Source organism: Eschscholzia californica, unplaced genomic scaffold (assembly GCF_041429995.1).
Source record: "Eschscholzia californica isolate CP2 unplaced genomic scaffold, dmEscCali1.0.p SCAF_3, whole genome shotgun sequence".
Lineage (NCBI taxonomy): Eukaryota > Viridiplantae > Streptophyta > Magnoliopsida > Ranunculales > Papaveraceae > Eschscholzia > Eschscholzia californica.
Genome location: NW_028238420.1, coordinates 63,519,459 through 63,591,547, shown reverse-complemented (window position 1 = coordinate 63,591,547; position 72,089 = coordinate 63,519,459). Strand labels below are relative to the sequence as shown.

The following is a 72,089-nucleotide window of genomic DNA, read 5'->3' as shown; positions in this document are numbered from 1 at the left end:
TCTTGTTGAGTTCTTCGCAAAATTATGATATTCTCAACATTGCATAACGAAAGATAAGCCTCCAACTAACCATGATAGTGAGACATTCGCAAAAGATAGCCCAAACACCTTCTAAGACAGATAACTCCTCCCAATGGTTCAGGCGTGTTATAGCAATTTTGTTTTTATAGAAGTAATGAACTAAACTCCTAGTCGCCTTTTGCATATATAAATCGCTAAAAGGTTCGAGATTTGAGAAAGTACGCTTTTGATACACGAATTGAAGGACACCTAAAAAATTGTTTAATTTTAATCTTTCAATAATATTAAAATTAGAGATCAACCAAAAAAAGATCCATGAGAGGTAAGAAGGACAATGACTAAGATAGTAAGATATAAGGGAAGAAAAAAATGAATGTTAAAAGAGATTAGTTTTAATGTTTTATAACCTACAAATTGCTTTGGTTGCCACAAATGTCACATCAAGGAATTTAGAGATCAAATAGTTCAACAAAAAAAAAAAATAGTTTTAGATCAATTGGAAGAACAGATTCTCTGCTATGATCTTGGTTAAGATAACAACTACTTATAAATTTATAAATTTCTTATTTCATATCAAATTAGGTAATACTGTTAAGTTTGTGGCCATCCAACTCAAAACCAATTGGCAATGAGTGGAGAGGACCTATACTTTATATTCTTGGATGCTAGTTACCCATTCTCCTATGTGGGACTATTCTCACAAATACCGAATTAAAATGCTCAACATTACATTTCTTTAAGATATATAAACCTAATCTAACATGTTGCCCGGCCCAATAAATCATTCATTGTAACCAATATACACTTTTAAATGTAGATGTTGCAATTCTCTAAATCGAAGGCTCCAAGCTTGACCAATTGATTCATCATTTTGGTAGAATCTTGTGACTAAAGCATCAATGAAGAGAACAATAAAAAATGGGGCGGTGGAGCTTTACTTACCCAATTTTTTTTTTTTTTTGTTAAGAGTTACTTACCCAACTTGAAAATGATATATTTCAACAAAAAAAAAAAAACTTGAAAATGATATATCATACACATGTCAAATATGGTCTTTTTTGCTACTCCCATTACCTTTTAGGTCATAAAAACTCAACACGAATAATACACAAAATAAAACAATAAATAAAGTATTTCAAACGGTTGGACGAGTAGTCGTAATTTAAGATATTGTATTAAATATCACAATACTAATTTGGTTATTCATTTTTTAGGTTAATATATGTAGTTTTATAACAATAGTGGTTGTAAATAATTTTTTGTACGTTGCACTTTGGAGAGCCCATAGTTCGAAAATGTTATCAACAAACACCTTGTTGTCTAAACCCTTCCTAAAGTTTCTTTCTTATGATTTACTCTTTCTTGCTTATGGTTTACTACTTTAATGTCAATTCTACTTTCCTTTTTAGGGAGAATATAATCCTAATAGAAGCCATGAATGAGGGGTTCATGTTCCCCCTTTCTACTATATATATCTCCACATTCATACCCAATTTCTTTATAACTTTATAATGCAGATTCTAACATTCATACTTCATGTGATGTGGCTGCTTGCTAGCTAGTTGATCAATAATCATAAAATGCTTTGATTCATTTTTATGTAAATATGTTTTCCATATATTATATAAAATGCAATGTTGTTTTTTAAACTTGTTTGTCGATTTATCTCCAAATATTCACGTTCCTCAGTTCGTTGTCTTAAACTTCTCGATCCAACGATTCTAAAACGTAAAAATTAGTTGTTTTAATAATTTTTGGGTTCCTAGTCCAAAAATCTACACCTAAACACACATTTAATCCACCTTAATATTAATATAAGATTTTAAGCCAAAATAATGATTATAATGGATATTTAGTCTTGACCTATCTCTATAGAAAAAACATATCTCTATCATTTCTATTTAATCATAATACACATTATAACCTTTTATATAAGAAAACATCCACTTTGAAAATCAATCTCCAAAATTCTATTTCTTTTTTTTTCCTCAGATTTTTTCGATTGATTTCAAACTTACTATCTGTTTCGCGTATACACGTTATTTAGTATCAATAACGTATATTTCTACAACAAAACACATTTAGTATAGTTAAAGTATGTTAAGATATCAAAGTTACAGTGGTTTTCTGTTTATTGATTCTTGTTTTGTTTCATGAATAACGTGTCATTTATTGTTAAAGTTTCATACTTTATTTAATTTTTTTTATATGTGTCATACATAACACATTATGTATCAACAATGTTTCTTCCAAAAGGGAAAATGACTAAAATCCCTTTTTCTGAGAAGATTGAACCTTAATCCCTTTGAATTTTAATTTGGGCCTAAAATCCGTGGACCCTTGTTTTAACACGATTTTCATTTATGTTAGTAGTAAATTACCGACGTCAATAATAATGGACTCGCTATTTTAAAGTGAAAAAAGGTTGTTATGTAGGGTTATTTCCCAAATGGCCCCCAACTTTGTGACCAACTTCCTGCCTGCCCCCCTAGATTAGCAAAAATACTCATATGGCCCCTTTTTCCGTTATCTTTAACTGTCTGTTACTCTCACTCCTCCACCTCATTTCCTCTCTCTACTAAGTCACCTAAAACGCCACATCACATCTTCTCCGACCGGCGACCTTCAAACCTAAAAAAAAAATATTTGCTCTCTCCTCTTTCTCTCTAATTTTTTTTTTCTTTCCCCTCTTTCTCTCTCTAGATCTTGAGAAAGAGAGAGAGAGAGAGGAAGGATCCGTTCCTCTCTCTCTCTAGATCTAGAGAGAGAGGGGAAAGAAAAAAATTTAGAGAGAGAAAGAGGAGAGAGCAAAAAATATTTTTTTTTTAGGTTTGAAGGTCGCCGGCCGGAAATTTGACCGGTCGGCGACCCCTGCCGGAGAAGATGATGATGTGGCGTTTTAGGTGACTTGGCAGAGAGAGGAAATGAGGTGGAGTAGTGAGAGTAACAGACAGTTAAAGATAACGAAAAAAGGGAGTCATATGAGTATTTTTGCTAATCTAGGGGGGTCATTTGGAAAATAACCCTTTTATGTACTATTGTTTCTCCATGTACTTCAAAAGAACCTTCAATTATAAGCCACAGATTTGAAATTGACTAAAAAAAGGAAAACAAATTTTAGCATATATGCTCAATCCATTCAACCATATTTTGAAAATGAAGTATCAAAACCTCTTTATATCATCTCATTTCTGCCCATACAATTCTTTTAAAGGTGTTTCTTCCAAATTAATCTAAACATTCCAACCATTTACGTATATTGATTCTTTTCATTGTTTGGGAGTTTCTAGCCTACTTGTTTTACTTAACTCCAAAAATTATAAAATCTAACTAGAATCCATCTCTTTCTTTTATTGACAGAATAATACTAATCAAATTACCCATCACCAAATGGTATTAAAAAAATTTAACATCTATATATTCCCTCTTCTTTTAATATTTGACCATATCCATATATAAATCTTATTTATAACCGTGATAGTTCATGTTAAACTAATTTCGTATTAACCCAACTAAGTGAAATATCAGAGTTAAAATAATTTCGTATTAACATTATAGATGGGTGATATTAGATAAATTTTTCCCAGAGAATTACTAGCGTGAAAATAGTCCTCCATGGAAATAACCTTGCAAACAATACAATTTTAGGGCATTTCAAACCCTGGCCAATTGATTTTCCAAACTTTTTTTTTTTGTTAAAATTGATTTTCAATCTAAAAAACAAAAATATAAATTGTACTTCTTGCCAATCCCTCATATGCCAAGTGGAAATCATATATACAATACAAGCATTAGTTTCTTTAATGATTGTAATACCTTTTAATGAGTGTTTACTTTTCCAAGTACACTTCTCATTAATTTGATGTATATATATAGTTGATAGACAATTAAATAGATCAAGTCGATCTCTTATTCTCCACTATCTATCTTTCTTTTTTCCTTTAACATGTTGAGTTTACCTAGAGGACCACCTTTCAATATTGGGTCCTCCATTTCAGATGAATCATGAAGCTAATAGTTGGTATAATGGAGATTTAAGATAAACATTATAAAAAGGAGAAAAGATGAAGAAAAGAAAGGTTTCGACTAATGCATGCGTAAGCCACCATTGATGAAAAGGAGAATTAGGAATCGACAGTCATATATGAGTATGTGCTAGCCAATAGAGTAGACTCACGTACCTATAGATATATCGTTATTAATTATTTTAATACGGGTGGGTAAAAAGATAATTATATTGTGTAGAAAATTCGAATATGCATACTATAATTCCTTGTTGATATTTTTTAAATTTTACATATTTTCATCATAAGCTCTAATCATGTTTCAATCAAATAAAACCAACCAATTTATATAAAGTTTCAACAAAAAAAAAAAACCAATTTATATAAGAGAGATGTGGAGCTACTGTTTATTGCGTCATTGTGATATCACTAGCTATTTTTGTTGAGTTCATCGAGAATATTATTGTAAAACTTTTATATACAAAGGTATCTAGGTAGTCGTGTAAGTTGATATTTTTGCAGTTCATTCCGATGTATAACTACAGCTCAACATGTATATACGCGCGCGCGCACTCACACACACACACTAAAGACGAATGACAAGGATGTATCTCTGAATCAACTTGTACTGAAGACGAACTATGAAGATTAAGGTCGAAACTCATAAATGAGTTGTTTTATTTAAGAAAGATATTCCGAACGCTTACTTAACTTCTACCACAGTATTAAGTTTACAAAAGATTTTGACGTGTCAATTTTTTTTTGAAGATTTTATCTGAATCTTGACCGCTCAGAAATTTGAATATGTGGTTCATCTTTTAACAACTTGGATTCGAGAAGAAACTTGTTATCTCACCAAGATTTTGTGAAAATTACCATAGTCGGTGAAGGAGGTCAAGGACATCAATATACAAATTTAGAAATATGGTGAATTGGTGATTGTTTTAGTGTTTTTTAGAGCACAACAAAGATCATGGAATGAAATAATTAGTACTAAGTGCTCAAGATACACGTGTGATTAGCAAGACTTTCCTCTTTTACCAATTCAATTACTACTCTTCCATTTAAAAATGGTAAGAAACATAATTATCAGTCTATTATTAATGACAGGAAGGGAATCCAATATAATCAGTTTCTGTACAGAATTTGTTGAGGCAGAGGCCAATCAGATTCGATATTTTTATACTGTTGGATATGGATTCTCAGTATGCTTCTTTTTGTCGGATAAGTGGGTTTTTGAGGCCCTTAAAACCTTTTTCTCATCATATTATTGAGATTAAGATGCTGACATGGCTAGCAATTTGAACTGTCTAATCATCATAGTTCGATCAAGACTTAGCTGTACTAGAGCCCTTTGATCACTTGAGAAAAAAGATGAAGATGCGCATGTTGGTGTCAATGGAGTGAAGTGGTTTCCGTAGTAAGAAGGTTAATGAATTGATTTTGACTATTTTTTTTACATAGGTTTACTTCAATTGGTTTTGAATGTTAGCTTTTATAAAATCGATTTGTGTTAAACTAAAATCGATTTCTTCTTGATGTGGTGTCCAAATGTTCTAGGTCAGCACGCACCTTACTTAATGCGTTTGATATAACTGTCCGTGCCCCACGGGCACGAGTTATACCCTCGTTGACTTATAAATGTAATGTTTTTCATTTTATTTAAATATAATTTATATTGGCATATGAGTGGTTGAGTAATAAGTAATTCATGATTTTCAACAACAAAAAAAAAGTAATTCATAATGATTTTCAAATTATTATGAGGGATTCAACTAAACATTTTAAGGGAGATTTTGATATTGACTCCCACTTTTATATCGATATTAGGACTACATTCTCGTTTTTTTTTTTTTTTTGATTTACACACTTACGTGGACGGAAAACATTAATTTCCAGTTAAATGTCACTTGTGTGAATCACAAGTGTGAATCAGGACAAAAATGCCCTTATGTATGATTTTGATATTGACCCCCACTTTTATATCGATATTAGGAATACACCCCCATTTTTTTAACTTTTGATTTATACCCCTACGTGAACGGAAAACATTAGTTTTTAATTTAATTTCAATCGTTCGAATCACATATGTGAATCAGGACAAATATCCGTATTTACATTTTAAATTTCCTTCTCAACACCTTCTTCTTCTTTATTCTATTAATCAACAGCATCAACCACATAGACCATTATCTTTCATTGACTCACACCACCCCTACACAGCCACCGACACAATCTTTATCTTCACAAGCCACCATCACAACTATCACCAACCTTACGAGTTTTAGTTAGTGATCAAAGTTGTATGCCTTCTCTGGTTGATTAGAGTTAATTGAGTTAGAGATCAGCTCATTGAATTAATTTAAATTTGAGAGTTGATTAAGAAGATGATGATGATGGTGGTGGCAATAGCCAGTGGCGGACCCAAAAATTCTTCTTTGTGGGGGCACATTTAATTATATTAAATGGTAAAAAACGAATACCATCCCAAATGACAAATTGCCGAGCTTCATTACGAAACTCTACCAAAACGAGTTATAAATTTGGATTGCAAAATAAATAAATAATGGGCATTCAAACCAACGATCTCTATATATGATGGCAACACTCATCAATTAGATTATCACTAACCTTGAGTTGATTTGACTACAATCTAATTACAAATAATTAGTATGCACAATTAATTTATACAAAAACCAATAAGTACAAATTATATGTTAAAAGAAGACATTTTATCTTGAAAAAAGATCTTCATAATCCATTTTCGTACAGAATAAGGAAACAGAAGAAGACATATGAGAGTAATTTAAAATAATATTGTTAGAAAATATACATAAATATGAATGGTGAAGAGGGTATAAAGGTAATATGAAGACGTAAATAACTCTACCGGAGATTGGATGAATTTTAACATAAAGGAAAAGTCAATCTCGAATTTGCAAAAGAACAAAAGTACAAAAAAATTTTATCAGAAAAGAAGAGTATTCGAAGTGCCAAAAGCTAACTTCAAAGAAAGTTGGGACAAAAACAAATTACCCAAAAAAAAGGTGATGGTTAAAAGAGTATTTGGAGTGCCAAAAACTAACATCAAAGAAAGTTGGGACAAAAACAAATTACCCAAAAGAAATGGTGATGGTAGTGGGATTTGAACCCATGACCTCTGAAGTAGAAAACTACTACCTCGCCATCTAGCCAATTCCGGTTTCATGTTAAGATTAACAACTATTCAGATTTTATTTAGAACTGACTTTAGGAAAATTTGGAATCACATACATTTTCAACTCGGAAACCACTCGGAGCCGTGGGGGCACGTGTCCCCATAGGCCCCAACGTTGGTCCGCCCCTGGCAATAGCCGAAGATCGCCATGAATACAATGATGATGGTGGTGGCAGTCGATGAAGGGAATAGTTATTTGTGGTTGATAAAGTTGATTAATAGAAGAAAAAACAAGAAGATACTGAGATGAAAATTAAAATTTAAATAATGACAATTTTTCCTGATTCACATGTGTGATTCACATGGCTGACATTTACCTAGAAGTTAAAGTTTTCCGTCCAAACGGGGTACAAATTAAAAGTGTTAAAAAACGAGGGTGTAGACCTAGGGGTGGGAATCGGACGGGCTCGGGCAACTATGAGCCGGACTCGGGCGGATCGGGCTCGGATAAGCCGAGCCCGCGATAGGGAGTCGGGCGGATCGGGCCGGACAGAATTCCAAATATCAGAGCCCGTAGCCCGTCCGAGCCCGACTGCCCGAGTGGGTTCCACTGGACTCGGGCCGGACGGGCTCGGGTAATTTTGAGAAAAAATATACTAACTTATAATTAACCATTTCATTTATAGTTTTTTAAATTGCTTTTTTAGCCACAATCTCCTCGTTATATACAAGTGTTGTCTAATTTCTAAGTAGTTTATATAACATCTTTCAAGAGAAAAAAAAAAGTTTATATAACATGAACATGAAACATATCCATGTTTTTCAACAGAAAAAAATGAAACTTGTGCATGTAGTAAACTTAGAATTCCCAACACATATATTTAAAAAAAAGAGTTTCATTTCTGGGCCCATGGGTAAAAATCCCCTTCTTCCTTCACCAAACCCTAAAAACAAGAACATGACCACTGTTGGAGTATCTCACTTTTTGTATCCAACTTCACTCTAAATTAGGTTTCCAACTATTCAAAACAAGAACAACTAAACTAAACACACTAAACAAAATCATAACAAAAATAATAAACATTACTAAACAAGAACAACTAAACTAAACATACTAAACAAAATTACAACAAAATAATAAACATACACATCTCAAATGTTTGGTTTATCAAACAAGAACACATAAAGAAAATTACAACATTATAGTAAAACCTAGATGGCTAATATTTAACAACTTTGTTCTATTTAAAGAAAACGCAAGATAAAACCAACAAAACAATACACTTTTGATCGAAACAAGGGTTTCGATATAACCATTTTCAGAGAACAATAAGGTGAGAGAGACCGGAGATGCTTCAAACTTTAGTTTCTATAAGTTGAATAGGTGAGAAGGTGTAATGATTTTAGCCTTCTAGGGTTTAATGGAGGTGGTATTCTTTGTTTATCTTTGATGAGAAGGGAGAGAGACTAGAGAGAGGTGGCGGAGAGAGAGAGGGGAGGCGGAGAGGGAGAGAGTTTTTAGGTTAGGGTTTCTGTTTGAAGGGTTTTTATAGGAGACAAAGGGGCAGTCAATTAGATCCAACGGCTGAGGTCTATTTTGAAGAGACAACCTACCTCAGCCGTTGGATCTATAATATTCCACGCGGGCTCGGGCATCGGGCGGGTTTATCGGGCCGGGACCCGGATTTGAGTCCCTGTCCGAGTCCCGACCCTATAAGCCCGAGCCATCGGGCCGGGTTAGCCCGGCTCGGGGAGTAAGCGGTTAGCGGTCTCTAACGGTCCGGGCCGGACCCCGGGGTCCCGGACCGTTTTCCCAGCCCTATGTAGACCTAATATCGATATAAAAGTGGGGTCAATGTCAAAATCATACATAAGGGCATTTTTGTCTTGATCCACACGTATGATTCGCACAAGTGACATTTAACTGGAAGTTAACGTTTTCCGTCAACTTGGAGGTGTAAATCAAAAGTTTTACAAAAACGAAAGTATAGTCCTAATATTGATATAAATGTGGGGGTCAATGTCAAAATCTCCCCAAATTTAGATATTAAAAGGACTACTAATACATTGCACAAGGGTTAATACCCACCGTAAGTTCTCTAATCATGAGACAACATTTACGTACTTCATCAATTCAAGTCAAAGTCTTAAATGTATGTCTCCTTCAAAGCCAAAATTTGGAACAAACCATACTCCATTTGGGCTTTCTCAGGGTAGATGTTTACATGAGAGGTTGAAAGTTTATCCCCATTTTGACACCTAACAAAGTTACAAGGACTTGGGGTTTGTTTCCTTCCACACTCATATACTAGATTTATGCCTATTGGATAAACCTAATCCATAGAAGTGAGCTTAGAAATTAAATATTGAAATTGATATAGAAAATTCGGATTCAAAACTCCAATAGGAAAAAAATTATGTTGAAGAGTCAGATTTAAAAGATCGTAGTTGAAGTAGGTTGAAAAATCAGATCTAAATATCTGTAGTTGAATAAACTACGGTTGCAAAATCAGATTTACAAGTTTATGTTTCAACCAGAAACTTATTTGTAAACGAAATCCCTCTACAAATTTTCCTTTTTTTGTTTTTTTTTGTTTTTGTTGAACTCTTTAAAAACTTTCTTACTCAACAAAAATTTATTCAATCATTTAAAAATCTAAGATCTTTAAATATAACAATAATTAATAATATATCGTAAATAAATCATAAATGTAACATATCCACAAACCGTCTCAACAACAAGAAGGTAAATCTTCAAGAAAAAAAATAAAAAAAAATAAGAAGGTAACTTTGAACGATGGGTTGCCTTTGTCAACTTCAAATTTTGACCAGGCATCTCTGTAAGAAATTCCATTTCAACCAAAGACTACGTAAAAAAAAAAAAAAAATTCAAATATGTAATCAGCATTCTATTAATGAATCAAATATTTAATATGAATTGGACAAATACCAGACTCCAAAAACATGGAAAATTAGGTCGATGCACTTCGGCCATTGCTTACCTCTTTTCTTATGGACTCTCTTATAGTTATCCGATCGAGGCATGAATGGTAACATGGAAATAAATGTCAAATAGCATTAAAAGACTGCAGTTGAAAACGATAGGTTTATCTTCAGACTTCCCCCCTCCCCTGAAACTGAAAAAACAAGGCTAATGTCATAACACATAACAGTATGACAAGTCTGAGTTGTCCGCCACATTGTTTAAATTTATTTTCATGTCTCTATCAATGGAGTAGTAATATTTTGTTACAATAGTTTCTCCTCATCTTAGGATGCACTCGTATTGTCAGTCATTTGTTTACTAAAGTTTAACAAGAAAAATGCTAGAGAACAAGAAAAACTCGACAAAATCTAGACAATATTCTTATGAAGTTTGTCGTAATTCGTGCTTCTAATGATTCTGATCGAGTAAACGCAGATCACGACAAATCACATAGAATTTCTGTTCGATACATGTTTGATTTTTCTTGTTTGCTAGCATTATTCGTAAGACATAGGATATGTTCTTCGAATGGATTTAGTTTGCATCTCAAATATTTATCATATTCTTGAAGTATATTGGAATTTAGATAATTACCCGAGTTGGGTATTAGGGCATTGTAAAACAACTAGCAACATTAAAAACGTCGCAAACTTGTGTCTTAGTTATTTGGTTGTGCAAAAAACAACCATCTAAGGCTACTTACTGATCGAGTTTGTAAAATAGTCTTCTCATTACATAGATATGATTTACCAATTTCTTTTAACATTGTGATTTAAGACTTTAACTTTTTTAAAATTGTGAAATATAACGATAGAATGCATGAAACACGTCGCGTCCTTCTAACTTTTAGCTAAGCTATAAGGCTTGTTTATAAGATGAAGATATCAATCGGTCCTATAGTAGCTAGCTCAATTTCTCGTATAAGCCAAATTCAATAAATTAAAATTTCTCTTCAACTCTCCCTTAGTAATATATTTAGCAAGTAATGCTTTTTAGCATTTTGAGTTTGTTCCTTTGCCTTTATTCCAAAATTTGTTATGGAAAGGCAGAGGAAATTGAGTCATTTTAGTTTGCCTAACATTGCTTTTTAGCAAGAAATTATTGAGCTTCAAAAGCACCAAAAAAATGAAAAATACAATTACACTATGAGATCATCTAAGAAATGTGATTACAGCTAGAAATGGGAGCATAAATCAACCCAAAAGTAAGACAGGCCAAAGCCTATAAAGGAAAAGGCAATTGAGACAAGCAAAGCTTACTTGAATTTAGTGGAAATTTAAAGGAGCTTTTGTGGTGGGTATTGGAAGGTAGAACTCTAAAACTTTTATAACCATACAATTTCTTATATATTTCAAAACTTCATATGCAATCCCATTAAGTATGCTCATTTAGACTACCTAATAAGGCAATAGCAATTCTAGGGTAAATTCTTTTTACATATTATTAGGCATGGTAACAAATTGATATGATTATTCGTCATGAGGTTGCATTTGCATTATAGAGAAAAACACCAACCAGAATAGAACTACATTAACTTGCGGCCTTTTCATTTTTCTATTGTCGCATTAACGTAACCAAACCCTCTAAGATCGGTCACAAACAACAATTTTATAAACAAAATGTCTTGAGGTTGGTTTCTAAGAAAGACAAATTCGAGTTTCTCGTTATTGGAAGAAGACTTGTCCATTCTATAAATTATAAGTATCTTCGACTAGTCTGATTTCAGCCTGGACACCACTATATTTAAAGATAGAAATGTTTGAGAGAAAGGGATGGTAGGTATCATTTGGATTCAAATCTCTTGCCGACCAAAAACAAAAGATGTTATGATCTACTTAAAAAAGTAGATTATGAACTTAGATTTTGGTTTTGTTCATGAATTTCTTTTGTTAGGTAAAGATTTGAAGGAGAGATTTTTACTTACCAAACAAATAAAATTAAAATAAGTCACAATTTCGTTTCTTCTTCTTGACCTTAAGACTCCGCGGTCGTACCACTTGCAAAGGTTGGTGGGGTATTTGGATAGTGGGAATGTCTAAAAAAAAATTAAACCTTGACTTCATATTTTTTAAACCCTTTGGCATCTTGATTAATTTTTTACCTAATTTTCTTTTATATATGAACGACTTTCTTTCAATTGATACCCATCTTGGTGTAGGATCATTGTAAGATATTATTCATAATAAGTACAGGTTCTTTCAGTGCAATGTCGTGGCTGAGAATTTGAGGATCCAATATTAAACTTCAATCAAGACCTTTTGTACGACCATATGAAATCTAAAAGAATTTGTCCAGGCTCTTTATACGACCATATGGAAGCTATTAGGCACGGAGCCATAAATCATTGGAACATGCAATCAATTAGTTGTTAATGCCCATTACATATGTTGTCAACGTGTGTGCATGCTTGTGTGATGGAACGCATGCAAATGTATCATCCTCACTTACTCAAAGACATACGGAGTAGGAAACTGCTTACTTAGAGCATCTCCAATGCAAACCTAAAAAAACTCAAGTTGTTCTATGTGACAAGTCTAAATTGAGAGTCTCTTTCCTAAATCACACTATTGAGATCCTCGCTTTAAAAGACATCTCCAGTGCAACACTCTAGAAGTTAAAAAATTATTTAAGTGTCATTTCTTAGATGAGTAGTTTTGCTTTTAATACTAAGTAGATATCCTCATAACAAATCTCAAATATATAGTTTCTTTATGAGATATCTTAGAATTAAATGTTGTCACATCGTCTTAAGACCAAAATTGAACCTTGCGTTGGAGTTCAAAAAATCATCAAGCTGTTTGAGTTTTTCAATTTGAGACTTGCATAATAGATGCTCTTATATATCTAAGTACCAATCTTTAGTTCCCACTCAATTTATCAATAGCACCCATGTTACTTAGGGTAATTTGAAATCAATATTTGGAATCAGATTTGGATAAAGTAACTTTAGCTCTAAACACAAGAGTAGGACGACATAAACACATCAATACACACCTAGCTAGACTGTCATATGAGTTCTTACACTCAAAACCTTAAGAAATGTTCAAGCAACCAATATCAACTACATGTATATTAAACGTGGGCCGCTATGTGTTGGGGGTCCAGTGTTGGCACACCATCTGCGCTCGCTGAATATATAAAGCAAAACGTCTATTGAAATTTCATATAAATATGTTGCTTAGTATTTTCTTTTGTTGAGTATATGTTGCTTAATATAGGACCACAAAAGACGATCCATGTAGATGAAGGGCTAAATTTTCATTACAAACATGATTACACGAAGAAATTAATATCTTCAACAAAAAGAAACATGAAGAAATTAATAATGAAAAGAAATCCCACAACTAACACGGTGCCTAGAATAAATTAAATCACTCTCTGTACGTATTCGAATTTTTAGGAAAAGAAGGCGTTCAACAATTTGGAATTTGAAAAAAACATCCAAAAAAGTATGACTCGCAGTATTAATCAAACCAATCTTAAGAAGAACCCTCACAGTGGCGTGGCCGAGAATTTGGGGGCCCGGTGCGAAAAAAAAAATTGGGGCCCTTTCTCTGGTTAATTTAGAACGTAATCTTTTTTTAAACATAATACATTTAGTAAATATCACAAATGAACAAAGGTAGATAATTTTTTTTTATCAATATGAATACAAGTTGTGTATTTTTTTCTCTTGAACATTTATATGCAAAAACTGTGCATTGAACCACACACCTATGAAAAAAAATAGAAAAACAAGTATTTAACTTATAACTAGGCTTTAAGTATAACTAAAACTAATTGACTACCTTAACTAATAGTAGTTGTTGTTAGTAATACTTGAAGTTGAAGGTAATTCCTTAACAAAAAAAATACTTCCAAGGTAATAATGAGTTGATAAAATGAACAAAAATTGCCAACTAGGGGATTTGAACATGAGACCTCAAGGATAGTGCATAAGAGGCTAACCAACTAAGCTGCATTACATATTAAGGGGCCCCCTATTTCTCTAACAAAATTTGGTGGTTTGAGGGGGTCCGGTGCGACCGCACCTGTTGCACCCCTCAAACACGCCCCTGAACCCTCGTATTCAAATAGGTAAAGGATTCAATTTTCCTTACTAGTAAGAATCAAATTTTTTTAATCCTTAGATTAATATTATAAATTTTCTTAAAAGAAAGACACACTACATGAAAATGGTGAAGTCATATCATCTAACTGTTGCAGTTTTTGTGCTTGCCTAGTAGTCTTTTTTCCATACTCCAACATGTTATAAATAGGATGCTGGGGTCATTATCCTTTTTCATTTATTATTAAGCATTGATGGTCAAACAAGACAAGAGTGTGAAACTGAAAACCCTAATTTTTTTTTTCAACTTGGTGGAAGGATTTGATTCTCATTTTTCATTTTTTTTTTCTTTTTTTTTTTGTGATGGATAGATAGACATATCTTTATAACCAAGCATTTTATATTTTGTTTTTTGTAAAGATAAGAAGAACCTTTCATCTCTCTCTCTCCCTCTCTCTTTCTATCTTATTACCCTCTCTTTCTATAGATTTAACTTTATCAGATTGAGAGAAGTGATATCTACACTTAAATATGTTTATAAAATTTAAGTAGAATCATAAAAGATTAATAAGGAAATTTGGAGAAAAGAAGAGTGGGGAGAAGTCATTTTTCTTCAAAATCTAGAAAGTCTCCACAAATAGTAATTAGAACTCCACTCCCTCTTAGCTTCCAACCCTTATAAATTCACCATTACCCTTCATTCATTCCTTGATTCAAAATTTGGTTCAACTTCTAAAGCTTCCCCATAATTATAGAGATCAAGGAGAACACAATTGTAAAACTAATGGTGGGTTCCCTCATTCTTTCTTCCTTGTTTCTCTCTCCTCTCTCTCTTTCTACTTTGTTAACTTCTTTTGGTTATGTGATCTTAACTTCTCTTTTAATGTCTTCTAATAGGAAGAAGGTCATCAGCTAGAGAGATGGGAAGGGTATGTAAATTGGAGAAACAAACCAGCCTTAAGAGGTCATCACGGAGGGGTCCTCCCTTCGGTTTTCGTCTTGGGTATGTAAATTTCAACAAATTAAGTTTTTTTTTTTTGTAATTTCTTCAGAAAGAGGGTATCGATTACGATGAGACCTTTATAGGAATGATATTTTCATGATTCCTAATTTTATTTAATTTTGAAATTCAGTTGTGGAAGTGTTAGAGAACTTGGCTTACCTTGCCAATTCAAGCAACCTAGTAATGTACTTGTCACAATTCATGCATCTTTCGCCTGCGAAATCAGCTAACAATGTTACGAACTTCATGGGGACTGCATTCTTACTCGCCCTTCTAGGCGGGTTCTTATCGGATACTGTGCTACCTGCTTATCATATCTACTTGATAAGTGCAGCGATTGAATTCCTGGTACAATTAAGAACTGAGATTTTTTTTTTTATCTTTAATTTCTTGAGAATGAAGTTAAAAGATTATTTCTCAAACTTTTACTAAATTTGACATTCTTTGGTAAATTTTCTTCACTTTGATCAAAGACCAAAGTTCATGAAAAGTTTATAACATTATTTTGTGTTTTCCTAAAAGACTACAGAAAAGACAAACTCATGTCAATCCAACCTATCCTATCAAAAATGATATTGCACTTGCGAAAAATACTTTTTGTCCCAGATATTTTTTTATGAGAGTCAGATTGATCTTAATCAAGTTTTGAATATTTGTAAGGGGTAAGATCTCCATGAAAATAGTAGTCTTATGCGGTTTATGTTTTAGATAACATAAGACTGACTCATGACATATGTTCCAATAGTATTGTTTTTCGTTATATGATTGGTTAAAACTTGTTTTTTTTTTACTTTCCTATTATTCGTCTTTAGCTATCTCAAGACAAGAGCCACATACCATGGGAAATTTACCGCGTAATAAATCTCATTATTGAGCTACCAACGGCTTGGTTAGTTGTGTGAATTCATCTTCGCTAGATATTTCTAGCATAAACATGTTAATGATATGTCGGAAAATGTGTGGAAGAGATGAATTTTGCATAGGTAAGTAGCAAACATTTTGGAACATAATTGCAATGGACAATAAGATAGTAGTATATATGGTGATAGAATGTATTGTCATTTCAATGACAGTGTAAACTTGGTGTAAGAACAGTAAAATGTGGGGCTCACAATTGTACTATCTGAATATTCTTTTATTGGATAGTTCATTCCAGAAGATCAATCTCAACCTCATTTGGTGTCTTGAGAAAAAAAAAATCCCACCCAATTATGCAACATACATAAACTGTACCCACTTTCTTATAAGACACTAATACACCTAAAAAAACCGAAAATTTATCAGAACCAGAACCCGAACCCGAACTCAAGCTATTCTTTGTTACTGTTATTTGTTTGCTCGTGTTTGTTTGGGTTTGTGTCCGTAGTCAGTCTCTATGTTCGGCTTGCGTCTCCTTAACCTGCTGACATTTTCAAAAAATAAAAGTGATATTTCAGTCTTTGGAAGGAATAATTTTTTGACCCTGAAATTATAACATGAATTCAAAAACAGGGTCTTGTGCTACTAACAGTTCAAGCTCACTTACCATCACTAAAGCCACCAAGCTGTGAGCCAGGCAATGCTGCTTCATGCAAAGAAGTGTCTGGTGGAAAAGCTGCACTTCTATTTGGAGGATTATATCTTGTTGCTCTAGGGGTTGGAGGTATAAAAGGGTCATTACCATCACAAGGTGCCGAACAATTTGATAATAGCAGCTCACAAGGAAGGAGACAACGATCGACGTTCTTCAACTACTTTGTCTTCTGTCTCTCTACTGGAGCTCTTATTGCAGTAACACTTGTAGTTTGGGTTGAAGATAATAAAGGATGGGAATGGGGTTTCGGGATCTCTACTGCTACGATATTTTTGTCGATCCCAATCTTTCTTGCTGGTTCTGTTTTATACAGAAATAAGATACCAACTGGAAGCCCACTTACTACCATTGCCAAGGTAAAGTTCATAACTTGCTTCAGATCTCTTCTCTATCTTCTTAACCTGTCGGACTTGATTCAAGTCAGATTTCAGAATATTTGCTTTTTTATTCGACTTGTCATCTGACTCGTTTGAATGGTTGACTCGACCTGATTTTGGGTCCATTTTGAGGTGGACATAAAGTAAGTCTGAATTAAGAGCCCATTGTCTGAAATCTGAAATAACAAGAAATGACTATTATTCCCCTGACAAAAACAAGTCGGACTCGAGCGAGTCAGAATCACAGTAGAAAAAAATAAACACCACCTTTGGTATAATATCTGACTGATGCCATACTTCATTGGGCAGGTTCTGGCAGCGGCGATGTTCAATCACTGTAAGAATCCAAGTAATGCAGTTGCAAGCATGGGCACAAGCCCTAGCTATCCAATTCAATTCAGTAAGAAAGAAGATCAGAAGGCCATAGTCAAAACCAAGCTTCCAATTCAAACTCCAAGTAATAGCCTCAAGTTCCTAAACAGAGCTGTAACAAACGATCCTGCTCATCCAATACTAGAATGCACTTTAGAACAAGTAGAAGAAGTAAAGATAGTTTTCAGTGTCTTTCCGATCTTTGCTTCAACCATCATACTTAACTGTTGTCTAGCACAACTCTCAACTTTCTCAGTTCAACAAGCATCAACCATGAACAGAAAACTCGGCTCCTTGACTGTGCCATCGGCTTCTCTTCCGATTTTCCCTGTAGTTTTCATTATGATCCTTGCACCAATTTACGATCACTTAATCATCCCATTTGCCAGAAAAATCACTAAAACTGAAATGGGTATTTCTCATCTGCAACGAATTGGTATAGGGTTATTAACGTCTATAGCAGCAATGGTGGTAGCAGCTTTAGTTGAAGTGAAACGAAAACGGGTAGCAACCAACTTGGATCTACTCAACTCTAAAGAACCATTACCGATCTCTTTCTTCTGGGTAGCTTTGCAGTATTTGTTTCTAGGATCAGCTGATCTTTTCACCTTGGCTGGATTACTCGAATTCTTCTTCACTGAAGCACCTGCAAGTATGAGATCTTTAGCTACAGCTCTATCATGGGCTTCATTAGCCATGGGATACTACTTAAGTTCAGTAATTGTAACGATAGTTAACAGCATCACAGGAGCTTTTGGGCAATCGAAATGGCTTTCTGGAAGCCACTTGAATCATTATCACCTCGAACGGTTCTACTGGCTACTCTGTGCGTTAAGTGTACTGAATTTCTTGAACTATCTCTTTTGGGCAAATCGATACAAATATAGATCAACAAATCTGAGTATCTGAGAAGTCTGAAGAGAATAGAGATCTATTTGACTAGCTTACCTCCATGAATGGCTGCTTTTAGAGTTGTTCTGCATCCTGTCCACTCTAGAGTGTAGATATACGTGATGATTAGGCAGCCTGTAAGCGATAGAAAAAACCAGCTAAACGATAGGCATATATGTTAATGTTCTTGGTGTTTAACCCTACTTTTATCTTAATGAATTCGCATACAGAAACTCTTCATCTGAATTTCGATTTCTTTCTCTGCAATCTTTTACTCTTATATAAGTTTATTAAGACAATCACAGCAGTAGGATAAGCTGCACCTGAAATTGATTCCTGCAAATATAATTTAGTTTTCAGCAACCAGATCTGATATGATCACATTTTATTTATAACTAGGATTCATAACCTAGCAGTGAGTTCACGATTACTGATAAATATTCAAAACCGATAATATCTTATAATGTCGACTCACATACACAGCTAGAAGTCAAGTGAAAACTGAACATAAAAGTTGCCGATATCAAGTACTCAGACCAGAGAAGAAATTATTACCCATAAACAAAAAACTCTGGGATGCAAATTGTAGCCGATTCTCTTAGATAGATCTCCATCTCCCACCAGCTGCCAGTATCCACGCCAAAGAGATTCAGCCTGCTTATCCGTGCAATTTCACATTAGTGTCTCAAAAACAAACAATCGACTAAAGTTGAACCACTAGAGAAGGATTTCGTGGAGATACTACTGCGAACAAGAAGTATTCTCTAATCTGAATATATAATGACAGGGGACCTGCCAACAGAAGGATATAATCCACCAATATACATCCAGTGCATATAAATTTAATCAAATACTCAAAACGGAAGATAATTGAAAATGATCAAATATTCAAAAGAAAATATAGATAAATACTATAGGCATGAAATTTAATGCTGAGAAAGAAGTCCTTATTTCCAGAGAAGACCTCCTTAAGTGCGGCATACCACCATTTTTTGCCCGAATTAACCAAACTCCACAAACTAAACGTTCTCTTTACATTCTTTCTAATTCTATTATCTGGTTCTCTGTCTAGTATCTACTGCTTGGTTCTCTCTTCAGGATAATGCTAGACATCCACTGTTAATGGCAGAGTTTAAATTTAAAAAGCTGGCAAATGCATATTGTCAGACCTGCAGCTGGAATTTTGCAGTTACAAATACCGACTTTCCACTCCCATTACACTAATTTCTTGCTCAAAGTTTAGAAAAATACCATTAGATCAAACATTGAATCAAAGTTAAGAAAATAAAATTGCATCAAACATCAAATTAACTTCAGAGTCAGTTCGGTATTTGGAGTGGAAATGGCTTTCACGGTCCTTTTACTAGTTCAAAGGCTTGGGTTTCGTTGCATCAAACATCAAAATAATTTCAAAAATAACAAACCTTTGAACTCAAATAAATGACAAGAATATCTGGCATATGATTCAGACCTTGTGAATAGAACAGTAAACACCAGTTTCTCTGAATAGTCTCCTCCAATATAAATCTCCTCCTTTATGTGATACTCAGAACCCCATATAATTCTCAAGGGAAGAAAGCAAAGGACACTAAAGCTTTCCCGTCCACTCTTCCTAAAACACTTGGAACTTTGAATTTGAGTAGAAACTTCGCACTTGTTTCTCCATCTTCAATCTGGTTTTACATGGGATCACCTGCGACTCTGCGAGTACAACTTAAAAACCACCGAAGTTTCACTCTCAACTTTTTATTGAAACCATTCTCATACTTTTCCACATATTGCTCCCGAGTTTTTTTAATAACGTGTCCATCAAAGAAAGCATGCACTCCCTCACTTCGCTAAGTGCTAGACATTCCCGCCCAAATGTGGTCTCTACATCACATGGAACCCAACGATGACTCTCCATATAAAAGCCACTCAACCAATCATTATTATGCAATTCAAACTTTTCCATTTTTCATATCATTCACCTTCAAATTCAGCTGGACCTTTCGTGTCATTAACAAGAATTTCCAAAGCAGATGTTGTGGAGTGATGATGAGCGTAAATAGCTTACTTTTCAAGCAATTCCTTCACGACATGCCATAGACACCACCTGTGTCTTGTTTTAGGAACATGATCCTGATCAGTAATTTTACCTTGTCGAGAAACATGATCCATACATTCAAGCCGTGCCCTAAATAACCAAATGAATGAGCAAATATCCTCACTTGAAATCAAACCACAGCCTCAAAGTCGATCGATTATGGTGATTAACACCAACAAAAGAGACAAACGGCGCCTCATACTTGTTTCTGATATATGTAGTGTCAAATGGGATAGCATCACCAAATTCCTTATACGCTTTTCGGCTCCTCCAGTCAGGCCAAAAAACATTCATTAACCTATCCTCGTAATGAAAATCAAATTTACAAAAAAAACCCATGTTTTGTTGAAGCATTTTCAAGATGTATCGTTGTATTGCGACAACATCTCTTTGGCCTAATCTTGATTTTCTTGTTTCATTGATGTAATTTCTTCCCCAAAATGGTGGATTTTCATATTCTCCTGCTCCAATGGATAATCCCTATCAATTCCTTCCGGGACGAGTTCCTAGTTTAAGAATACACTGTCAACTTAACCATTGTACTGATTGTTAAATGAGTTTATGTTACCCACATTATTATTAACACCAAAAATTAAACAGCTAAACCTAAATACCTAATTGATTACTCATAACATTCAACAGTAGAACAAATACCAACTATAAATAGCTACAGCCCTTTCCTTTTTTTTTTCTTGATAAACCCTAATTCAGAAAAATAAAAACATAAACTTTAAGAAACTCCCTATCTTCAAAATTTCAGACCCATTTCATCAAAAATCAAAGAAAGATAAAATTAGGTTTCAAACATATTTCATACAAAATTGCACATAGTAACCAAAAAAAGGGAGATAGTTTTCACCTTCTTTGATAATTTTATCATCAACACATGCTGAATTCTAGTCCATAACCCTTAACTTAGAAAATTTGTTCTTCCCTGTTTCCGAATCGAGAATCTCAACCTCACTGTTTCATAATCGTCGGAAACTGAGTTCATCGTCGTGTGATTTCCTACGCCGTCGTCATCTCCGTTGGTTGGTCGGTCCACAGTGAAGAATCTGTCGGAGAATCTTTACGCTTTACTCAGAAATTTCAAACTTGCAATCGGGCTGGGTCCGTCCTGTGGCCGTCCTAGTTCGGGTTTACACAATCCCAAACTAGGTCATGTTCCGGAATGACGTGGGAATGGAATATCACATTCTAAATCATTGTTTGGCTTAGAGCAACTCCCAATTTTGGGAGCCCCTGAATTTTGGGAGCCCCGGGGCTTAGAGCAACTCCAACGTTGGGCTCCCAAGAGGGGCTCCCAAATCCAAAATATGCACATGTGTGGTGTATGTGTGTGAGGGTTGTGTTTTAAATTTTGGCTCTAATATATTAAATTTCAAATTTTTAAAAAAATGGGGGGGGGGAATTTGAATTTCAAATTTTAAAATTTTGGGGGGAATTTGAATTTCGAATTTTCTAAAAAATTTGGGGGGAATTTGAATTTCGATTTTTTTTACTTTTTGTTCACCTATAAATACAATCACTTATCCATTAAGTTTTCTACATCTTGTTTCTATATTCTCTACATTTTCCTTCTACATTCTTTCCATCTTCTCTCTCCCTTCAATGGATGATAATTTTGAGTTAACAAATATGATCATTCAACAAGAGTTAGAAGATAGGGAAGAAGATGAATTTTTATTTGGATTGTATCTATCAGAGTTACAGGAAAGGGAAAGGGATCAACGACCACGTTCCCGTCATGTTGGTTCTGTTCCGGGTCATCGTACGATAAATCGTAACAGGAAAGATGGTCATGAACGACTGATGCGTGACTATTTTGTTGAGAATCCAATTTATGATGCTGCTACATTCCGAAATCGATATCGCATGAGTCGTGATTTATTTCTTCACATCCTCAATACGTTGGTTGCTCATAATCACTATTTTGCACAAGAGGCAGACGCCTTCGGCAAAATGGGTTTATCGCCACATCAAAAGATAACTGCGGCTATGAGAATGCTTGCTTATGCGACACCAGCAGATGCAATTGACGAATACCTTCGACTTGGAAAGACGACTACAATCGATTCACTACGACAATTTGTATCAACGATCGTCAATGTGTTTGGTCCTCGTTACTTAAGGTCTCCTAATGAATCTGATATTTGTAGGCTTTTAACACTTGGTGAAAAACAAGGATTTCCTGGAATGCTCGGTAGTATAGATTGTATGCATTGGCGATGGAAAAATTGTCCGACCTCATGGCACGGACAGTATACTGGCCATTGCCATAATCCAACAGTCATACTAGAAGCTGTTGCATCGTCGGATCTTTGGATTTGGCATGCATTTTTTGGGTTGCCTGGATCATTGAATGACATCAATGTGTTGGAGCGTTCTCCTGTGTTCGATGCAATTGCCACAGGTAAGGCTCCAACTGTTAATTTTGAGATTAATGGTAAGCATTATGATACGGGTTATTATCTCGCTGATGGGATATATCCACAATGGGGTTGTTTTGTTAAAAGCATACAAAATCCGTTTACTCCACAAGAACAATATTTTACGAGACGTCAAGAATCGGTAAGAAAAGATGTTGAACGAGCCTTTGGTGTATTGCAAGCTCGATTTGCTATCATCCGAGAACCGGCACGTCTTTGGGATGTAGAAACACTAGGTGATATCATGAAGGCATGTATTATATTGCATAACATGATAATCAAAGATGAAGGACCTAATGCGACTAATGATTTTGACGGAAGTATTCCAGAAGAAGTGGTTGTTGGGGGAAATGAAGAAATGTTTAATCGTCTTGGTCGAGTGACAAGCAAAGATTTGCATACACGATTAAGGGCAGATCTTGTACAACACGTGTGGAATACTAAAGATCGCAACGACTAAACGGAACTATTTCCGTTATTATGTATTTCGATTATGTGTTTGTAGGGAGTTATTATGTATTTCGATTATGTGTTTGTAGGGAGTTATTATGTATTTCGATTATGTGTTTGTAGGGAGTTATTATGTATTTCGATTATGTATTTGGTTTTCAATCAATGAAGTGCTATTTAAAAAAAATACATAAATTCCGGGTTTAATAAAAAACAACTAAAATTCATACATAACCAAAACAACTAAAATTCAAACATAATCAAAACAAAAAACAAAGTCATACATAATCAAATCAACTAAAATTCATAGATTTTTCTTTTGCCAATTTGAGATCAACATCCTATGAAGAGCAAGTTGTTCGGGAGTCATGTTCGAAGTATCTTTGCCCACCAAGTCTATCCCCATTTGCCACACTTTAGCGTCTACTTTTTTTTCTTCAATGGCTAATTCTTTTTCTTTCATTTCTAATTGTTTGTTTTGAAGTAGACGATTTTCTTTTTGCGAAATAATGGCTTCATTGATAAGTATATCTCTACTATCTTGTTTCTTCATTTTCTCTTTCCAAAATTCAAGCACCGCGGAAATTTCACTACCTTTGGATTTATCTCTAGCCTCCTTGCTTGCTTTTCTTCCAAGTGGTCTTTGTTGGGTTATTGAGGGAGATCCTTCGTCTTGGTCAAAAGAATTTTTTCTTTTGTGTGACGAAGATTGAGATAAATTTAATGACCATTTGGGATGGTCTTTCAAAATTGTATAACAATGTTCGAACTTAAAATCTTTGTTGCCGTTTTGTTTAAACATCGCCTTTGCGGAATTTATCTACAAAAATAAAATTTTAAAATTTCAAATATGTGTCAAAAATAAATCATAATGTTGTCAAAATGTAAAATAAGAGTAATTACCCGATCGTTATCATTTTCTCCGCTTTTTGGGTTCCTTTGCAACAATGCCAAATACCCACAAAACTTCGCTCATTTCTTGTTAATTTCGCCCCAACGACATTTAAGACCTTTTGGTACACGATTTTGATTTGTACGTTCGTTGAAGTGTTCGGTAATTTTGCTCCAAAAAGTACCCCCTCTTTGATCATTACCAATAATCGCATCGGTGGCAATATGCAAATAAGCATGAACGAGCACAATATCATCATCATTAGTATAACGCTTACTAGAAACCGACGACATTGGTGTTTCATTACAATCAAGACTTTCTTCGACCCTTTCTTCGATCCCATCATTGGATAAATTAACTTCATCGACATAATTGAAATCGGAGTTCAACATTTCCACATAGCCTAAATTATGTAAATTGGCATTTGGATCCATTGAAAAAAAAAATTAATGGAGGAGAAATTGATAGAGAGAGAGAGGAGATGAAAATATGAAATAGATAGAGAGAGAGAAGGAGAATATGAAAAAAAATTGGGGTGGATCCCCTTTTAAAGGGGATCCACCCCAATATTCCCGTTGGGAGCTCCCAACTAGCCGTTGGGAGTTCCCAACGGGAAGATTATTGGGGCTGGGAGCCCCCAGCCCGGGCTCCCATTTGGGAGCCTGGGAGCTTGGGGCTCCCAGCCCCACCGGGAGCCCAGCCCCTGGGCTCCCGGGTTGGAGTGATGAGGCTGGGGGCTGGGGCTCCCAAATTCAAATTGGGAGCCCCAGCCCCCAGCACGTTGGAGCTGCTCTTATGAGAATGGCTTGGGAATCCTATACTCCCGGAATGGTATTCCCCCTAACTGGGGTAATTGCAAACCAGGGAGTGGGGGTGGGTTTGTGATTCCCATTTCCTCGGAATCACATGTACTAATATTTATAGACAAATATATCCTTAAAAAAAACATTAGAATTACCTATTCTAAAATTACGTGTCATATAAATTAGTAAACTAGGGTTTTTAGATAGCATCACCCGAGGTCTCTCTCTCAAATTTTGTTGTCAGAGCATAAGAACGTCATAGTTCATAGTAAGTTCGTGCTTTACTTTTTTAGTCTTTTTGAAATCAATCATGTCAATAGTCGGAATCACTTTCACTTTAAGCTTTACTCAACAGAACGACATCTTCAGACGTGTTCAGTCGATGTGAACACGTCACTTACACTTTGAGACAAAACCACTTTTATTTCCGTTTATACTTGAGTAGTCGGACATTAATAATCAGGTTGCATCCGACGAATACTATCAGGTTGGACTTGGATTGGACTTCCGATAGCATTTCAAAACGTGGGCCTGAACCGTTTATGTCATTGACTGATAAAACTCGACTTCGAATTTCGGGTGTTCATAAGCTTTAACATACTCGGGTCGGGTGTGTACGAGGGATTGCAGATAATGGGACTTTTTATTCCAGCCCTAAAACCCCTTTTCCTTTCTAATCTCAGCCCACCATTCTAAAACGGCTGATTCACTTAGGAAACTGGCGGGAGGAAGTCTAGCATTTTTCCTCCCTAAAGTTGTTCTTATTCTTCACTCCACCTCACAACAATGACTGATTAAAGGGTTGATTTGTTGCTTAATAAGAGATTTTTAAGTATGGGTTTCTTTGGTTCTTGAAGTTTTCTTCTTATGGGATTAGCTCCTCATATTATTCAGGTGAGGTTCTTCTATGTCTCTCACAGATTAATGGAAATATCTATAATTCTGTGTTTATCTTGTTCTTGCGTGGGTTTAGTTCACTTAGAATACTTTTTCTTTGTTGAATTGCGTGGGTTTAGTTCACTTAGAATACTTAAAATTGTATTTGATTGTCTTTTGACTTCTTGGGTATCTGATATTATGACATACTTTCTTTATGATCATATTAATCATGGTTCATTAGGGTTCTTTGGCATCTTTTTTAACCTTAAAACTATTCTGTAGTTTTTCATTTAAGTTGGTAGGTCCTATATTACTGAATTTGAAATTTTGGGGGTGAGGATCTGAGATTGATGTTCCTAGGAATACAAATTTGTAATTTGATAACTTGGTATATAATAAAAGTATGAAACTCTATCTAATTCGATCCCAAAAAGCTCTGTGCCATTCATTTCCATGGATATTGCTACCAATTCTAGCTTACTACTTGTTTGCTTATTACGACTTTGTCGAAGTTTCTATTGCCATGATTGTTTTTTCGATTCTCTTTTACCATTTTAAGTTGATATGACATTGATTTCATATTCATAACAATCTAAATCCTCTAGTAAAAGAATATCCGCCGATCACAACATTCCGAATAACAACACATAAATGAATTAATCAGCTCATGAATTCTAAACACCCACATTTATCGAACTCATTAAGTGCATTCTTCAAAATCTAGAACAACTTATCATTAAGACTAACACGTAAAATGTACACAAATTACACTAAGATATTAGCATAAATCAATAATTTATGACCAGATCAAGCCTAACCATGACTAGATTTCGAAGTCATATTTAGAATGTTGAATTGCCCACTAACTATAACCATCCTGAATAGAACGACATCTCAATGACCCTAGACAAAGATGAAATCAGTTCAACCCTGAAATATTATGCACCGTTCTCGAACACTTCTAAATACTGACTTGATGAAATACAACGGTGGCACATCTAACAATGAAGCGAGGACAACATAACTGAAGAGGATTCACAAAGTTTTCACCACGGATTCCCAACATCGTCATTCCCGCAACTCTATGACATTGATAATTTATAATATTGAACAATTGTACAAGTAGGATATACTTGCAAATCAACCTTTAGTGTCTTAAACACCAAAAGATACGGAACATTTCAAGAAAAAAATTTAGTAAATATTTGACGAATCAAATGAGTGCATTTTGTCTTCCTAGTTAGAGACTCGAATTCGCCGCCCACTCAAATGTCTAATTAAGTTGTTGGGCTATACAATTAAAGGAAAGATTATATTCTAGTCGTTTTTTTGACAAAGTAAACTTACTTCATAATCTAGTGCGTTAGGAATAGTCCCACATTGGTTATAGAGGGTTATGAAGAGGGAAACTCCATGTTATAGCAAGACCATCTTCAATCTGAGAATGTACCTAAGCCTCGAGAAATGTGGTTGTATACAAAGTTTATGCACAAGTTTGGGATGAGGAGTACTCTTGTACATCTTTTCCGTCCTATAATTGAATTACTTTCTATAGCTCGATTCGAAGAGGATGCTGGTCTTTCTTTGAACCTCTATAAATCTTGTGTGTCATTGTAAGTAGTCATTTTCCATATTTATTTATTTATTTGTTTATTTTGTGTTTGTAGGTAGATTTAATTTTTTTCATTACTTTTGGTAACTTAGGTTCCTTTTTGTTGTCTTTTTAAGGGCAAACCCAACAGTTGGGAGTTGGGCTCCCAAATTCAAATACTTGGGAGTCCATCCCCCAACCGGATTGCCCCTAGAGGGGAGCCCCTCGGCTGGACTTCCCAGGAGGTTGGGAGCCCCAAAATGGAAGCGTGGGGTATATCCCATTGGGCTCCCCAAGAGGTTGGGAGATCCAAAAATGGGAGTTCTTTGAAAGGGGCTCCCATGCTATCCCGACTAGCTGTTAAGAAGGCCCAACAAAGGGATCCACCACAATTTTTATTTGAAGTTCTCCAATTTTTCTGTATCTTAATGGGTTTTCCAAGACAATCTAATTAAAAAGTCAAACAAATTATAGAAAAACGACTGACAATACTTTTACAGTTGAAAATTGGAATTAAAATCCCACACACTTCCATCACATAGTTCAAAATAAATTAAATCTGGGGTGGGAGCCTCTATTGGAATTAGCAACCCAAGAGGCTCCGAAAAATTTAGGTGGATTCTTCGGGAAATCTTAAAAGTTCTTCGAGGAATAAAGACATAGTCACATAGTCAATCTAGATTGACTTAGGGGACATATTTATTTTTTAGCCCAAAAATTCACTTGATTGTTTTTTAGCCCTCTAATCTTCATCCTCACCTCTCTTCCACCACTACAACTCTCGACCACCACCGCCATTTCCGACCACCTCACTCTCTCTCACTGTCTCTATCTCTGTCTCTTACTTTATATAAGGAGGCATTACTTTTGCACTCCTTGCTATAATGAGGCTCTTGGAGACCACATAGAGGTTGATGCAGCTGCTATTCCGAAGATAAGGCTGGAAAAGAAGAGAATGAGGAAACTGAAGAAGGGGTATGTGCTATTTCCATTGCATTTTTCTTCTAATGCTCTCAACTGGCCATGACTTTGGTCACGATTCCATGTTTGTTCACAGTGGGTTCAATGCGATAAATGTGAACTCTGGCAACATCAGATATGTGCCTTCTTTAATGTTGGAAGGAGTGATGGTGGGCAAGCTGAATATACTTGTCCCAATTGCTACATGGAAGAGGTTGAAAGAGGAGAGATAATGCCCTTTCCACAAACTTCTATTCTTGGTGAAAATGATTTGCCAAGAACTATCCTCAGTGATTTCATAGAACACCGCCTGTTCAGCCGATTAAAGCAGGAGAAACATGAAAGGGAGTTTATTCTTAGGAAGAGCACTGATGAGGTGATCTATTTGAATTTATGTTGCAACTATAGGAATATTGTGAACCTAGCAAAAATCCATGGTAGGAAAACAGACTCTTTAGCTATCGAGCTTTTCCAAATTTATATTTTTAAACTTGAAAGTTGATCTCTGTTTTTGGAGCACTTAATGTACAGTATGAGAGAGAGATCGTGAGAGAGGGGGAGCAAGAGAGAGAGAGGGAGAGAGAGAGAGGGAGAGAGAGAGAGAGAGAGGGAGAAGGAGAGGGAGAGAGAGAGAGAGAGAGAGAGAGAGAGAGAGACGGTGCAAGTGCAAGAGAGAGAGAGGAAGAGAGAAGGACTGAGAGACGAAGATTAGGGGGCAAAAAATTCAATTTTTGGGCCCAAAATGAAAAAGCCTCCTAGGTTAAATCTTGTTTATCATTGTCTTTATGGCCCGGAGACATTTCTTTATGCCCCATGGTTGCGGCCAAAATTTAAAGACTCCCAAAAAGAGATGAGAGCCTCTATTGGGTTTCCTCTGAGACAAGAGATATCTCTTAGTTTTGTTGTCAAAAGCATCGCTTAGGTGCCTTACGCGACAAGTTGACAAACTCACAAATCCCTCGTCTCGATTCCGCTACACTTGCCATTGTATGCGCAGGTGGGATATGGGTGCGCTTAGTAGAGTAACGGGAGAACGGTTGTGGCTGCGTAATCTTTCCTCAAGCAAACTGTAATAGAAGTCCAAGCATTTAGGATTTGGTTAGGGTTTATAGTAAAACCCTAACCTCAAAGTAGTCTCCCTTCCAGATGAATGAGTTGATTAAAACTCAAAGTGAACTTTCTCTACTTTCTAGCCGTGAAAGGCAAAGGAAGAACTGCTTGTTACTGAACTTGAAGTTGACTCTGATTTCAGCATAGTTTGAATATTTTTGTTAGTATGTTAAAATTGTTGAATATGTTAAATCTTTTATATGTCCACACTCCACAACTCTTCTAAAGTTAAATTGGTGATTAAAAGTCGTAAATCTGTTTGGTCATCTTTTCATATGTATAGACTTATAGTGTTAAATTTATGCGAGGCGCATGCCTAGACAAACTTAGGGTCAGCTGGATCATGTATATATTGACACCATTAGAACCTACTTTCATCGTGAAGTGACAACCCATACTTTGTAATCTTTCATTTTTTGAGGACTTGGTGTTTATGCTACACTACGCCTTGTCGGCCCCTTTCCAATACATTCATTCAGAATTACAAATAGTATAGACAGAATGCTTATTAGGGCTAGCGAATCCGGGTTTTTCACATACAAAACTAATACATATAGCCCGCCCAAGGTCCATTTGCTGTTCTTATCAGGCCTTTTGGCTAATCTGTGTTTCTGCGATACTGGTAAAAAGAAAGTGTACCTACCATTTGAGCATTGTTCTGTTCAAGCGATGAGGGTATGTATGTATTCGTCAGAAAATGATGTTTTGACGGTGAATGTTCCGACAGGAGCTCCACTTTGCTGCATCAGAAGCACAGAGTGAGGATGGGAGACAGGGAGTCACCGCGCGCACGGGTATGTAGTAACAATAATCCTGCTAAGTACTTATCTTCCTCTCACATGCTAAATTTAGTTTCTGACAATGAAGATGAATCATCCATTGTTAGCAGTAAGGAGATCACCAAGATGCTACCAAATTGATCAATGAGCAAAAGAAAGATTAAGAGGAACTGATATGGCCGGAAGCATTCTTCCCAACAAGACGATTGATTAATAATTCAGCTACCCAAACAACACGATGAACAAACCTCAGTTCCCCAAACAAGATGATGAACAACATTTTTTGCCCAAACAAGACGGTGAACAACATCCACTACCTAACAAGATGACGAACACAATCTCTCCAAACAAGACGATGGACAACATTTATTGCCCAAACAATACGATGAACAACATCCGCTGCCCAACAAGATAACGAGCACCATCTGTTGTCCACACAAGACAATGAACAACATCTGCTGCCCAAACAACACGATGAACAATACCCATTACCCAAACAAGACTATGAATACAATTGATAGCAAATGCAGGGGCGGCCTAGGCCCAAAGCCACCAAAGCGGTGGCTTTGGGCCCCCAGCTCTGGATGACAACAGGAGGGCCCCCAACGGATATTAACTAGCTGAACGTGATATAATCATAAGTATGAATGTAGCTCAGTTGGCAAAGCTTTCTAAGATAACCCTAGAGGTCATGGGTTCAATCCCTATTGTCTACATAATTTTGCTCCTTTTCTACCACAACTCATTTATTTAATTATCATCCTATTAAATTGTTTATTTTAATAAATTCTTTTGATCTTGTTTTTTTTTGTTGAAATCTTGATTATCAATACAAATCAAATTGAGTTTTACTTTTAGTAAGTAGTTTTGTTATTTATATGTTATTTTTTACATGTTCTTTTCAATCTAATTTTAAAAAGTTGTTATATCAATCAAACTAATGTAATGTAATGATCTCTCGTTTTTTTTATTAGAAACAAAGTGGTAAATAAGATATATAATTTCTACAAGCATTTGAAATTAGTATGCATTTCATATTAAAGTGTGGTCTCTCGTTTTTTATTAGAAGCAAAGTGGAAGTAAGATATATAATTTCTACAAGTATTTAAAATTAGTATGCATTCCATATTAAAATTGACATTAAATTTATATTGTATTCAATAAAATATTATTTTTAAGTTGTTCGAAATTTTCTGCAAAAATTTATTCATAAATCCGAACAATGTAACCTAACAATAAGTACACCTTTTTAATAAGAATAAGGTAACAAAATTATATAAAATTTTCTTTTAAATTTTTTAAAGGGCCTCACTTTCCGGTTTCGCTTTAGGCCCACCACGACCTAGGGCCGCCCCTGAGCAAATGATCGTAAACAAGCATATAATCTCATCTTTAATTTACCCTTTATCTCTTGTATTTCTAGCTAGGATATGACTGTGTTTCTAATAAAGCATATTCCTTCGCCAATTATCCTCATTTTTGTAGTTCATTATTGTCACTAAATAAACGTCTAATTAGTTTCACTGCACATTAGATTATTGTCAATTTAAACTTAGTTCATGCCACGATAAACATGTATAATGATAATTGATGACTTCAAACAACAATATGGAACCCTTAGACTATTAAGAGTCTATACTAATGTAGATAGATTACCAATAAATGCAAATGTTGGTTTGGTTGTTGAAAACTAGTTACATTTATGCTAAATTGATGATATTCATGTATATGATATAGTATCGCGTATTTGGACCCATATACGGAAGTAAATTTAGTGTAATAATTTATAACAATTTCTTGAGCTATATGAACTAAATATGCGACAAATACCCAGTGAGCTGTAAGAATATGTTTGTAATGTACAGCAATCTATATGGTTATTGTTTATGAATTACGTGTTTACAAATTATAGTTATAACTCGTACTAATGTAATTGACATGTTTGTGTATTAGAGATGCAATACATTGAATGTAAGCGACATGTTCAGACTGCGTTATACTGCTTTGATGTAGCGAGAGCAGTTACCTGTAGTGTTTATGGTTATGAGGTGTAGAGTAGCGAACCGACTTAAAGATTTGGTAAAAGAAGTGAACGAAAAGGTAAAACTAATTGGAGTTGGCTAGATGTGAGGGTCCATGCAAATACGGATAATATAATTGGGCTATCTGGTAGAACACTGAATTGGTTGTCAACTTAGAAAACAACGCGAAATCAAAACTAAGCATGATTGATTCGACATGGGTGTCGATGCAAACACAGGTTTTTCGATGTGATACTGGACTAACTAGTAGACCATACTCTCTTGAGTTCTAATATGGATGATCGATTATAACTTATTATTTATTGGTGGTTGGCTCGACATAAGATTTTATGCACACACCGGTTTGTTGGTATAAATTTATTTAATTTGGAGGATCACATATGACGTTTAATTTGAGAAGTAACCTACCAAATAGTGGTTGACTCGCCTCTTGCTCAAATGTGATGTACAATGAACGAGGGGTCACATGGTTTTATTCGGCAACCAAGGTTGAGAGGGACCCTTCATTATTTGAGAGGATAAAGTCGATGCAAATACGGATGCCCAACGAAAATATCTATTGGGCATCAAATTTGGTATAACCTACTGATAGGAATACTGAAATGCATGAATCTCCTCAACCTTGTAACGGATCGAATATGGTATTTTTCTGTAAGAAAGTATTGCTATCATTTGAATATGCTATTCTCTCTCTCATATGTGAATCTTTATTTTGTTGTTGCATGTCGCAACCTTAAGAATTTGAAAATCTACTTGCTAGGTTCAGACTTAGCTTTTCTTTTTTCACGTGAGAAAGATTGGTGCCCCACCTGCTTGATCTTAACCTGTCAAATCAGAGTTTTTCATTTGTAATTTTCGCTTTTGTTGTTTGAATTTCTTTTCCTTGATTATTATTAGTTTTATTAAGTTTCCTTTATATTGATGTAACAAGCTCCTTAGAAGCTTGAGATTTGATATTCCCATTAATAGCTTTGATTTATGGTTTCTTACAAGCTTCATGATTTTTACAAGCTTCATGATTTATATGGATGTCATATCTTTAGTTTTAATATTTATTATATTATGATTCCGTGACAGAGTACCTTAAATATTAGTTTTCAGGGTTATTTCCCTAATGGCCCCCAACTTTGTGACCATTTCCCGCCTGGCCCCCTATTTTACGAAAAATACCCATATGACCCCCTTTCGTTATAACACCGTCACTCTCTCTCCTCCATCATGTTTTCTCTCTCTGCCAAGTCATGCCTCATCATCTGTTACGCCACCTCATCACCTTCTCCGGCGAGAGTCGCCGACCGACCAATTTCCGGCCGGCGACTTCAAACCTAAAAAAAAAGAAATTTTTTTTTCTCTCTTCCTGTCTCTCTCTCTAATTTTTTTTTTATTTTTTTCTTTCTTCTCTCTCTCTCTAGAACTGTTAGATCTAGAGCGAGAGAGAAGATTCATCACGATCATCACGAACAGACCTCTGTTCGTGATGAATCTTCTCTCTCTCTCTAGATCTAACAGTTCTAGAGAGAGAGAAGAAAGAAAAAAAAAATAAAACTTTTTTTTTTTAGAGAGAGAGAGAGAGGAAGAGAGAATATTTTTTTTTAGGTTTGAAGTCGCCGGCCGGAAATTGGTCGGCCGGCGACTCTCGCCGGAGAAAGTGATGAGGTAGCGTAACAGATGATGTGGCATGACTTGGCAGAGAGAGAAATACATGATGGAGGAGAGAGAGTGACGGTGTTATAACGGAAGGGGGCCATATGGGTATTTTTCGTAAAGTAGGGGGCCAGGCGGGAAGCTGGTCACAAAGTTGGGGGCCATTAGGGAAATAACCATAGTTTTCATGCCTAACAAGATGGAAAATGGAGACTAAGGGTGTTACAAAAGTTGTCTTTAGACATAAATTTAGTACAAAAAGCATATCTGTAACGTGATTTTAGTCCAAAAGTACATAATCCCACGTTCCGTTTTCACTTATTATCAGTTTTAACTTTGTGGTGTATAAACATAAATAACTTTATTTTTCAAAAATTTTCTATACTTATCTTAAGCAGTTTTAACCGTTGTTTAACCCCGTTTTTTGACCGTTTTGTGGTTGTGTTGCAAACAAAAATGCGGAGAGGAAGTAAAAGGCTAAGATACACCAAGACAAAACAATATAGAGGTTATTTATTTCAAAAAGGAAAAAAGAAAACAATAAAGAGGGTATCTTTGCACTTTAGACTAAAGTTCATTTTTCGCTAACTATAGATTAACCTCTTAATATTTCCTCCTCTTTGGCCTAAAACTCCATGGCCTCTAAAACTAACCAGGTAGATAAGTTTGTGAAAGGATTAGGATGAGTACTAGTTTACTAAGGGGCCCTCACGAGTTTTTATGATTTTGTGAAAGTGCCATGGACTAACGAAAACTATTTAGGTAACTGATGTCTCTGTATATTTTTGGAGAAAGACGCATGAAGATATTTTTGAAAGACGACAATTTTTGTTAATGGGTTTTTGAATTTTTATTTGAAGTTCTCTTATTTTTCTGTATCTTAATGGGTTTTCGAAACCAATCTAATTAAAAAGTCAAACAAATTATAGAAAAGACGACTGACAATACTTTTACAGTTGAAAATTGGAATTAAAATCCCACACACTTCCATCACATACGTTCAAATAAATTAAATCTGGGGTGGGAGCCTCCATTGGAATCAGCAACCCAAGAGGCTCCGAAAAATTTAGGTGGATTCTTCAGGAAATCTTAAAAGTTCTTCGAGGAATAAAGACATAGTCAATCTAGATTGACTTAGGGGACATATTTATTTTTTAGCCCAAAAATTCACTTGATTGTTTTGTAGCCCTCTAATCTTCATCTTCACCTCTCTTCCACCAATACAAATCTCGACCACCACCACCATTTCCGACCACCTCACTCTCTCTCTCTCTCTCACTGTCTCTATCTCTCTCTCTTGCTTTATATAAGGAGACATTACTTTTGCACTCCTTGCTATAATGACGCTCTTGGAGACCACATAGAGGTTGATGCAGCTGCTATTCCGAAGATAGGGCTGGAAAAGAAGAGAATGAGGAAACTGAAGAAGGGGTATGTGCTATTTCCATTGCATTTTTCTTCTAATGCTATCAACTGGCCATGACTTTGGTCACGATTCCATGTTTGTTCACAGTAGGTTCAATGTGATAAATGTGAACTCTGTCAACATCAGATATGTGCCTTCTGTAATTTTGGAAGGAGTGATGGTGGGCAAGCTGAATATACTTGTCCCAATTGCTACATGGAAGAGGTTGAAAGAGGAGAGAGAATGCCCTTGCCACAAACTTCTATTCTTGGTGAAAATGATTTGCCAAGAACTATCCTCAGTGATTTCATAAAACACCGCCTGTTCAGGCGTTTAAAGCAGGAGAAACATGAAAGGTAGTTTATTCCTGGGAAGAGCAGTGATGAGGTGATCTATTTGAATTTATGTTGCAACTATATGAATATTGTGAACCTAGCAAAAATCCATGGTAGGAAAACTGACTCTTTAGCTATTGAGCTTTTCCAAATTTATATTTTTTAAACTTGGAAGTTGATCCTCTGTTGTTGGAGCACTTGATGTACAATATGAGAGAGAGATCGTGAGAGAGGGGGAGCAAGAGAGACAGAGAGAGAGAGACGGTCGAGAGTGAGAGACGATGCAAGTGCAAGAGAGAGAGAGAGGAAGAGAGAAAGACTGAGAGACAAAGATAAGGGGGCAAAAAATTCAATTTTTGGACCCACAATGAAATAGCCTCCTAGGTTAAATCTTGTTGATCAATGTCTTTATGCCCTGGAGACATTTTTTTATGCCCCATGGCCGCGGGCGAAATTTAAAGGCCCCCAAAATGAGATGAGAGCCTCTACTGGGTTTTCTCTGAGACAAGAGATATCTCTTAGTTTTGTTGTCAAAAGCATCGCTTAGGTGCCTTCCGCGACAAGTTGACAAACTCATAATCCTTCGCCTCTATTCCGCTACACTTGCCATTGTATCCGCAGGTGGGAGATGCGTGCGCTTAGCAGGGTAAGGAGAGAATGGTTGTGGCTGTGTAATCTTTCCTTAAGCAAACTGTAATAGAAGTCCAAGCATTTAGGATTTTGTTAGGGTTTATAGTAAAACCCTAACCTCAAAAGTAGTTTCCCTTCCAGACCAATGAGTTGATTAAAACTCAAAGTGAACTTTCTCTAATTTCTAGCCGTGAAAGGCAAAGGAAGAATTGCTTGTTACTGAAATTGAAGTATGTTAAAATTTTGTTAGTATGTTAAAATTTTGTTGAATTTGTTAAATCTTTTATATGTCCACAACTCTTCTAAAGTAAAATTCGTGAATCTGTTTCGTCATCTGTTGATATGTATAGAGTTATAGTGTTAAATTTATGTGAGGCGCATGCCTAGACTTAGGGTCGGCTGGATCATGTATATATATTTTTTTGAATTGTTCAGCGTGTGCCTCGAACCCTTGACCTCTAGGTGGAAGATTATACCTCTTACCACTCCAACCAAGGGTTGTTGGCCGGATCATGTATATATTGACACCATTAGAACCTATTTTCATCGAGAAGCGACGATCCATACTTTGTAATCTTTTATTTTTGAGGACTTGGTGTTTATGCTACACTACGCCTTGTCGGTCCCTTTCCAATACATTCATTCAGAGTTACAAATAGTATAGACAGAACGCTTATTAGGGCTAGCGCGTCCGGGTCTTTCACATACAAAGCTAATACACGTAGCCTGCCCAAGGTCCATTTGCTGTTCTTATCAGGCCTTCTGGCTAATCTGGGTTTTTGCAATACTGGTAAAAAGAAAGTGAAAAAAAGTGTACCTACCATTTGGGCATTGTTCTGTTCAAGCGATGAGGGTATTGTATTCGTCAGAAAATGATGTTTTGACGGTGAATATTCTGACAGGAGCTCCACTTTGCTGCATCGGAAGCACAGAGTGAGGATGGGAGACAGAGAGTCGTCGCCCGCACGGGTATGTAGTAACAATAATCCTGCTGAGTAGGTATCTTCCTCTCACATGCTAAAATTAGTTCTTGATAATAAAGATGAATTATCCATCCTTAGCAGTAAGGAGATCACCAAGATGCTACCAAATTGATCAATGAGCAAAACAAAGGTTGTGAGGAACTGATATGACCGAAGCATGCTTCTCAACAAGACGATTCATCAAAAATTCGGCTCACCAAACAAGATGATGAACAAAATCTCGGCTCCCCAAACAAGACGATGAGCAACATCTGTTGTCCAAACAAGAGGATGAACAACATCCTCCGCCCAACAAGATGACGGGCACAATCCCTCCAAACAAGACGATGAACAACATCTGCTGCCCAAACAAGACGATGAACAATACCCATTACCCAAACAAGACTAGGAACACAATCGATAGCAAATGATCGTAAACAAGCATATAACCCAATCTTTAGTTTACCCTTCATCTGTTGTATTTCTAGTATATGAATATGTTTCTAGTAAGGCATATTCCTTCCCCAATAATCTCAATTTTTGTAGTTCATTCTTGTATCTAAATAAACTTGTAATTAGTTTGAAAATTGAAGTTTTTCTTTTCTCAAGTTTTTTTTAGCTTCTTTCAATTAAGGTTTTTCTAGCCCCTTCCATTTTCGAACTAGTCTAGGATTATCAAATCGTCAAGTAGCTTCGTAGTTTCAGCATATATTAGATTATTGTCAATCTAAACTTAGTTCATGCCATGATAAACATGTGTAATGATAATTCATGAGTTCAAACAACAATAGGGAAACATTTATTGGTGGTAATGTAGATAGATTACCAATAAATGCAAATGTTGATTTAGTTGCTGAAAATCGTTATGGTTAGGAGGTGTAAAGTTGCAAATTTACCGACTCAAAGATTTGGTAAAAAAATGAACGAAGAGGTAAAACTAATTGGAGTCGGCTAGATGAGAGGGTCCATGCAAATACAGATAATATATAGTTGGGCTATCTAGTAGAACACTGAATTGGTTGTTAACCTGGAAAACAACGAGAAATCAAAACTATAATGATTGATTCGACATGGGTGTCGATGCAAACACATATTTTTCGATGTGATACTGGACTACGTAGTAAACAATACTCTCTTGATTTCTAATATGGAAGACCGATTATAATCTATTATTTATTGGTGGGTGGCTCGATATAAGATTTTATACACACACGAGTTTGTTGGTATAAATTTTGTTGGGGTCCCTCCTTATATAAAAAGGATTCCTAGTTAGAATAGGATTTCCCTTATTCCTTATTTAGGGAGGAATAGAAGTTTCTATTTCTAGCCTAAAAAGGAATCCTATTTCTAGTAGAATACCTCCTTATTTATCATTATAAATAGGGAATGAAAGGGAAGAAATTATTCATACTTTCAGGTTAGAGAGTATCATACTTTCAGGTCAGAAAGTATCCTCCCAGTTGGGAGTTCCCAGTTGGGAGAGTTACAAGAGAATCCTCTCAGATATATCTTCTCAGGTTAGAGAGAGAGATAAGAGAGATGAAACAACTTCCAGAACAAAGAGAAGTCAGAGAAAGAGAGATTTCTAAAGTGGTTCTTTCAAGAGAGATTGAAAGAGAAGAATATTGGTTTGAAGAAAAGAATATTAATCTTGTGAAGCAATTTAGTTTGTGGTTATCTTCTTCAGCCTTTAGTAATCTATGATTTGTTCAAATCCTAAGGAGTAGGAAATTTCTATTTCTTTGTTTCTTTGTTCAGTTTATCCACCATAGTTTTGGTGAAGAGTTGTTATTCAAGAGTGTTTCTACACATCTTGAAGAATTGGTTAATCCTCTATTAGTTTAAGGAAGAATTGTTATCTAAGAGTGTTTCCACACATCTTGAACAATTGGTAAATCCTCTATTAGTTTAAGGAAGAATTGTTATCCAAGAGTGTTTCCACACATCTTGAACAATTGGTTTATCCACCATACGTTTGGTGAAGAATTGTGTAACCCATTATTTAATTATAGTGGAAGATTTCTGGACTAGGTCTCGTGGTTTTTTACCTTCTATCTTGGAGGGGTTTTTTGCCACGTTAAATAATCTTGGTGTCTCTGCTTTTACATTCACATCGTTTATCTTCATATTCCTGAACAAGTCAATTAGGTTATTTTTCCTAACAAATTTATGTTACCTTGTAGACCACACATGACTTTTAATTTGAGAAGTAACCGACCAACTAGTGGTTGTCTTGACTCCTGCTCAAATGTGATGTACAATGAAAGACGGGTAACATTGTTATATTTGGCAACCAAGGTTGAGAGGCCCCTTAATTAGTTGAGAAGATAAAGTCGATGCAAATAGAGATGCCCAATGAAAATATTTATTGGACCTCAAATTTGGTATAACTTACTGAAAGGCAATGGCGGACCCAGAAACTTTTGGTTATGGGGGAACATTTTAGTTATAATAAATGGTGAAAAAGAAAATATCACGATGATGGTTGGTTGTCAAATTACGTTATCAACCTTTGCCAAGATTACATAAATTATTGAGTTATAGGTAACTTGTACAAAATTTATGTGGTGTTCAAATTAGTAACCCTCATATGTTGTGAGGACATTCTCAACGAAGTGCATGGGAATAACATGTGAATTATTTTAATATTAATAATCTCAATATAGATAATTAGTGATACTATTTAAATTACATAAAAAAATTATGTATAAAAAGTTGAGTCTTTTTATCTAAAACAGAATACTCGTAATTTATGTTAGTTAAAGAAGTAAGGGAGCGATAAGAGTTAGGGATAGTTCAACAAAAAAAAAAAGATAAGAGTTAGGGATAAAAGATGCATTAAGAAAGTCAAAGACAAAAATAGGACATAAAAGTATATCGAGACAAATAACTCACAAAATGGAATGTTGATTAAAAAAGTATAAGTCAAAACAATTAAGGGCAAAAAATTAAAGCGGAGTACTTAAAAAGATAAAATAAAGTAAAATTGACAGGCTAGGGGTTTCGAACCAGTGTCAACCAAGTCTAGTATACCACCATTCAACCAAGTGGCCAAGCTCTATTTTGTCTTAAATGCATGGATCTCCTCAACCTTGTAACGGGTTGAATATGGTGTTTTCTGTAAAAAAAAAAGTATTGATATCATTTGACCATGTTATTGTCTATCTTATGTTTGAATCTTTATTTTGTTGTTGCATTTCGCAACCTTAAGAATTTGATCTTGACCTGTCAAATCGGAGTGTTTCATTTGTAATTTTCTTTCGTTGTCTGAAATTCTTTTCCTAGATTCTTATTTGTTTTATTTGGTTTCCTTTGAATTGATGTAATAAGCTCCTTCAACGGTTGAGATTTGATATTCCAATTATTAGTTTTGATTTATGCTTTCTTATGAACTTCATGATTTATATATTTTTTTTTTTTGTTGAGGAACTTCATGATTTATATGGTTGTCATATCTTTAGTTTTCATGTTTATTTTATGAAGTAAAGTTTTCATATTTATTATATAATGATTCCGTGACATAGTACCTTACATATTAGTTTTCATGCCGAACAAGATGGAAAATGGAGAATAAGGGTGTTATAAAAGTTGTCTTTAGACATAAATTTAGTACAAAAAGCAAACCTGTAACGTGATTTTAGTCCAAAAGTACATTACCCCACATTCCATTTTTCACTTATCATCAGTTTTAACCTTGTGCATATAAACATAAACAACGTTATTTTTCCTAATCTTTTTGCAGTTATTCTAAGTAGTTTTAACCGTTTTATAACCTCATTGTTTGACCGTTTTCTGGTTGTTTTGTAAACAAAAATGCATGGAGGAAGTAAAAGGCTAAGATACACCGCCACAAAACAATAAAGAGAGTTATTCAAGAAAAACAATAAAGAGGGTATTTTTGCACTTTTAGACTAAATTTCATTTTTCAAAAACTATGGATTAACCTCTCAATATTTCCTCCTCTTTGGACTAAATCTCCATGGCCTCTAAAACTAATCAGGTAAGTAAATTTGTGAAAGGATTAGGATGAGTACTAGTTTCGCAAAGGGCTACTCGCAACTTTTTTTCGTGAAAGTGTCATGGACTAACGATAACTAATTAGGTAATTGATGTCTCTGTATATTTTTTGGAGAAAGACGTATGAAGATATTTTTGAAAGAAGGCAAATTTAGTTATTTGTTATTGCCGCATTAGTAATCTATGAAGTTTGAAAGTTGTGCCAGAAGAAAATCTTTCTACATTTGATATCCAAACGACAAACGCCCAAAGATATTAGATTGTGAGGGGAAAACTTAGTGAAATAGTGTTAAATGATTGCTTCTCTCACCCCTTGTCTATCTAAGTTGGACAAATTCCGTAATTTTAGACGATTGATATTTTCTTCTAAACTAAGTAAATATATTTTGTAAACATGCGCGACAGGAATAGTCCCACATAGGTCGCAGAGGGTCACGAAGAGGAAACTCCATATTTTAAAGAAGACCCTCAAGATTAAGAGAAATGTATCAAAGCCTACAAAAATGTGGGTACGTAGAAAGTTTGTACGCAAGAGTACTTGTATACAATGTTTTCATCATCGATTGGATTTACTTTCTATATATCAACTGAAAGAAGACGCAAATCTTCCTTTGAAGCTTCTTAAATCTTGTGTGTCATTGTGAGTAAATTTTATTTATTTACTTATTTGTTTGTAATTTTGTGTATTTCGTATGAGTGATTAAAAATTTATTTTATTTTATATTTTTCATTTCTTTTAAGATTTAAAGTTCCTTTATGTTGGGTTTGAAAGATAAATATCTCTTAGTTGTTGGGAAGATGTCACCAGGCACTAGGTGATAGACGGATAGGTTGGCAAACCCCTTGACCTTACTTTTGATGTGTTTGTCATTCTAGGAGTCAATATGGTGTTATCAGAACCAATGGGTACAAAATGGAACTCGTGGTTGCAATTGAAGGGTTTGGTCCCAAACCTCAACCGGGTTTTTTTATATTGAAAATACGGTATGTAAATTTTATCTTTACACGCGAAGTAATAACACAAATTTAAAATAATTTACGAATATATATTATATTAAGTGCTTGGCGAATCTAAACTCAATGAATAATGTTTCTCTAGATTAACCTAACATTATTTCAAATAAAACTTCTCTGATTTGTTTTCAAAATCGGAATTTCAGTTTCATCTTCTTTCACAAACCAAAATTAACATTTGGAGAGGTAAATCTATTTCAGAAACAGAGAGGGATAGCGACAAAGATTACTTACACAAATTTGCATAATAAAAGGCCCTGCGAAAAAGAGAGATTAAAGAAAGGGAGAGAGAAAAGATAGAAACAAAAAAAATATAAAGATCTTTTACTTTGTATTTATACATAATTATAGTTTTTTTTTTGTTGAAGCATAATTATAGTTAATTACAACATATTAAAAAAATTGTGAGGATACTTTTAGGTATAATAAACAATTTTAGAATATTCAAGAGTACAATTTGTATTGATATTTTCAACCAAAGCGACTACCCTTAACTTGTGAACCGCGTTAGCTGCAGTCCACAACTGATCTGACAAGAGAATGAATCATTTGTGTCTTGAAAAGAATCACTACAGTTTACTTACTTAAAGAAATTAGGAAAGAGAGAGCATAGTAATCTTAGAAAAAAATAATGAGTATATATATATATGAAACAAAGAAAAAAAACATAAGAATAATATGGAGAACAAATAGTTCGAGCAAAATTAGAATGTTCTTAGTAAATTGGGTGGAAATCAAGTTTACAAATAAAAAAGGCTACAAGACGAGCTCATTTGAAAATTTGGGCCAAACAGAAAAAATACGAGACCAGAATTATAAGTAATTAAAGCGTAAGTCCTTAACAAAAAAAAAAAAAAAAAGGTAATTAAAGCGTAAGGGACACAACATTATGGGATCTAAAAAAATTTGTAAATTTGGCCTCCACCAAGCCAGCACTTATTAATTTGAAAGACAGACGTGCTAGGTGGGCTAACGAATTCCTTAACTACTGACCTTTGTAACATAGGCAGATTTAGGGGGAGCGGTCGATCCCCTGACTCCCCCTTTAAAGTAAATGTTTGTTTTCGATATCAATTAGCTGAGTAGAAGTAATGGGCATACAGTATACTTACTAGTAAGATAATTAATTTTCCTTTTTAAATCTTCATTTTCTAATCAGGTTATTGTGAAGCGAGTTGACCTATATGGGAAGTTAGACGACCATTATGGTTGTGTAAATACAGTTCATTTGAACTCAATTGGGGATTTCCCAGCTTGTATCTGGCTCTGATGACATCGATGTTATCGGTTGGGATTGGGCTACTAAGAGCAAGAGATTTCCATACCCTTCTGGCCTACCAATAAATACTATTGTTATTTGCTGAAACATGAGTGTTCCTAGTCCTAGAGTACTTTGACACTATTTAACGATGATTCATCATCGACGGAGGAGGAAGAAAGACTAGTGGTTGTTGTTGCTGGATGGGGATTCATCATCCAATATAAGAGTAAAACGATCGGAAATCACAGGTAGTAAGTCAGAAAACGAGCTAGGTTTTGTTTTTCGTGCTCCAACACTTGGACTAGTAGTATTAGATAATGTGGGTAGACATTGTATAGGCAGAACAGAAAAATAATAGTAGTTGGAGTCTTTCGTTTCTAGTTTGCTTATCTCAGAGTTCTCCAAAAAGAAGATGCAAATAGGTGTCTCTCGACGACCATATCAATCATCAGTTCTATTGTGTAAATGATATGCACAATATAGGTCTAGGTTAATCGTACTTACTGGATAGCCTAAATATCAAGCTAGATATTTTTTAGTCGGCAAAGTTGGATTTTCGAAAACCAGCTTCTTGTGGGAAATTCTAATTTTACCAAATGAAAATATCCCAACTCGAGTTTTAGGTTATGCAATAAATATGAGTTAATGACCTAAACCTAATTAAATTGCAAATTAGAATTGATGAATAATATGTGCTTCAAGAGACTTTATGTTATCTTCTTGTATGAGAATTAGGAGTTTATCAAATAGAGGAACAACTGATTTAGGCTTGTGCTATTTTTCGTGCTGTGTTAAAAAAAAATTATTTAGTGTCGTGCGTTTTTAGAGTTATAGTACAAATGATTTTTTTTTGCATGTATTAAATTATTGTATGTGTATTGATCCCGTGATAATTTTTCTTTAATGTAAAGAATACCGAGATAACTTAAATTATATCTATGAAGGTCTTTTATCTACTTAATGTTCCCAAGTGTGGATCACCCTATTATGATTAGTTTTTTTGGGTGGAAGAATATTTTTTTTTATATACTATACTATCTAGCAGATTTTGTAGGGAACTTCACTTTGCTTGTGTGGCTAAATGAATAACTCTCAACCGGAGGGACTAACTTTCAACCAAAAAAAATAACTCAAAGTTAGGAAGAAATTTAGTAATAACATTTGAAGTTTGTACTTATTAATGATTTTGTTTTTGGTTTTCGTATTTTACTTAGGATTAAATTAGTCATTGTCAAATTAGATTGAAAGTTATTTGGTTCTTTTAGCACTTATTTATTTCATGAAGTCGGGTTGTTGATCGGAAGTCAGACAATCACTCGTACCTGTTTTATGGCCACCCAATACATTGTTGGACTTAACATGCGACAAGAAACAATATGCACATGATCGTAAGATCCCTGAAACACTGGGGTGGTACAAGCCAAAGAATCTCCTACGGTCAAGTAAGTAAGATTGTATGATAAAGAAAATACTAACGAAAGATAAATAAACAAATATATTTTGATAAAGAGAGAAATAAAGAGGATTAAGTCTTTAAAGCAGTAAAATAGATTACCAAAGGATTACATCTTGAGGATCTAATATGAATGACAGACTATAATCTATTATTTATTGGTGGTTGGCTCGACATAAGAGTTTATGCATACACAGAATTATTAGTATAAACTAATATTACCTTGTGGATAACACATTTGATTTTTAGTTTGAGAAGTAGTCTACCAACTAGAGGTTGTCGTGCCTCATGATTTTATTTGACGACTAAGGTTGAGAGGGTCACTTGATTGAGAAGATAAAGGCGGTGCAAACATGGATGTCAAATGAGACTATCTAGTCGACCTCAAATTTGATGTAACCTACTGAAAGAATATCGAAATGCACGAATCTCCTCAACCGTGTAACGAGTTAGATAGAGTGTTTTTGTAAGAAATTTTATATCATATGACTATACTATTTTTTTTGAATATTTATTTGAGTTAATTCCTATATGGCCCCCTACTTTGTGACCAGCTTCCTTTATGGCCCCCTTTTTTTCGTAAATTCAAATATAGCCCCCTATTTTCATGGAAATGTCCTAACTACCCTTCCTTTAAATCTTTTTTCAAAATAAAATAAAAAAAACAAACATAATTCCACCTCACTTCCCTCTCCACCACTTATCTCTCTCCACCTCACCTCTCTTCCCAAATCATCTTTCTCTCTCTCCAACTCACCTTTTTCTCTCTCCACCTCACCTCTCTCTCTCTCCACCTCACAATTTTCCGGCCGGCGACCTTCATCGGAGAAGATAGAGTGAGGTGGAGAGAGAGAGAGAGAGGTGAGGTGGAGAGAGAGAGAGGTGAGTTGGAGAGAGAGATAGGTGAGTTGGAGAGAGAGAAAGATGATTTGGGAAGAGAGGTGAGGTGGAGAGAGATAAGTGGTGGAGAGGGAAGTGAGGTGGAATTATGTTTGTTTTTTTTATTTTATTTTGAAAAAAGATTTAAAGGAAGGGTAGTTAGGACATTTCCATGAAAATAGGGGGCCATATTTGAATCTACGAAAAAAAGGGGGCCATAAAGCAAGCTGGTCACAAAGTAGGGGGCCATATAGGAATTAACTCTATTTATTTTGTTGTTCACTACTTTTGCAACCTTGGGAAATTGAAAATCTACTTGCTAAGTTCTGATCCATCTTTTTATCTTTTACCTAAGAAAAACCAGGCGTGCCTCCTGTTTGATGTTAGCCTGTCAGCTCACAGTTTTTGGTCGTTGTTTCAAAATTGGGTTATTTTCCAAATAACCCCTTAGTTTATGACCAACTTCTGTCTAAGCCCCTAGTTTATCGAAAATATTTAAGTAGCCCCCTTTTTGCTGTTACTGTCCATTAACTGTTGATTTTTTTTACGTTCCAAAACTGTCATCTTTTCGTTCCGTAGTCAACCCTCTTTATCTCTCTCTAAAAAGTCTCTTTCTGTCTCTCCAATTCTCTCTCATGAAACTAATTGGTCTTGCTTCTGCTAAAAAAGAAATGAATCCTCTTTAGTGTTGGATCTAATGATGTTAAGAATGTTGATGGTTTTCTTAGATCGCTTCTTTCTCTATCTCTCTCTATAGATCTAGATCTCAATATTTGTCGAAATTTTAGGTCCATTTGATTCATGATGATGAAAATAAATTAGTGTTTGAATTCTTTCAAATCTAACTTTAATGATAAAATAGCTGATAATGAAATAGATGATGATGAAATATATGATGGAATAGTTGATGAAATAGTGGATGATGAAATTGTTTGATGTTTGATGATGACTTGTCAACTGTTTGATTCTTTTAAATCTGATGAAAGATGAAACTATTTAATTCTTTCCAATTCTTTTTGTTATATTGTAGTCTATAAAATATATATGTTATTCATCTTTAGAGAAAGAAAATCTAGGGAAAGAGGAAGAGATGATGGGCGAGATAGACTTCAGAGAGAGAAAGGCTTTTTAGAGAGAGACAAAGAGATTTGACTACAAAATTAAAAGAGGGCATTTTTAGAAAGTAAAATAAAATTAACAATTTAATGGACTCTAACAGTAAAAAAAAAAAAAAAAAAAAAGGGTCGTCTGAGTATTTTCAATAAACTAGGGGATTAGGTGGGAAGTTGGTCATAAACTAACGGGCTATCAGGTTAATAAGGTTACTTCAAATTTTGAGATTTAATCTCTTCCTTAAGACAATCATGTCCCTGCAATGGTGCTAACGGTCTACGAACATTTGTCTCCCAAGATACAACAATCACGTCGTATAGAAAGAAGCACTACCATTCTATACACTCCAACGAACTATCGAGTTACTATGCTCTCAAACACAACTCTAGACGGCTCAACTTTTGCCTTAGAAATTTCAACTAAATGTTGTCCAAAAAAAAAAAATCTTGTCTAAATGAGGAATCAAATTGTGTATTTATAGAGTTAGTGGTGACTCTACAAATTCATAAGATGCCTCTCCATTGGGTTGTGACTACCCATAACTCATGTCTTTTCACAAATAACCATTGCATATAATTTCACCCAAATAAAAAATTATTTATTAAATAAACAATTTTCCAACAACCCCCTACATGAGTGAAATTACCAAGAAAAGACAGACGACCTACAAACAGCTGACAGACAGACAAACATACATACATATGAGAGCATAACATGAGGTACCTGCATCGGGAAAGATAACTTTTGGCTTTGAATCTTCCGTAGTGAATAGATACCAGGTTTACAAGGACCTTAGTGAGCTATGTCTTGAACTGGGTCCTATGAACTGTAAACCGACGCAGTAGCCATCACACATGGCACTCCTTATAACTTTCCAGTCTCGGTTGTGTTCATTTCAGCCTTGAACATTCTCGGGTTTCATGAGCGCTTTAGAAAAGTCGGCCATTACGACCTTCTCACGGAACCGAACCAGTCACACTCATATAAGATGATCTCCTATTGAAGGTATCCTGTTATACCCCACTTAGAAAAAAGAATTCTAAACCATAAGAATCATTAAAAGATAACCTTATCCTCTCTTATTACAGGCAACAGTGATTCATCCTAGGAATGGGTAAGAGAATATTTTCTCGCAATGTTACTAGCGAGTCAGTATATACTTTCAGTTTTCCATTGAACCTAGATCTTGGGATCTCCAGTCAACTAGGTTGTGTTTCCGTTATGACTTTACTCATTTACTTAGGCAATAGTTCATTCCCCTTGATGATAATTGCTCGCGATTGACACACCTTTTTCAATTGGATCCTGATAGGTTGTCGTTCAACTTTATATGCATGCATAGTTGATTCAGTTTATCAAACTGTATAAAGCAATCATTTAATGATAATATTATGTAGATGCATATACCATGACTTACTATTTTATGGTACTATTTTGTCGATGCGTATACCATGACTTACCATATTCTATTTTCGGATATCCTCCAAGAAATTCATTTTTCTTATGTTATCTATTTCAGTTAAAATACAGACTTGTTATGTGGATTTCGACAACTGATTGGACATTTATTTAGTTTTATAAAACTAACACGTTGCTGTACTATTGTCTGTAGTCAACAACCAAACAAGATATATATCTTGCATACCATTCTCGAATTACTCAAAATCGACTCTCATTCCAACACACAAATTCTCAACATTCATGGGAAAACAACCATGATCATAGATCCACAATTCCCCCACATTTCATGACTAAAACTCAGTCGTCATGAAACCAAACTTAGAAAACTAAAATTGAGTTTGTCCAACTAGAAAATGATGCTGAAAGATAATGATATTATAATTGAAGTTTTATTTTTTCTGTACAAGAGAAATAATTCAGTGTTTTCTTATCACTTCGAGTTTTTTCCAGTAATTTAGGCTAATTAAAACACCCTTCTTTTGTAAACCCCCCCCCCCCCCCCCCCCCCCCCCCCCCCCCACTCCACCCCCCACATAGATTATTTACAAAATAGTTTACTGCTCAGGTACTGTCCCTAGTTACTCTTCACTTTTATGGTGAAATTAGGATAGATATTTAGCCTCTGTACTTCCTCCACTATTTGGATTTTAAAAGGGATTATATTCATTTTTGTTGTCACTGGAAGATTTCATGTTTCTCTTCTTATGGTTTCTCCGATGAAAGATAAAACCAGTTCATCTTGAAATGGGAAGTACGTGAAACACACCTCATTGTTTCTAATGACGAAATTGCATCTATATGTATGGTTTTACTAGATGTATGTGGATGCATCTAATAGCAAGCGAATGCATTTGTTACCAAGTGTTTTCTTTATCACTTCATATTCTTATTCTCCTCCATGAGAATTTTGGGCAGAGACATAAATGTCCTTATACAACACCCACAATGTTATTTTTCTTGATCCACCATTTCTATGAGAGAAACCTTACCATACACGACGTATCTTACCTTCATAAGACCCCCACAATTTGAAATAATGAGTCCATCACTTACTTAGTTTGATTTTGCGATCAACCAAAGAATACGTCGTACTTTTGGAGTTTAAATTCGGTATCTTAATTAATTGAAATAATCAAGATATTTCAACCTTGTTATATTCAAATGCCTTATTACGTGTGAACCAAGTTAAGCGCCTATTAAGTGTATTGAACCTACGGGTGGGAAAACGGTCCGGGAACTAGAGACAAGACTCGATCCGCCCGGACCGTTTACACCCGTAGACCGATTGGAACCCGATCCGGGCATACCCGACCTGATGAACCGGGTGTTAGTGGGCGGGACTCGGACATGGGCTCAAATCTGAGTCCCGGCCCGAAAAGTCCGTCCGCTACCCGTCCGTGACGATCCGCCCGCTACCCGTCCGTGACGATCCGCCCGCTACCCGTCCGTGACGATCCGCCCGCTACCCAATGTAATAAGCCCGCCCGATACCCGATCCAATAGCTCTGCCCATTCGCACGCTAGAAAATCCGCGTACCATCTTTAGATCCAACGGTTGAGGTAGGGGGTCTCTTCAAAATACGACTCAGCCGTTGGATTAAAGAGGGGCGCCCCTTCGAATCTATAAAAAGGGAAGGTCAAACAGACTAAACTCTAACCCTAATCTCTGTCTCTCTCTCTCTAACCTCCTGCCTCCATTACTATTATCCTATCTTAGTAGTTACTGTCTCTTGGACTTGGTGATCAAATCTCTGTAGAAACTACAACTCTCTCAACTCTCGCTACCTGATTTCTCGGTCTCTGTGGCTTAACAAGGGTTAGTAAAAGCTTGTTTCGCCCTGATTCTTCAATTTTTTTCTCCGATCTACTTCTACATGTGGCTTAAGAGATAAGAAGATAAGATGATGATCGGTATACGCTGATGATCTACAGATCAAATGACGTGGTTAAGCCTTTGAACATCTTCTTAGACATTAGTTAACAATTTTTTTGATTTTTTTTTGTTGTTTGTTACTTGTTATTTTGTTAGGTTACTGGTATTGTTCCCTTGTTTTGTTTTTCTTTTATTTTTAATGGTAGAAAGTTGTAAACTCTCTGAAACAGATTTACTCTATCGAGCCATATATATTTTAGAGAGGCAATAAACTAATTTTACATGTAATTTTTTTTCTTGGGATGTTAGATGTTGTAACTCAAGTAATAGGTTAACATTTTTTTTTTTCCATTTTTATGATCTAAACTCTCTGAAAAAGATCTACTCTATTGAGTCAGATTTTTTTGATCAAACAAATCTAACCGTTGATATGTTTGATCAAACAGATCTTTGATCTTTTTCAGAAAGGCAATAGAAAAATCATGTAATATTTTTTTGTGATGATAATGTTACTTTTTCCCAACACTCTATTTTTTCTTTTTGGAGATGAAAGTTGGATGAAGGTTTGAAAACTTTGGACTTAAAGATTTGGAAAAATGCAACCATATTTTTGTTAATTAATTCTTTGTTTTCTGTTTTATATTTATGTAATTTCTTAGTTTATCTTTTTTGTAAATTTTGTTTTGTAAAGTTATTAGTATTATAGATAAAATTAAGTTTATTATTTTTATTATTTTTTACTTTTTTTAATAAAATTACCTGAATCCGTCTGGCCCGAGTCCGATGAAGCCCGCTCGGGCAGGCGAGCTCGGACAGGCTACGGGCCCTGAATTGGTTGAATCTGTCAGACCTGATCCGCCCGAGAACTAGTAGCGGGCTACGCATTGTAGTGTCCGATCCGCTCGAGTCCAACTCTATTATGCCCGAGCCCGACCGAACCCGCCCGATTCCCACCCCTAACTGAACCACAACGAAAAGACTTTTCCACAACAGAAAATGATTTTCATTATTTGCCTTCATTCCATTTGGTATAGTCATGATAATGTTATACATAACATATATCTCATAGTTGTCATGATAATCATAATTTACGGAAAATTGTTAACAATAAACAAACCAGAGATCATATAGTTAGTTGGTTGCTTCCATGTTACATTTCCTTCAACTCAACTATTTTGTTTTAGTCAGTAATGTTGGAATCGACACTACAGTAAGAGCGTTTTTTGCCTTTTTGATAAGGTTCCCATTGTCGAAACAACTCAAATAATGTACCGCTGCGTTCGTCTCTTTGAGGGTTTGAATTTCAAACTTTGGTTTGCTCAAAACCGATTTCGTATGAATAAAATATTAATTATCGAAGTTTGAGTTTAAATATGGAAAGATGTGAAATATTTAAGGAAAGTCCCATATTGGGTAAGTTAAAGTAATATGAAGGGTTTATAATAAGCTGCTCTATCATGTTATAGTATGAATGAAATAAAGGTCCAACGTTTTGCGTGACTTGTACCGCGCGTGGGCGTGCGGGCGCTTTAGAGGCGCCCGCACACCCTTTGCACTTCTTTAGGAGCATAGAAGCCTTTGTTTTATTTTTACACCAAAGACAATCCGAGGGATAAGATTAAATCTAGATCTGACGGATCAGATTAAACCCGTGGATCAGTACCTCCTGTTTAATGTACCAACTGTTCGTTAACAGTCACCTCTCACCTTTAAATAAGCCATGAAATCAGACTTAAAACTTCACTTCGGATTAAGAGAGTTTAAGGCATTCAAGAGTTTTCAATACTTACCGACGTTCGAAAGATTTTCAGATCCAAGTATACAAAAAGGTAATCCGTTGTATACTGGGAGACAAATAGCCTATACTGTTGGTACATTAAACAAGACGAATTATTGTCTTAAGAAAAGAGATCCCTCGCCTCAGTTCTAATTAAACTATTTTCCGTTCTCTACCTCTTTTTCTTATTTTATTATTTAAAATACAATTCTTATTTGGAATTGTAAAAACAAAGTATAAATTATTTGTTTTACATAAAGAATTTTATAGTTCTCTATCTCTGAATTGGTTTTCAAAAGGAAATTATCGTTGTTTAAAATAGAACGATAAACCAGTATACAAGATATACAACAAGTAATATGGTGATTTTATTTCACAATAATAATGGACAATGTGTCACATTTTTTTCCCTACTATTTAAGGTTTCAAAATGACCATCATTTCTCATAATTCATATAAAGATATCGTCGTCATTTTAGTTTATTTAATTGGTATACAGACATGGCTAGGGGCATACAAAAGACCCTCTCTGGAGCCTCTCCATCTTCACCCATCTTCACCAATTGAACTACTAACTTCCTCCCTCGATTCTTCATTTCAATTGCTAACGACCAGAGAATCTTCATTGTCAAAAAACTGCCTTTCCTTCATAATCAGAAGCATAAGTTTCTCCTCAAGTTTCTGGTCAAATCTAGCAGATGGTTTTGATCTATCAAAACCATCTCCAGTGTCAATCTGAAGGTTCCTTTTCTCATTCCGAACAAAACTTAATTCAACTGAATCACGATTCTCAACCCTACCTGAAATTGCTCGAGAGGACCACTTATGTTCATTATTCCAAAATGATCTCCTATTATCAAGAACTCACATAACTGACCCAACATTATATCTTGCATAACTTTGTTCATCTTAAGTTCTACATTTTCTTCTGAAAATGTAATCGAACCTTCATAATTTCTGTACAAAGAAATATTTTCTAATGCACATGATTTTGTTACTGTAACAGTGAAATACTTACAATTGGTATATCTACTTGACCCACAGGCTATAAGACTGTAAGAGAATATCTCATTCTATAAGAGAGTGATAGTTGTTCGTGCCTTCTTGCAATATGGACACCAGGTAAACACATGATAATACAATTGTCATATGGTCTTATTGTACCAAACCAGTCCAACACGATCTTTGGTATATTCATGAAAATATTCTTCACTGAATTTGGGTTCAATATTTTTACCTTTCCTTCAATTCTTTTCCGTTCGTTTCATAGTATTGAAAAAAATGGTGTCCTCTCCCATCTCATGAAACGAGAGATCATGTTCTTGGCTAATGGTTTGAAATATCAATTCGTGATTACTTTTGATTTTCAAATCAGTATCCATTTGAAAAAGTTTTCTAATTTACCTTTTTTTTTCAATCAGGCTCTGGTTTGCTTTACCAACCGAGATGACCATAGGCGTTTCATTGGCTGCGGCTTTTCCCTATTAACATCTCATACTTTTCATTGGGCCTAAATACTAAAATCCCCATCCATACATTATGGGACTCTTCTGAATCAAACCTGACGAAACTATCAGAAATAATTCCTCCTTTAAGCGTGACCTAATGTTCTTTCCGATCAAGAGATCATGACATAACAAACCTCAATTGCTTGGACCTTCTTCCATCTCTGTGTAGAATTGTTTCTTGTCTAGAAAACTCAAACAAATTCCCTTTCTCTCTCATTAAAATCAAGAGAGAAGGAATGGTTCATCCAAGCCTTTTGACGGACATGAAAAGGGTATATAATGGCCTAAGGAACACTCCCATTGAAAAACTTGTAAGGATCTTTGGCTTCAATAGCTACAAATACCATATGAGACTAGCATCGTTGCTATTTTCAGTGACATTTTTTTTTGGAAGACGATACGTACGTCTTGGTATATGGCATTTGATACATCATAGATGTGATAATCTGGATAACTACCCACTCAAACACCCAATAAGACAATGGCCTGAAGCCCAACAACATTATTTATACCCTCGTATTCCCAATTCAAATAACCAAAGATTTTACCTTCTCTGGGATTCGAACCTGGGACCTCCAAGACTTTCTGGAGTTTATGTCAACACCTTGGAATTACTTGGGCTACCAATTGTTGACTTTAGTGACATTTTGAGAGAGAAAAAGTATTGAAGAAGAGTTTTTCAGTTTTTTTTTTCTGTAGTGGACAAATTTATTAACAATTTCCATTGTCCGAAAAAGGTATCCATGTTTCAAATAGAACATAAAAATCAAGTAAGAACACCAATATGTGAGCATGATAGTACACAAACTTTCTTAGAGTGATATTGGGTGTTTTGTTTTATCTCATAATTAAAATTAATTTCATGCAAGGACATTGGGTAACCTGCATAGGTCGCGATCATGCATAAAAGAACTAACATCACAACTTTTTATTTTTCATGGTAGTAGCCCATGGATGATAATAAGGGTAGTAGGACTAAGCACACCAAAATCAATTGGTATCGTGAACTATAAATATCCAGTACGCAAACTAGACCTAGTATGGCATCCCCAATAGTCAAGAATCGAATCCGAAATTATATGGTTGTCTTAAGATTGTTAGTTCCGGGTATACGGGTTTGATTCTTCACAGTCGAATAATATGACACTATTAGATTATATAATATAGAAACGAAAACTTATCTTGTTTGATCGAGGCGAGTGATCAGTCTCTCCTTAAGACAATCATGTCTCGCAGTGGTGCTAACGGTCTACGAACACTTGTCTCACAAGATACAATGATCGCGTCGTATAGAAAGAAGCACTACCATTCTATACGCTCCAACGAACTATCAAGTTGCTATGCTCTCGAACACGACTCTGGACGACTCAACTTTTGTCTTAAAAATTTCAACTAAATGTTGTCCAAGAAAAAATTTTGTCTAAAGGAGAAATCAAATTGTGTATTTATAGAGTTAGTGGTGACTCTACAAATCCACAAGATGCCTCTTCATTGGGTTGTGACTATCCATAACTCATGTCTTTTCACAAGTAACCATTGCATACAATTTCACTCAAATAAAAAATTATTTATTAAGTAAACAATTTTTCAACATTAAGAACGGAAAATAAATAACTAACAAAACAGAAATCAAAGTAATGATCTGAGAGAGGGAGAGAGATGATCAGAACCTCTTCGATTTCATTTGTTCTTTGGTCCTGGAAAGTTTTGATCATGAACTCCCTTCCTCTTCGATTTCTTTCCAAACAACAAGGGGATTAATGAGAAGGGATACGTTAGGATTCTGAGGTAAACTAGGAGGTGAGGAGACTGTAACACGAAGGTGATCAAGAAGAAGGGTTTGCGGGAAAAGTCAAAAGAAGAAAGGAGAGTGTTTAGTCTACCAGGGAGAGGAAGAAATGAAGAGGGAAGAAAAGGGAATAAATGGTCTTGACTACTCTTTTTCTTTTTTGAGAATTCGACTACGGTATAGGTTAGTCGTTACAAGCCATTGATAACATCATGAAGCTGTAATAAGCACGATAATCGCCTAATTGTAAACCAGGAATGAAAGAAGCCTAAAGCCCAACAACAAAGAGGCTTAAAGTCTGACAAATTATTACATTATTTATAGCCTAAATTACATGAGATAAATCTTGATGGCAAATTGCTTCCACCGAGATTCGATCCCACGACCTCGTAGACTTAAGAGGGGTGTCCAACCACTGTTGAGTATTTTTTAAACTGAAAATGGAGGGAAGTTGATGTTGGAAATGAAGGGATGCATCACTTTGTTTTGGCATCCACCGCCACACTTGGTGAATGGGTATGATAACCCATTATGGATGGATACATCCCACCTCTAAACTTAATATAAATTAAGTGCCTCCACCATTTGGAATATACAATTCAACGAAATTCTCTGACTTCCTCTTGCTCTCATTTTTTTAGTTTTTTGTGATTAATAGAGAAGATAATTTTGGGTTTTCATATTATCAAGTTATATCGAATTTCGGAGTCGAGTTTCTTGGCATTATTAGTTTATATCTCGGAGTGTTTTCGATCTTAGTCAAAGCCTACATACTTTGAACTAAGATAGTTGTTAAGACTTCATCGTATCCTGAAGGCATAATTCCTGACTCGTTGTGCACTCGTGGTTTATATCAGAAGGGGGCGAATTACTGTCTAAAAGAATCGATATTATCGAGCTTTGAAGTTTCGTGTATACCAAGTTACCAACATCATATTTCTGGTTTTCCATTTCAAATTGTTAGCAATATTTTTCCTACAATTTTTAGACAGTAAGTCTCACTTAGTTTGAAATGGAAGCATCAACAACATTGACTCAATCTCTTCGCGTGATGAATCAAGACTACACACGTCTTGAAAGTTTTAATGGAGAAAATTTTACAAGGTGGCAAGAAAAACTACGATTCTTTCTGACTTGAATCAAATTATTTTATACAATAGAAGGGTTTCTTGACAAAATTCCTGATGAGACTCTTGAAGACTCTACAGAATTAAGGGAAAAACGAAGGAAGCGAAAGCATGACGATTTTCTTTGTCGTGGTCATATTCTTAATGCTCTATCTACTTCTATCTACAATGCTCATCGTTCAATTGATTCTGCTAAAGCGTTATGGGAAGCACTGGATAGCAAATACCGCATTGAAGAGGCAAGTAATAAAAAAAATTTAATTGGTAATTTTATGAATTTTAAGATGGTTAACAATAAGTCTGTTATGCTTCAAGTTAATGAATTATTACTTATTGTTAGCAATCTTAAAAACGCTGGGATTTCTCTTATGGATGCTTTTATGGTGGGGGTTATCATTTCTAAACTACCCCCTTCTTGGAGCGACTATAAGAAAAAACTCAAGCATGACGAAGAAAATTATTCATTAGATTCTCTACAACGCCACCTTCATATCGAAGAAGATTCTCGTATTCGAGAATTAAAAGAGACCCAAACTGATTATCAACCTAAGGCTAATGTGGTTGAAGAAGGAAAATCTGATAAAGATTCTCTAAAGCCTAGGAAGGATAAAAAATTTAAGAAACAAACTCCAAAGGACAAGAATAAGGTAATTTGTTACTATTGTAAGAAACCCGACCATTATGCACGTGATTGTCGCTCAAGAAAGAAAAATCTTAAAGGGAAAGCAAACATGGTCGAAGAAAAATTTATAGCCACAGTTTCTGAAGCCAATACAATAGATGCCGAAAGTGGTTGGTGGTACGACACAGGAGCTACTATCCATGTCTACAATGACTGTAATCTTTTCAAGACTTACGAAGTTGGCGGTGACGGAAACGATATTAAAGGAGCCGATAATCTTTTCAAGACTTGCGAAGTTGGCGGTGACGGAAAAAACCTATTTCATTTGTTATATGATTATTAGTGATGGGCATCATCTGTCACTATAATTATTTGTGTCAAAATGATTTTGCATTAAACTTGTAGCAAATACTATTGGGGACAAAACTTGTCCCTTATTTCAATCCCTGTAATGTTTAGATGCAGAATAATGCGTCTCCTTTGTTCATCCCTAATACGTATTGGGGATGAAAAGAGTCGGCCATGATACTACTATTCATGATGGGGTATCCACGAATGACACAAATTCGTCCCAAATATTATTCGTGACCGGGGGTATTCACCACAGGGAAAAATCCGTCCTGATACATATTAGGCCTTAAGTGCACAATTTGTAGTGGTCCCTAAAAGCAATGTTTTCTGTAGTTACACACGGAAACAAAACAAAATGGGTGTATTTTTGATTTTTCAGAGACTATTAACCTCTTAATGTTTCCTTTTAGGACTAAAACTTCATGGCTTCTAAAACTAAGAGCATCTCCAATGCAAAACTCAAAAAAATCTCTATTCGTCCTATTTGTCAAGTTCCAATTAAGATTCTCACTCCTAGGTGTCGAAAATAGAGATCCTCAATTCTTGTATGTCTCCAATGCAACACTCCAAACTCTTTTATTTTACTTACGTGTCATGGTTATTTTTGTAAGAAAATAATTAGTTATTTTGGAAATATACGAAGACTTGATTTCTATTGGTTGAAATTTAAATATTGATGAGTTGGACAATTAGAGATATCTCAAGAGGACACTCTGAAAATAGAGTGTCCTCTTGAGATATCTCTATTCCACTCTCGACACATCATCTTTGAGATCTTTGTTGAGTTTTGCATTGGAGATGATTTTTTAAGTAAAACTTTAAAAATCCTATGTGGCACTCCGAGTTTCTGAGATTGAGTTTTGCATTGGAGATGCTCTAATTAGGTTGCTAAGTTGGATTATTATGTGAAAGGATCATGGATGAGTACTAAGTTTTGAAAAAGGTGCACTCACGGCTTTTTATAATTTTGTGACTGTCTTGCATAGACCAACGAAAACTAATTAAGTAATTGGTGTCTCTGTATAATTTTGGATATGTGAAGTTTGATAGTTGTATTGAGTAAGAAATATTTCTAAATCGAAATTTTGATAGCTAAATGTCAAAAGGTATTAGATTGTGCGGGAAAAAATTTAAGTGAAATAGTTTTAGAGTTAAATGAGTGCTTCCCATCCCACACCCTAGCTGTCGTGAGTGTCAAGTCAACGTCACACCCAATTAACTTGTATATTTTAAGTTGGACAAATCTCGTATTTTTAGACAATTGATATTTTTTTTCTAAACTAAGTAATCACGCAGATTAGGAATAGTCCCACATAGACAGTAGAGGGTCACGGAGAGGAAAACTCGATATACTAATAAGACCCTCGAGACTAAGAGGAATGTATATAAGCCTATAAAAATGTGGGTATGTATGAAATTTGTACGCAAGAATGCTTGTGTACAATGTTTTCCTTATGTAGAAGATTTGTTTACTATAGATCAACTCAAAGAGGATGCAAGTCTTCCTTTGAATCTCCGTAAATCTTGTGTGTCATTGTGAGTAAATTTAATTTATTTATTTACATTTATTAATTTATTTACATTTATTTATTTGTTTGTTTGTTTATTTCGTATGAGTTTTTAAACTTCTATTTTGTTTTTAATTTTCTTTTAAGATTTTGGGTTCCTTGATATTGGTTTGTAGAGATATAAATAACTCTTAGTTGCTACCAAAGATGTCAATTAGGTGATAGGTTGACAAAGTCCTTGACCCTACTTTTGTTGTGTTTCTGTGGTTCTAGGAGTCAATTGGGTGTTGATGGAGCCAATTAGCCGAACACATGTAAGTTTTCCCAACTTGTGCCAGTTTAAATACAATTATTTTTCATATTATTTTATAGATCAATGTCTTAAAATATATTCAAGAAAAGTTTTTCCAAGTACACACCTTAGAAGATATAAATATCTGTTTTAGAAATGTTATAGTTGACACAATCAGTAATATGTAGGAACAACAGTGGGAGTCTTATCCCATGCACCTCTCTTTCTTAGGCTAAAGGGGGAGAAGGTAAAAGAGAAATGACGAAGGAAGAGAAAACCCCGATCTATATTAATTGCTTAATGCTCTTGAGCCATGTGATTGGTCGAGACAGTTGCACGCTCTCGTAATAAACTCACCGAGATTATATGTACGCACGGACGTTAGACCTAGTTAAATGCTCATTTAGTCATTTGTATATGTGCTACTAGGGGTGGAAACGAGTCGGGCTCGGGTACCCGTGGGTACCCCTGTTTCGGGTTCAGGCGTTCCGGATACTTACACCTATGACCTACATGTCTTAGCGAGCGGGCTCGAATCGGACAGATTTGAAAATTCTCTGCACAAAGCCCGCCATGAACACTAGCCCGTTGATTTCCTGCCGGATTTCGGGAGAGCCGGGCTCGAGCACACCACTCCAAAAAAAAGAATCAGAGTTAAAGAAAATAGAAAAAATAAAGTTCAAACAACAAATTAAAAAAAAACTATCATTCATATAAAATGATCAAGTTCCATCACAAAGTTGAGAAAAAGAAACAAATTTTATGAAGATCTACACTAAACAAATATATAAAGATATAGAGAGGTCTATAAATCAAATCTAGAAAATACATAAACAAAGAAATACAAATATGGAAAAGTAAAATACAAACAGAGATCTAAAATATCGAAGTCATAAAAAAAAATGTACATAAAGGACTTCAAATAAATTTGTATAAATAAAAGAAAAAGAGATAGAATCTCTAGAGCATCTCCAATGCAAGACTCAATCTTACAATCTTAAGTGTCATCAGGACGTTAGGTATTTTTTTTTTATATAGAAAAGACATCTCTAATGCAAAACTCAATTGAGATCTTAAGATGATGTGGAAGCATTTAATTGTGTGATGTCTCAATTAGAAACTCTATTTTTGAGATCTCTTTCGAGAGTCTTAAGTGTCCTAGTCATCAAATTTAATATGACCAATAGAAAGCCTTTCTTTTTCAATCAGTTTTTCCTATTAAATGTATGTGTGAAATGTGTAATTATTAGAGTTTTTTTGAGTGTTGCATTGGAAAAAGACTTAAATTAGAGACACTCAATTTGACCACATAGGAAAGAGAATCTTAATTGAGACTTGACACATAAGTCAATTAGAATTTTTTTTGAGTTTTGCATTGGAAATGCTCTAACATAAGATAAAGAAATATAAAGACTTAAAATACAAAAAAATTATACAAGCGAAATGAAGAAACTTCCAGATCTACATGAAAAGAAAATATGTAGAGAAAACATAAAATAGGAGGAGAAACATTACATGAAAAGAAAATATGTACAGACGGTCTTCTTTAGATCTACTTCGAAAACTAATTTGTTTTAACATAATAATATGAGGCTATTATATGAAACCCTAAACTACACTAAATCTAAAGGTTGAGCATTAAATTCATAATCTAACGACTTGTATAAGTCGGGTTATGCGAGTTGGGCTTAACGATCGGGTTTGTGGCTCGGGTGGGTTTTTTTGGATGGAGCCCAAGCCCGACCATTATCTAGAGGCGGGACGGGCGAGCACTACCCATGTCGGGCTTCGGGCGGGATTTTTTCCCCTCGGATTCTGGCGTTCTGGGAAGGGTTTCGGGCTCTCCGGCCAATTTCCCAGCTTTATGTGCAATGTATAGAATAACTAGTGCTCTACCGTCATTAGTTACACATATAATTCAAGCATAAGTCAAATTAAAATACATTCTTCCTCAGAATTTTAGAATAAATGAGGGCAAACAATAATAGGTTCTATTGTGTAAATAGGGGAAGGATCTAACGAGGCAGTTGGCTCAGCTACGTGAAGATGCAATTGTGATACAAGAACGGCTAAGAAGAGAGTGGGTTGACATTGACATTTATCATCAAATGAAGAAAAGAATGATCGATTTGTTTAGAAGATATGAAGGACACGAAGATGATGAAGATGATATAAGAGCTCTGAAATGTTCACTTGCATTTCACTACCATTGCATAATTGAGTGGATCCAACCAAAGCAACTTGTCCTCTTTGTAGGAATGATTTGCTAGCTTCATGAGATAATTATGTGTTAAAAGAAGAAGTTGGATTGATCAGTAGTACAAGATAGTTTAGAGTTTGGTTTCATTTAGTCATGAGTTTATGGTTGTCTCTTCTCAGTTTAGGGTTTGAGTTTATGGTTGTCTCTTCTCGGTTTAGGGTTTGAGTTTATGTTTGTGTCTTCTGTTTTTATTTCAGATGTTATATGATGAAGTGTATGTATTCCACTAAAAAATACTAGTAAACACAAGATAAAATTATCTAAATATATGATGATTTGGTTTCCTCTTTCATCTTCTCTTGATTATTTTCTTCTCTTGCACATTCTTTCTCTAATAAAATGATATACACAATATAGACCTAGGTTACTTGTACATACGGGTAGCCAAAATATCGAGTTAGAAAATTTTTAGTTGGTAAAATTGGATTTCTAAAACCAACTTCTTAGTTCTTACTGGGGAAATCTAATTTTATCAAATGAAGATATCTTATTATCTGGATTTTTAAGCTATGCAGTAAATATGAATTAATTACCTAGACCTACGACAATTTGCACCTTAAAACAAATGAAGGATATGATCTTCGATAGTTGTTACATTATCTTCTTTTCTAGAAATTCGAGTTTATCAAACAAAGGAATATAGAATTTAGGTTTGTGCTATTTTTCGTTGCTATGTTTGTATTTTTTTTCGTTAGTTTGCTGCCTCCTCGAAATTTTTGTTTGATGTACAAAGAAATTAAAGATTAACAATTGTGTGCGCGGTTTGAATTATTAGATAACTTAAATTGTATTTATAAATGTCTATTCTTTTTAGTGTCAAATAACGGCTCAGAATTATGGCTCAGAATTTTGCTGTAATATGTCATTTCAAGTGATAACTAATGACAATTATTATTTTTAATTTGCATTATTAATATTAAACATAAATTAAAGTAAAAGCCCAAAAATGTCAATGAAAATTTCTCATTTTTTCGTTGACAAATTAGACTTTTTTTTATATTAGAATCTACCAAAATGTCAATGAAAATCCGAATCTACTAAAGTCCATGGGTTTGCGAATGCCCCTGACATTCGCGGACTTTGAAATGTTTGTAATTGAATGCAACTGACGATTCTAAAATGTCTGTGATTGAATGTCACTGACAATCGCAGACTTTGAAATGTCTGTACTTGAATGTTACAGACATTCACAGACTTTGGAATATCATGCAAAGTCATCATTAACTACCCCCTGTAAGTTAAAATGCAAGACTCTCATTAGTAGACAAATATAATGTCAGCATTGGAACTCTCTAGATGGAAAAGTATTTAGAACTTCTATAAGCTTCTTCAATAGTTCCGCATCTAATTTATAGTTTCCATGGGCCTACCGCATAGACACTTGGGCTTCTGATTTGAAGTATGACCAGGGAAACCGGCAACATCCCTAAGGGCGATCTTGGGTCACCCCGTCTCGATCGCATTACCATCCAGACGGTTTTGTCACGTCCACTAGACCGAAAGTAAGTCAACCGAAGTCCTTTTCTATGGACTTCACTTGTGAAGACCTCGGGTCAAAATAAGCAATAAACAACTTCACACAAAATATCCTTCTTCCTGTTCAACGGTTAGATCTTAGTTTGTCTCCACTAATGACCATTGATTACCAAAATCTAGATAATATCACTTGTCACAAAATACCTTTCAATTTCCTGGAAAATTTGAATTTTCATCATCACCTTCATAAAATCTCTCTTCTTATCCAACTTGAAATATCATCAAATCAATCTTCTCAACTTTCCCTCACTTGAAATTGCCATGGAGAGTAACCCAGACCGTCTTCGATTCTTTGGTGTTTTTGGTATCTATAAAGAATCATACAAAATTATAGCCTCTTCCAAAAAGATTTTTTTTCAACTAATCCTAGCACTGATTCTTCCTTTATCCATCATCATTTGCTTATTTGAAATCCAAATTTCAAACTTCATAAACACCAAAATCAATCATAATAGAAATACCCTAGTATTATTATCTCTTTACTCTACTTAATTCTTATTATAATCTTCTTATTTCTTTCAACTTCTACTGTGGTTTATACTGTTTCCTCAATCTATACTCATAATGAAATTTCTTTCAAAAATGTCATGAAAGTTGTTCCTCAAGTTTGGATCAGATTGATTGTTACTTACTTATGTATTTTCTTCAATGTGATTATTTACATTATAACCACAATTGGGTTTCTCTTTTTGCTTGCCCTTATAAATAACCAACTAATTGCTGCAACTCTTGGATTTCTTTACTTCATTTTGGGGGGTACCTGTATCTGTATAATTTGGAATTTAGCTTGTGTAGTTTCAGTTTTGGAAAAGAGATGTGTTTTTAATGCAGTGAAGGCAAGTACAAACTTGATTAAGGGTAAGATATGGGTTTCTTCTGCCATTTTTATTGAGATTGGGATCAGTTTTCTTGGGTTATTATTAGTTTTTGGTATAGTGGTTGTTAAAGGGGAATCAGTGAAGTTGGTGGGGAAAGTGTTTGTAGGGATTTTTTGTTACTTGTTTTTGGGAGTTTTGATTCTTATATCACTTGTGACCCAGACTGTTATATACTTCGCCTGTAAATCATATCACCAAGAGAGTATTGATATGTCTGATTCGCTGCTTCAGGATGTTGAGCTTTCTTCTGCCAGTATGGATGGGGTTTAAGATGATCAGTTGTAAAAAGTATGACTTTCTCTTTCTAAGTGAAGATCTATGATGTCATATATGTAACTTATATAGTTCTATGTAGTGGTTGTATACGAATCTATATACTAATAAGATCACAAGGAAAGAAGAAAAAACACCTTTTAAAAAAATGTCAAATTTGAACATTATACCTATTAACGTATACACATGTATACACAAACACACCCGACCACTTGGGTGTGTCAACACTCACCAACAACCTCATGTACTTAGTCAACTAACAAACTCTAGTTGTTAAGATTACTTTAGATTGTATCTTCTTAATATCTTATCATACACTAACCTATATATATATATACTTGTATAACAGCCTAAATGTATACATAGAAATCATTTTAATATCTCTTCTTTCCCTCATCCTGTTCGGTTCATTCCTCTCTCTCCTTCTCGGTCTTCACTTCACACACAGACTCGGTTGAGTCTTCTTATGGTAACAGAGCATATTCGGTTTTTTTTTTAGTACTAATGGCCTCTTCAACTGATCTCTCGGGTTCCAATCCCTCTGGTCCTATCCCTACCAATGGTGCTCAATCATCTCCTTTGTTTGATGTTCACCATTCGGAATCGCCAACAACAATCTTGATCACGCCCCTTCTATCGGGAGACAATTATCCTTCTTGGTCTCGTGCCATGAAGATGGCTTTACGTGCCAAAGACAAGTTTGCTTTTGTCGATGGTTCTCTCCCACGTCCAACTTCTCCAAACGATCTCCATTCATGGAATCGTTGTAACGACCTCGTTACTAGTTGGCTATTGAACTCCGTAGAACCGGACATCCGTCAATCGATTCTTTACGATGACAACGCTGCAGAAATATGGCAAAACTTACATGAACGGTTTTATCAAACCAATGCCCCGAAGATTTTTCAACTCAAACGTGCTATTACATCTTTACGACAAGATGGATCCGACATTTCCGCATATTTCACACGTTTGAAGTCTCTTCAGGATGAACTTCAGTCACTCATTGTTTTTGAACCATATATGTTGAAGGAGTTGAAGGAGATGTCCTTCGACCAAGGTGACAATGCGAACAAATTGTCGGATAGGACAATTGATGTGGAAGATCATCAAGTCCGATTGATTTAGGGATCGTAGAGTTGTAGCTAGAGACCAACTACGATCGTCGAATTACGAAGTAATTCGCGGCTAACTTCGATCGGATCCTACAACGGGTTACACATAAGAGTGACAAATTGATCTAGGATATGACTAGTGGGAGTGAGATATAATCATGGGAGTGTCCCATAAACATATCTCATAGGCCTAAAAAGGAATTAGGCAAAGATAGTACAAAAAGGCCAAAAACAGGGTTTTTGGGCCTAGACCGGTTCGGGTACTTCTAGGACTCGGATTGGGCTGAATTTTGGAGGGTTAGTTGCTGATATAATAAACATTATATCTGCCAATTTTCGTGGTGTTTGGGCACCTCCTCCTTAGGGAATTGAGAAAATACCAATAGTTGCTATTTTCGACTATTTCCCTAAATCTTATTCTAAAGGGTGTTTTAGGAAACCTAAAAGGAGGTGGATTCTTATTAGGGTTCTATATAAACACTCTTAGGGCAGAGAATAAGGTGTGGAATTTCTCTCTAAGCTTTCTTACTCTACCACATCAAGTAGAGAGGAGAAAGTGAGCTAATTCCCATTAACTATCTATCTAGTCAAGAAGAAAGGAGTTCTTCTTTTCCAACCACCATTGGTGTGCTAGCTATACAACAAGGTGGGAGATCAAATTGATTGCTCGTGTCCCAAGTAGAGGAGCTACACTTGAAGCTCTTGGTCTTCTTCAATCAATTCAACTAGTTCGAGGGAAAAGCGATTAAGGTAATCTACTATCTCCATTAGATTAATTACTAGTTTTGCATGTGATCCTGGGAATACTAGTGTAGACACTAGATGCCATATTTCCGCTATAAACACTAGTAGAAGGGTGTAAATCCCTACAGTGACGTCAGAGCCTCTTGCCATTAACTAGTTTTTGTTAAGAATCGAACTAATTAATATGCTTCATAGTTTGAAAATTGAGTTTATAAAAGTATTTTAAAAGATGTTTTTAAAAGTATTTTAAACTCATAATTTGATGGGATTCAATAAATTTTCAAATTGAGAATCAAATTGATGATTAAAAGTGTTTTAAAAGACTCAATTTCATTGAATTTCAAACTAATCCATGCTTGATTATGTTGATAGTTATATTTAAAAAGGTTTTAAACATAAAATTTGATTAATTATGAATTGGATTCAAAGATTTTTTCAAATTGATTTCAAAATTGTTCTTTGAAAAATTTCAAAAACCTAGATTTTGATCCAAAATTGGTTTGATTAAGAGTTGTTTTTAAATTTTGGAAACTTTTGAAAAACAAAGATTTGGAATTTTAGAAGTGTTCTAAAAGGAGTAGTTTTGAGTTTGGGAAACTCTCAAAACAAATTTGGAAAAATTTAAAAAGTTTCTAAAAGTTTTGAAAAATTTTAGAAGTGTTCTAAAAGGAATTTCAAAAATTTAAGAAAAGTTTTAAAATTGGAAAATAGCAACTTAAAGTTGCACAAGAAAAAAAAATTTCTTTTTGGAAACTAGGGTTTTTAAAACCCTAGTGTCCGGCCAGGAAGCGTCCTGGCCGGACCAGAAGCTCCTGGATGCGTCCTCTGGACGCGTCCAGAGCAGCTGCTGAGACGCGTCTTGAAGACGCGACCAGCAGCTGCGATAGAAGCTTCTGGACGCGTCTTGAAGACGCGTCCAGAGCAGCTACTAAGGACGCGTCTTGAAGACGCGTCCAGGTCGCGTCTAAGACGCGACCAGCAGCTGCGAAGGAGCTTCCTGGACGCGTCTAGGACGCGTCCAGAGCACTCGACCAGACGCGTCTTGAAGACGCGTCTGGGAGGTTCTGGGTGTCTCGGACTAGTCCGAGACACCTAGTGCTGGTCCGGTCCAGTACCAGACACGTCTAGGACGCGTCTGGTACATGGACTAGCGTCCTGGCTCCGGCCAAGACGAGACCAGGCCTTGATAGGCCTCGGCCAGGACATGCTGGTCCTATGGGCCGTGCTATGTCTGGACCTTGTCCGAGCCCTTTTTGGGCTTGGACCGGGACTTGTCTACGACTTGTCCCGGGCTTTTTCGAGGCTTTTCGGACCACGAAAAGGGACCATCATTCGAGTGGGAGTTTTTGCCAAAATTTTTTCCGATTCCAACCAAATAATTCCAAAATCAATCCGGGCCATCCAAGAGCCCAAAACGGATTTCTCTTTAAATTGATTTATGAAATCATTAAGAATCGAACCAATATTTTTTCCCAAATTGACCCGGGCTTTCTCGAGCCCAAAACGGAGTTTTTCTAAAAGATGATTTTAATCATAAAAGATAAAACCGGAAAGCACCATTAGTTAAATTCTTCGAATTTAGACTTAAGGTCCGTAATGTGACATGTGATGTCAACAAAAGTATCTCCCAAGATAATCATGCATATATAATTCTTAGCCTTGATATATTATATGATTGCATGTGATGTGAATGCGGGAAACTAGTATGGCCATAGATTTATTTCTTTATTCTTGTTTTAAGCACGGATGGGTGCATGCTTTGTAATTAATTTTAATTTCAAGTTTATACGATCTGCGAATCGTTAGAGTCTTGTAATTAGAGTTTAGGGTCTATGAGTCCATTGAAGAAACTCGAGGATGAAATCCAAAGGCGAGTGGGAGAAATCAATGGAGGTTCAAAGATGGCGATCTAAGACGAACCAAAAGGCGAAACAAGAAGAAAACCAAGGGTGATTAGATCTTCTAGGTTAGGGGCCATACTAGGATCCATGTCTGCTTGATTTACTTTCTCGCGCGCATTTACTTACTTATTTACGCTTTATGTCGTGGATGTTAGTTAGGCTAAATAGTTCACTATAACAAACGCCAGACTAGCGTAAAAGTCCCCAAAAGTAATCTTGAGTAATCGCCTATCCAGATTAAGACACTCGTTGCGCCCTTGTTCGAGGAAGGTGGGTCGGCCTTCGCAGAGTACCTCCTCTACCTTGGGACAATGCGGGTAGGCCTATAGAAGAGGCCTACACGTCTAAATAGTTCTACTCAACGAGATCAGCAAGAGAGTCTTGGATACTCGAGGCAAAAGGATAGATTAGTCATTCATTAATGAAATCTATCAACCAAGAGTCATAAGGTATGATCAGTGAAGTAGTTCACTCACCCGGAACGACGGAGTCAAAGGGTAGGGCCTTCGTCCGCTTTACTTCGAAGAACTGGGGTCTTGGAATCACTTATTCAATCGGGGACGTTTTTTATTGAATAATGTGGGAAAACTAATGTTTTTCAAAAACGATAACGAGTTTTAAAACTTTGCTATTTCTTTTATGTAGTTCAAAGATGACAAAAGATATTTTCAACTTCCGCTCACTTCTCGACAAGGAGAAGCTGAATGAGCACAACTTCCTTGACTGGGAAAGGAACCTAGGAATAGTTCTCAGGATGGAAGGAAAGCAACATGTACTAGAAACTCCAATTCCTGTATTGGATGATAATTCGACTAAAGAAGAGATAGATGAAGAAAGGAGTGTGCGGAAAAAGGCAGAGCCCGTAACTTGCTTAATGCTAGCAACCATGGAACCGACTCTGCAAGAGCAGTTCATAGACATGGATGCTTACTCCATGATGCGACAACTTCGGGAAATGTTCCAGAAACAGTCGAGATTGGAGAGGTTTGAAACCTCTAAAGCAATTATGGACATGCGCCTTGAAAAGGGAAAACCAGTTGGGCCTCATGTTCGCCAAATGATCAGGCTCATAGGCAAGCTGGCTAAACTAGGTTTCCCTTATAGCCAACAAACGGCTACCGACACTATCCTTCACTCCCTCCATAGTGGTTTTAATCAGTTTAAGATGAACTACAACATGAATGGATGGGATAAAACGTTGGAGGAACTTCATTCTATGCTTCTAACAGCCGAAAAGGACGTCGCTATAGTGGAGACTAAGAAAGACGTTCTTATGGTACAAAAGGACAAAGGGTTCAAGAAAGGTGGAAAACAGAAGAAGAAAATCACGTCAAAAGGTAAAAGCAAACGAGTTGCCAAACCTAAAGACAAAGGTCCTCCTCCTGACACCAAATGTTTCTACTGTGATGGCAAGGGCCACTGGAAAAGAAACTGCCCTAAGTTCTTGGAGGACAAAAAGAATGGAACAGTAGCTTCCAATTCAGGTATAAACAGTTAACTTATCAAATACTGTAAAATTCCCAAATTATGGTATGTAATACCTAAAATTGCCCTTTCATTGTGAATGTACAGGCGCAGCTGGGAACTGAGTATTTGGCTAAGGAAGACAAGATCCAAGAGGGAGCAGAAGCCTCGATTGCTAAGGATGCTGAAAGGGATCGAAGTCTACTTTAGGCACTATTCTAGATTAATCGTTTTTCTAGTTTTTTAACATCATCTCTGTACTAAGTATTATGGAGAATCAATAAAGAATTTTATTTCTAAATTGAGATGTTAATAAGTGCTAAGTTTAACAAACTATACCAAAAGATTCTAAACTTGGTCAAAAACCTATAAGATAGGTTCATCCCAATCGAAAGGGATGAGGACAACAAGTCCACTATAACCAAAACATGAATCAAACTGACAAGAAAGAAAGCCTTGAGTCAAAAACAGAGATTGATCTTCAAACGTACTTCTAACCTATCCATATTTGGAGTGTCCAAAAGGATTAAGATGAAGAACACGAATCAAACTCTATCCTCCAAAATCCATTTAGTCTAGACATAGCTTCTCACAAAACTACCAAAATTCCGTCTAACAGCTAAGCTTGTAAAAGCATTACAAAACTAGCTAATATCTGACGCAATTTCTTTTAAAAGAAATTTGGGCTTCTTCCATAACTAATCAAGAGAACAAAGTGTTTGTTGCTCATGATAGTATTCTTCTAATAATTAGCACACCTAGTAGTCTGGGAGAAAACACTAATTATTAAAAGAATAAGTGGGAGAAAAGTACAAGTCGATTTAATTCGATCATGAGAAAAATCATGGAGGGTCATGAAGAACAATCATGAAACTTGTACAAGTTGATTAAATTCGACCAAGAGCAACAAACTGCGGCTCCTCGGAAAAGGAAAGGTTAAAGACATGATCTAATAAACCCACCGCACAAAAGCGAATGTCATTCGCCGGAGAACTCTCAAAACAAGTGAAAGTGTCTCTAAAGGAATATCTCAAAGTAGTTGAGAAAATTCCAAATTGTTGTTCAAAAGCCCTAAAAGGTCAAATCTCAAAGACACAGAAAATAAAGGTTATTTCTGAAGAGATAAAAGACCTGCGCAGAAACGGAAACTGACTCTAGATTTTGGCTAGAAGCCAAAATCATCGTGGAATCCATAACTCGTCAAGACATGAAGCTTGATAATTTAAGTCAACAAAAGACCTAAATTGGTTTTCCAAAATAGAAAACTGAGAAGGATGGAAACATTCGTGTTTCCCGAAACGAGACATGAAGAATAAAGATTCTTCCAATCAAGTTATGTCCACAAGCATGCTTCAGAAATCTATCGATGGATTAAAAGCACGCAAGAGTTAGAATCTTCGATTCAAAAGGCAATCAGAGAAATTTGATTCCTGGAGAATGAAGAAAATCTTGAATCACGAGTTTCAAGAAGGTAAGTGGGAGTAAACAAACCTTCCGAGTCCGTATGCAGAGTACATACAAAAGATTGAGTACGACATAAGGTGTTGTATAACAGTAACGAACTGACTCAATAAAGGACCACACACAAAAGGATAAAATGCCATTTTGGGCATCTGAAGATCTATAAGCATAGATCAAAAGGATGATAGGATTAGAGAGACTCAGTACGCTGAGATGCTTGAGATCCGAAACAGAAAATCTAAGACTCGGAAAGTCTAAAAGAATTTCGACCCAAAAACTCATGACAGAGGGCGTTGCAAAACTCGGAGTCTAAAAGACACCGATGAGCTAGCACGCATGAGAGAGACATTTATGTTCGAAAACATAAAGTCAATCATGTTGGACATGATTAGCATTTAAACATCCGAATTCGGATTGGAAAACCGAAACACTACTTAGTACATCCTAGAAGGCTAAAGGATGAAGTAGTACAAAATTGAACATGTCATCGTAGCAAACTTCCAGACATGGAAGGAAAGTAGGCTAAAAGTGTTTTAAGCCGGGAACTATTGCAAATACTACACAAAGAATTAAAGGCCTTAACCCTAGTAAAGATTACTAGATATTATCAAGGTTGAAGATAGTAATCTTCAAATTAATTGATAATAAGCAAAGTTTAAAACCGACTACCACGGTAGTCAAACTAAACTGTCACCTAAGACATAGTATGAGATTCATACACAGTCTAAGGCATGAGGTATAAATTTTAAACCTCGACAAGTAAAACTGAGTGGGTAAAAGGAGTTTTACGGAAGAGGCTCAGATTTACAACTCTCGTTATCAGAAATAATAAGAATTATTTCACCAGTCGTCTAAACTTTGTTTAGTGTTTAAACGACAGTCCATCGATAATAAAACGTTCCGAATAGGTTTGTCAGATACGTGATCTGATGAATGAAACCCTATTAAGTGAACTTGGAATAATTATTATCAAAAATCCCTGG

The 72,089-nt window shown here is 35.4% G+C and overlaps 3 protein-coding genes and 2 long non-coding RNA genes across 9 annotated transcripts; 4 read left to right on the top strand and 1 right to left on the bottom strand.

Moving 5' to 3' along the window:
• The first annotated feature begins 14,335 nt into the window (after positions 1–14,335).
• On the top strand, positions 14,336–18,678 carry NRT1:2 (nitrate transporter 1:2). The gene is made up of 5 exons (XM_086665959.1): positions 14,336–15,003; positions 15,114–15,219; positions 15,350–15,567; positions 16,711–17,148; positions 17,479–18,678. Exons 1-5 carry the CDS (start codon positions 15,001–15,003, stop codon positions 18,448–18,450), a joined length of 1,737 nt encoding a protein of 578 aa, XP_086522085.1. The 5' UTR covers positions 14,336–15,000; the 3' UTR covers positions 18,451–18,678.
• Positions 16,334–21,731, bottom strand: LOC147553170 (uncharacterized). 2 transcript variants are annotated; one of them, XR_015236926.1, is made up of 9 exons: positions 21,378–21,731; positions 19,904–21,024; positions 18,988–19,086; positions 18,661–18,768; positions 18,490–18,567; positions 18,089–18,187; positions 17,437–17,964; positions 16,745–17,345; positions 16,334–16,621 (listed from the first exon to the last, which is right to left on the bottom strand). It is a non-coding gene; the product is annotated as an uncharacterized LOC147553170 (long non-coding RNA). The 2 variants fall into 2 exon arrangements; XR_015236927.1 differs by lacking the exon at positions 18,661–18,768 and having other exon boundaries at positions 21,378–21,724.
• Positions 21,732–27,417: 5,686 nt separating this feature from the next.
• On the top strand, positions 27,418–31,939 carry LOC147553169 (uncharacterized). 4 transcript variants are annotated; one of them, XM_086672387.1, is made up of 6 exons: positions 27,426–27,584; positions 28,418–28,537; positions 28,620–28,898; positions 30,360–30,426; positions 30,522–30,931; positions 31,771–31,939. In XM_086672387.1, exons 1-3 carry the CDS (start codon positions 27,436–27,438, stop codon positions 28,753–28,755), a joined length of 405 nt encoding a protein of 134 aa, XP_086528513.1. In that variant the 5' UTR covers positions 27,426–27,435; the 3' UTR covers positions 28,756–28,898; positions 30,360–30,426; positions 30,522–30,931; positions 31,771–31,939. The 4 variants fall into 4 exon arrangements, 2 of the variants coding, with proteins under 2 accessions (XP_086528513.1, XP_086528514.1); XR_015238841.1 differs by lacking the exons at positions 28,418–28,537; positions 28,620–28,898 and having other exon boundaries at positions 27,418–27,584; positions 31,771–31,878; XM_086672388.1 differs by lacking the exons at positions 28,620–28,898; positions 31,771–31,939 and having other exon boundaries at positions 30,519–30,582.
• Positions 31,940–59,055: 27,116 nt separating this feature from the next.
• Positions 59,056–62,017, top strand: LOC147553168 (uncharacterized). The gene is made up of 3 exons (XR_015238849.1): positions 59,056–59,210; positions 59,456–59,496; positions 61,481–62,017. It is a non-coding gene; the product is annotated as an uncharacterized LOC147553168 (long non-coding RNA).
• A 1,446-nt stretch (positions 62,018–63,463) lies between these two features.
• On the top strand, positions 63,464–64,543 carry LOC147553167 (uncharacterized). Its single transcript, XM_086668687.1, has 2 exons — positions 63,464–63,721; positions 63,754–64,543. The coding sequence occupies exons 1-2, from the start codon at positions 63,532–63,534 to the stop codon at positions 64,416–64,418; spliced, it is 855 nt and encodes a 284-aa protein (XP_086524813.1). The 5' UTR covers positions 63,464–63,531; the 3' UTR covers positions 64,419–64,543.
• Positions 64,544–72,089: the final 7,546 nt, after the last annotated feature.

Coding starts and splice junctions, on each gene's coding strand:
- NRT1:2 (XM_086665959.1), top strand. Junction 15,568..16,710: donor GTGCAGCGATTGAATTCCTG/GTACAATTAAGA, acceptor ATTCAAAAACAG/GGTCTTGTGCTACTAACAGT. Junction 17,149..17,478: donor CACTTACTACCATTGCCAAG/GTAAAGTTCATA, acceptor TTCATTGGGCAG/GTTCTGGCAGCGGCGATGTT.
- LOC147553169 (XM_086672387.1), top strand. CDS start 27,436: ATGTGGTTGTATACAAAGTTTATGCACAAGTTTGGGATGAGGAGTACT. Junction 27,585..28,417: donor TATAAATCTTGTGTGTCATT/GTAAGTAGTCAT, acceptor ACTTTATATAAG/GAGGCATTACTTTTGCACTC. Junction 28,538..28,619: donor ATGAGGAAACTGAAGAAGGG/GTATGTGCTATT, acceptor GTTTGTTCACAG/TGGGTTCAATGCGATAAATG.
- LOC147553167 (XM_086668687.1), top strand. CDS start 63,532: ATGGAGAGTAACCCAGACCGTCTTCGATTCTTTGGTGTTTTTGGTATC. Junction 63,722..63,753: donor AAACACCAAAATCAATCATA/ATAGAAATACCC, acceptor TTATCTCTTTAC/TCTACTTAATTCTTATTATA.